This window comes from Prunus avium, chromosome 3, assembly GCF_965620075.1.
Source record: "Prunus avium chromosome 3, drPruAviu1.hap1.1, whole genome shotgun sequence".
NCBI lineage: Eukaryota > Viridiplantae > Streptophyta > Magnoliopsida > Rosales > Rosaceae > Prunus > Prunus avium.
The window spans coordinates 25,592,335-25,664,423 of NC_142286.1; the positions used below are offsets into that span (position 1 = coordinate 25,592,335).

Below are 72,089 nucleotides of genomic sequence, written 5' to 3' on the forward strand. Positions count from 1 at the left end.
TAATACTGACAAATGCTGATGAAGAAATTGAAGAAGCAGTACCAGGTGAAGGAGAGCTTTGCAAAGGATAGGATCCATCTCTAACTGGTCCCCGCAAAAGCATCTTCCCCGTAAAACGATCCTTGACAAGGGATCCATCAGAATCAAGTGTCAATGAACATGAATTGTCTTTGACAAATTGAAAAGCAGACAACAAGTTGTGCTTCATTTGAGGAACATGAAGTACATTTTTCAATTTAAAGGAAGTACTGGGAGTATGTAACAAAGAGGAACCAATATGGTTGATGGACAGACCTTTACCATCACCAATATAGACTTTGTCTTCACCGGTATAAGGAGATGGAGAAGAGATGTTGGAGATGTCATTGGTAATGTGAGAAGTTGCGCCAGAGTCAATGAGCCAGGAAGGAGAGGGCTTTGATGTTTAGTGCTCACACATTGCAGCAAGCTTGGTGGGAGGGATTTTACCATAAATTGCAGGATTCATGCGATCATAGCAGTCTATGGCCTCATGACTTGTATTTCCACAGATCTGGCTAGGAACACGAGCACCAGAGAAAAAGGAACCACGAGAGTTGGAATTATGACCACGATTGAAACCAGAAGGGAAGCCAGAGTTGTGGTTGCCCCGATGAGAGCCAAAATTGTAGTTGCCCCGATTATTGCCATAATTACCCCGATTGTTGGAAAATTGATTGTTCCTGCCACGATTGGAATTATATCGAAAAGAGTTTTGAAGTGGTGGATGTTGAGCAACAAATGCCTGAGGTGGTGTAGGAAGAAGAGGTGGTGAGACTTGGGCCGAGAGAGCATGAAACGGTTCAGTGGTTGCAGAGGAGGCAATTTTCTTCCTTCGAGTCATGGAAAGCTCCTTTGTGAGTAATAAACCATGTAATTCATCAAGAGATGTTGAAGAGAGACGAAGCATGATAGAATCAATGAATGATTCAAACTCATCAGGAAGCCCAGCCAGTGTAGCAGCAATAAGATCGCGATCCGAAACCGAAGCTCCGGCTGCAGTGAGGGAATCAGAAATTTCCTTGATCTGTTGCAGATAATCAGCCATGGATTGGGAGCCTTTCTGAATACTCTGAAGACGAGAACGAAGCTGATGAATATGAGCATCAGAAACACCACCAAAGCGCTGCTCAAGTTTGAGCCACAGATCTCTGGACGAAGAAACACCAACAGTAAACGGAATGACTTCCTCACAGAGTGTTGAATTGAACCAGATGAGAAGATTCTGATCCTTCTCATACCAACTCTCGTAAGCAGGATTGAGTGATCGATCTGGTAAAAATGGCACCGGACAAGGCTCAGTTCCATCAATAAGTCCAAGAAGCTTGTAGCGACGAAGAATTGGGGCAAACAGAGCACACCAAGGCAGATAATTCGAACGCTTGAGCTTGATCGGCACCATGCTACCGATGTTTTGAATCGTAAGAGAAGTGTAGGTTTGGGGCGAATTAGGGTTTGAAAAGGAAGAATGGGGATTCTGAGTGGGGATTGACGGAATCAGAGAAGAGGATTCAAGAGGTGACGCCATCAGAGATGAAGGAGACAAAGAACAAGATCGAAGAACAGCAACAAACAATTGCTTACAGATCAGAGATCAAACCAGAGATCGGAGCACAGAAGCGGAAGAGACTAGGATCGAAGAATGCCGTGAGGCAGTGGCGATTGATACCATAAAGAAACCAAAGAAACCAGAGAAACAAAGGAAAACAGAAGAATGATTTTACTGAATAATCCTCTTCTCATTTACTTACTTTTCTTGTTAATTACATTTACATTTGAGGTGTATATATATAACCAAGGCTATACAAAACTTTCCCTAACAACCTGCTGTAACAAACATAACAGCTTAATGTTGTGTAGATACAGCTGCACCAAAATGGATTCAGTTGCATCCTCAACTTGTGATACTCGCAAGTGCACGAGCCGTTCGGTAGTATAGCGTATGTAAGTGCGAGGTCGATCCCACGAGGATTGGTGATTGAATGATCCAATTCATTTCTCCTACACAAAACAGAAATGAAAAAGAAAGGAAATAAATAAAACAAGGAAGAAAGAAAATAACTAACTCAAGTAGATAAGTTCCCAAGTTCAATTAGATTAATGGATTGATTCTAGCTAAAGTATGATTAAGCCATGGTGTGTGGTCATAACCTTGTGTTCCTAATTCCCTAATTTGATCATTTGTTGTCTAACCTAAAATTAAGCATTAGGAACCCATTAAGCATAGAAGAACAATTTAAACAACCAAGCATGTATCTAATCCCTGTTGTCGAATGTCCATACATACTCTTCCTATTCATAGTTCAATTCGAATTAAAGCATGGTGTATACTCTTAATTCAAACCAAGATAGCTAACATGCAAGCCTAAATGGTGATCAATCATTCAAACTAGCATATTAACTTATAAGCATAATGAATAAGAACATGAACCATAATTGAAACTTGGAAACTAATCAAACTTGAAAAACTAAAGAAAAGAATTTACATAACAATGAAAATTAAAGTAGAACTTGGAAAGACTTAAAGGAAAATTTAGTAAAAGGATTTTTGTTACAATCAATTGAGAACTAGAAAGGAAAACTAAGAGAATTTGAGGGAGAGAAGGGAAGGGAGCTCTAGAGAAGTGTTTGAGAGCTCCCCCCCTTGGGGTGTGTTTACAAGCTTGGGAAACCTCAATATATATAGGCCTAAGGAAGCTGAAAATCTGAATTAAGTATGGCTAATGCATACAACACTTGTTTTATAAAATCTGAAATGGTTGATGCACTTCACTAATGCATACAACACTTCCATTATAAAATCTGAAATGGTTGATGCACTTCACTAATAAATCCCACCAGCAGCCCTAGCTCATCTTCATGTCACCATGACCAAGCTTCCAACCAGAAATAATAGCTCATCCTGAGGTCAGCATGACCAGCAACTTCAAGGGCTTACGAATTGGGCTTCCCTTAAGCAAATTAAGACTTTAAGCACTCGACCTTGAAGTTCAGAATGTCTTCTTTCCAGCCATATATCATTTGGGCCAATCCAAGGTCGGAGGAGGAAGTTAAGGCCAAAACAAATTGCTAACTCATTTTGCGCGCTGATAAAATCCATCCTGAGCATGGCTCTGTGTTTGCTAGGTAACAGACTCCACAATTATCCAATGGGGCTGAATTTCGGATATGTTATAGTATACACCCATTGGAACAACTTTCATGAATAATGTGGCCTCATCCGAGCTATGTAGGTTGCTGAAACAAAGCTTGCAATATGACCTACGAAACTGGGCTGGCAGGGGACTGTAGCCAAAATTGAGTTTGTCTTTAAGCTCTTCATCCATTCATCCAAATTAGGCCCTAACATGCATGGATTGCATCATTTACTATCCAAAGCCCTCATTATTACCTAAAGCTCAATGAACTGAAAGATAAACACAAAAAGGATTAAAAGCACAAGTTTAACTCAAAAACATAACCAAATCATAAGCTAGAAGGGTACAAAATGATATACAATTATGAACCGATCAAATACCCCCAAACCTAGATTTTGCTAGTCCTCGAGCAAAACAACACAAAACAAAGTTAAAAACAAAACAAGAAGTTAACTAGACCACTTTCGTAGGTAACTCGATTGCATTGAGCGAATGCAACAAGCCTTTAAACCTCTAGGCATCCCTAGTAGGAGGAGTTGTGTCTCCTGAGGGTTTAACAGTTACGATACCCACAAACGTTTTTTTAACTCTACAAAACAAAATGGTTAGAAAACTTATTAGATTTGTTAGTTCTTAAGCAAAACCAAAACCAAAAACAAACATAAAAATAAAAACAAAACACAAAACACAAAAAAAAACAAAATCAAAATAAATACTCAAAACAATCTTTCCGAACATTTTGTGAAGAGAAATGACTCATGCACATGACTTAAACGTTTTGACAATAAAAGCTCAATTTTAGACATTATTCACAAAGCGGCAAAGTTCAAAACATAATATGCTCAAAGTGTAGTAGTGTGATAGCCAAATGCAACAAATTCCCCAATCTTAGTTTCCACACAATTTCAAAAATCATACCAAGCACAAATGCAACTTCAAATCTCACCAAAGTTGTCCTCTCACAAATGAATCATTCAGAAGAGGGGTACAATGCAACACTCAGTTATAGACATGGGATTAGAGTTAAATCATAAGGTACTTAACTCAAAAATAGGAAGATGAAGAACTTGCATTAATATGATCTCAAGAAGGAGGACAAACACTTAAAAGTAGAAAAATGAATGCAATTCAACCACATGACATTTTAAGATCAATTTAGGTCTTTATTATAGGTTGTAATGGGGCCAAGGGTGTAAGGTGAGTGAGAAATGAAAGGTATGGATAATACAAAGTCCAAGGAACTCACAATGTAAGAGCAAAAAAAAAATTGTTTACAAGACTTCGAATCATCACGATTAGATTTTTTTTTCTTTTACATGATCAAAACTCCTTATACCTTCATTTACAATGATTTAAACTCCTTTCCAAACACCAATGAAACCCAAAAACAAAATTTCATTCAACTACCATTTAATCATAACTTTTTTCTTTTCTTTTCTTTCACCAATTGTGTGATTTTCTTTTTTTTTCTTTTTTTTTTCTTCTATGTAATATCCCTTCCCAAACTTAGCATGAAAAACACATCCGAATTAGAGCTCATGAGTTCCTTAGAAAGGTAAATATTTGTTTTTCAGGCTAAGGCGAGGAAATATAATTGGTAAATGAAAGAAAAGGTTTACATGTAGGCTCAAAATGGTTAACAATGGAAAATCATGCTTAAGCATGCATAAGGTTAGCTTGAAAGGTACAAACGATCCAAAGAGGGCCTAATATCATTTCTTAAATGTCATGAAATCGAATTGCAAAAGAATGAATGACTTTTAAGTATTCAACCAAATCAATGAATAATGAGATCAAACAACAACTTTGATGACAAGAAAATAAGAGTATGTGTATAACACTCATGAAATGAAGCACAAGGCTCAAAAGCTCACATTTATGGTTATATAAGTCTAATTTATGCTTGATACAATTCTTTGGGTCATGCAAATCCTTTAATTGGAGAATTATGAAACAAATGGCAAGTGCAAAGAAGGTTTCGAACATATCATGCTAGAACGATGCCAAATTAATCAATTAATTAATTTTTTTTTTTTACAATAAAAATTTACAAGGAAAAAAAATAAATAATAAATAAAATTCAATTTTCATTTAAGTCATGCAAACATTTATCACAATCTCATCAAATGTGTTCGGAAAGTGAATAAAATCAAAATCAAAATAAAAGCAAGACTTAACAAAATAAAATAAAAATAAAAACAAGCAAATAAAAAAAAAATTAAATAAAATTAAGGAAAAACCAATTTTACATGCTAAACTCCAATACCCCCAAACCTAGAAATGAACATTGTCCTCAATTTTTAAAAATTAGGAACAAGCAATGTCATAATAAGAAATGAAAGGTACTAAAGTAAATATAAACCACACAAAAAAAAAAAAAAAAAAAAAAACACAAATAAAATAATTACAAAAATAAAAATTACAAAACAAACAAACAAATAAACAAAAAAGAAAAAAAATGAAACAGTAAAACACTCGAAACAGAAAGCCCTAAACAGACCGTCTTACGCAAACCAAAACCCAAACAATTGAAAGCCCAACCCAAAAGAAAGTTAACCCACCTTGAAACCTAAACAACGGTGAAAACCCGACCCACAATGAAATCCGAAGCCCACACGTTTTTTTATTATTATTTTTTATTTTTAAGAGAACATGGGTCATGATGTCTCGGTTCAGTGTAAGGTACCAACTGACAGGGCGAGACACGTGTTGACGCGTAGAGGCGCCGCAGACTCCACAAGCAAAAATTACGGGCTCATGGAAAGGCGCGAAGACTTTACTGAACGCGTTCGTTCAGAAAAGACACGTCGTGATAAATGAGTTGGGTATGGTTGGAAGGCGAGAAGGTTGTGGGACTCAAGGAATGCTGGAGATTCAGAAAATGCTCAGATGCTGTAATGGCTAGGGTTTGTCAAAGACTAAGTCTATAAGAAAGGGTGAAAAAAAACGCAAACTCAGAAACACACAAAAGAGAAAAGAAAGAAAGAAGAAAAGAGAGTGAGAAATCAAATGGCCTCTAACTACCCATTTTCGTTGGATCTCAACCTAGCTCCACCGACTCAGACACGAGGCCAAGCAGCGGCACCAGTATGGATGCCCTACTTTGCTTCCGCACGGGGGCCTGTGACAGTAACTGACTCAATACTCCTGGACAACGATGTTGCCATTGGAGTGGCTAGAAATTTAGTGACTCCTAAAGATATACGTGTTCTGGGGACAAGGGATGACAACCGGGTCGTGAGCGATGCCCTGGCACTGAGCGTGCAGAGTACGGCAACAGTCGCAAGTTTGGGTCATCGCCTACTTGCGAAGTCCCATGAGGTAGAGGTGCTGAAAGGTCAGTTGGCGGCGGAGCGAAGTATGGTTGAGGAGTGTCAGACTGCTATAAAAAGCTTGAAAAGGGAGAGGTCAAGGATAGTGGAGGTGAATCGACACCAGCTAGAAGTATTGCGGGACGAGAATAAAAACCTATCCAAAATGGTAGAGTTGTACTCTCGCGACATGCGAAAACAGCTAGAGGACCTAGACCGACCGGGTAAACGCAAACAAGCAGATCGCGAGAGTAGTTACACTCAAGCTAAGATTGCGATCTTTGGGAGCTCAAGTGGTGAGCCCCAAGAGGCTGTGCATGAAGCCCAGGAAGAGGACAGCCAGAGGGCCAAACTCAAAGCTCCAATGGTCGAGACACCGAGCACTGTGAAGAAATGACTTCTACTGCATTATTGATGTTTTTATTTTAATTTATTTTATTTTTTTGGTTGTTTTTGTCTTTATTTTGTTTTGGAAATAAAAGAGTAAATTTGCAGAAGGAAAAAGAAAACGGAAAAGAAAGCACACTTTCCAAACTTAAATCAAACGAAGACGACAAACGGAAATGGAAGCACAGTTCCCTAACTAAAATAAAATAAAGATGATAGCCGAAAGGGAAAGGCAAAAACACAAAGCTCTAGAAAATGAAAGTAACGGGCAAAACAATAAAACACCAGAAAACACGGAAAAAAGAAAAGTAAAGTGAAAGTAAAGGTGCTCCCCCTTGAAGCGATTAGGTCGAGCATGCCCGGGAAATCCGAAATGGTGTTGGCACCTTCATCAGCATATGTCTATTTAAAGCACGCCTCTACAAGCGGATGATACCCAGCATTTCTTCCTGCAAACTCAAGGAAAAACATCAAAAAATCCAGAAACAAAAAAATGGCATCCTCATGCACTCACCTTGATGATCTCGACCTTGAGCTCTCACTTGCACCACCGAATGCCCAGACAAGGGCTCCTCCAAACACTGTCTTTCCAAACTCTTCATATCATCACGGCACGGCCTCAAACTTTGCTGAGATAATACCAAACTTTTCTGAGGCAATGCCGAACAGAGCAGCGCTGCTGGGAGGCATGATTGGCAGCAAGCTCACACCGACAGATCATCTGCATGTGGCACAGAGGTCTGACAAGGCAGCGGTGGAGGAGTCCCACAATTTAACTGTGCTCCACGCGGTCTCCGCTACCAATTTGGGCATGCGCCTACTAGCGAGGACAAGGGAGTGTGCCGCGATGAGCGAGGAAATAGCTTCCTTGAAGGCTATGGTGGCGGACTTGCAGAAGCGGCTCTACTGTGCCAATCAGCACGTGGAAGCACTGCAGAAGAAAAATGAGGACCATGTCGAGCTGCTGCAGATTCTGCAAGTAAGAGAAAATAGAGGCAAGCCATGATGATGATGAAGATGAAGAAGAAGAAGAAGTTTTTTTTTTGTTTTTTTTGTTTTTTTTTGTTTTTTGTTTTTAATGCAGCGTTTGAAATAAAAATGTGTTTTAACACTCAGAAATAAACTAACTAACCATACCACGTAAATAAATAAATAAACTAACTTAACAAAACAAAAACAAAGACTATACAGAAAAGAAAACAAAGAAAATAAATAAATAAATAAAACTTAATTTAAAAACACACGAATATACAAGCAACTCACGGATGACCAGTTAAGGGCCTCAGAAAACACAGCCAGGGGATCCGGGAAGGTTGGAGGGGTCACAATGGTCCCGCTTAAAACCCAAACTTCTTAGACACCGAAGGTGTCGCCTAAAGAACTCCTAGACACTGTATTGACGGAAGTGCTTACTGGAGTTACCAAAAGTTAGCTCATATGAAAAATAATTTTTTTTTTAAAATAAATTTTTTAAAGATATTCTCGTAAGAAAAAGAAACAAAAACAAATTAAGATAAATGAAACAACAAACCATAAACGAAAATGAACTAAGTACTCTAAACAAACTCAAACAAACGAAATAAATTGTTGTACTAAAAGAAACAAACCAAGAAACCAAAGAAAAAAAACAAACAGCACTTTCTATCACCTATTTATCACCATTTGGACAGATTCGTTTCTATGTTTTTCAGCTTCGACCTCTGTTCAGTTTTTAGGCTATAACTTTCCAACCGTAAGTCCAAATTTTACGTTCTTTATATGGTTGGATTCAGCATAGAAAAACAAAGAACTCAACGCGGACCAAAAGGTAAAAACAATGACGGAAATAAACATAATTCAAAGAAGAGAAAGGATTGAAATGCTCCCCCTTGAAGCGATTAGGTCGAATGTGATGCACTTGGAGGTCGCGACTTCTCCCACTACTCCACACTTCCCATCTTTGAAATTGCCTTCTTTCTCCCTCTTTATTAACCTGTCATAAATTTCTAAAACAAACACACAAACTTGAAATGGAATTAAAAGGATTAGGAAATAAAAACTAAATTGAAAAGGAATATCAACACACATCCAATTCCATGCTTCAAAGCAACAAGCATCAATGGGTTGTGTAAGCTGGGACTTAAACCCAGTTCTCTTGCTTGTTGGGCAATTGTCCTTTTCTGTTGGACTACAAACACAACTGGTCCATTAACATCATTAACTTTAAAACTTGAAATTGTTTAGAAGAACATGAAAATGAAAAATAAAAATAAAACAAGTAGGGAAAAGAAATAGAACCAAACTATGTTGCCAATCCCCGGCAACGGCGCCAAAAACTTGTTGTGTAGATACAGCTGCACCAAAATGGATTCAGTTGCATCCTCAACTTGTGATACTCGCAAGTGCACGAGCCGTTCGGTAGTATAGCGTATGTAAGTGCGAGGTCGATCCCACGAGGATTGGTGATTGAATGATCCAATTCATTTCTCCTACACAAAACAGAAATGAAAAAGAAAGGAAATAAATAAAACAAGGAAGAAAGAAAATAACTAACTCAAGTAGATAAGTTCCCAAGTTCAATTAGATTAATGGATTGATTCTAGCTAAAGTATGATTAAGCCATGGTGTGTGGTCATAACCTTGTGTTCCTAATTCCCTAATTTGATCATTTGTTGTCTAACCTAAAATTAAGCATTAGGAACCCATTAAGCATAGAAGAACAATTTAAACAACCAAGCATGTATCTAATCCCTGTTGTCGAATGTCCATACATACTCTTCCTATTCATAGTTCAATTCGAATTAAAGCATGGTGTATACTCTTAATTCAAACCAAGATAGCTAACATGCAAGCCTAAATGGTGATCAATCATTCAAACTAGCATATTAACTTATAAGCATAATGAATAAGAACATGAACCATAATTGAAACTTGGAAACTAATCAAACTTGAAAAACTAAAGAAAAGAATTTACATAACAATGAAAATTAAAGTAGAACTTGGAAAGACTTAAAGGAAAATTTAGTAAAAGGATTTTTGTTACAATCAATTGAGAACTAGAAAGGAAAACTAAGAGAATTTGAGGGAGAGAAGGGAAGGGAGCTCTAGAGAAGTGTTTGAGAGCTCCCCCCCTTGGGGTGTGTTTACAAGCTTGGGAAACCTCAATATATATAGGCCTAAGGAAGCTGAAAATCTGAATTAAGTATGGCTAATGCATACAACACTTGTTTTATAAAATCTGAAATGGTTGATGCACTTCACTAATGCATACAACACTTCCATTATAAAATCTGAAATGGTTGATGCACTTCACTAATAAATCCCACCAGCAGCCCTAGCTCATCTTCATGTCACCATGACCAAGCTTCCAACCAGAAATAATAGCTCATCCTGAGGTCAGCATGACCAGCAACTTCAAGGGCTTACGAATTGGGCTTCCCTTAAGCAAATTAAGACTTTAAGCACTCGAACTTGAAGTTCAGAATGTCTTCTTTCCAGCCATATATCATTTGGGCCAATCCAAGGTCGGAGGAGGAAGTTAAGGCCAAAACAAATTGCTAACTCATTTTGCGCGCTGATAAAATCCATCCTGAGCATGGCTCTGTGTTTGCTAGGTAACAGACTCCACAATTATCCAATGGGGCTGAATTTCGGATATGTTATAGTATACACCCATTGGAACAACTTTCATGAATAATGTGGCCTCATCCGAGCTATGTAGGTTGCTGAAACAAAGCTTGCAATATGACCTACGAAACTGGGCTGGCAGGGGACTGTAGCCAAAATTGAGTTTGTCTTTAAGCTCTTCATCCATTCATCCAAATTAGGCCCTAACATGCATGGATTGCATCATTTACTATCCAAAGCCCTCATTATTACCTAAAGCTCAATGAACTGAAAGATAAACACAAAAAGGATTAAAAGCACAAGTTTAACTCAAAAACATAACCAAATCATAAGCTAGAAGGGTACAAAATGATATACAATTATGAACCGATCACTTAACAAACTAAATGAGCTGTCATGAGTCATGACTTGGCATCTTTATCTTTAGCTAGGGAGGGGGAGAGGGGGCAGGAAAGTTTTGATAACTTTAATTACAATTTAACGTAGAATTTCAAAATTTAGTACAAACTTTTGGTAGTAAACATTTTAATATGACAAAAACAAAATCAATAGATAATAGTTTTTTAGAAGGAACATAATGGACATTACCCAATTTACAAGTAGTAAGAAATAAACAATAGGCTTATTTACTGTAGTGCCCCTGAAACTATGGTCAATTCTCACTTTACCCCTTGAAAGTTAAAATGACCCAGAGTACCCCCTTGACCAAGGTTTGGTGGTTCATTTTGCCCCCCACCGTTAACTCTGTTAAAAATTCTGTTAAAAATGATGACATGGCATAAATAGGACCCACCCTTTTGATGAAATGTATGACATGTAAGTGCCACATGTGAAAAACCAATAAAATATTTTTAAATAGGAAAAAATATTTAGAAAATTACTTCCCTCTTTCTCTCTCTGTACCAGACACCCTCCCCCACCAACCCACTTGGGGGCAGCCATCACAGCCCCACCCCTCCCCACCCAAATAGCCACCCACCCATGACACAGCCCAGCCCCCGCCCCTTTCTCTTTTCTTCTTCCACTGATTTCCAAATCCCTAAATCTAATATTTATATCCATGACAGATAGAGCACCCAAAATCCATGCCCCCCTGACTTGTCTTTCTCCCTCTCATGAATTCAATTCTTATTGCCAAATCCACTACCTTCCAGAATCAAACAAACCAAATCCAAAATCCCAAAACCCACTACCTTCAAAATCCCAAAATTGACCCATTAATTGTGCACCCAAATTCATAACTCACCCAATGATGCAATAACCACCCATCATCTTAGAAAACCCATAAAGCCACCATGTTGTCCTTCATCCCCAAACCCAAACTCCTCTTTCTCTTTATCTCTCTTATGTCTATCTGGGTCTGATGAGAGAAAAAAAAAAATTATATGGTGCAGGACATTATTTTGGTATTTGGAGACTTTTGATTCCCAAATCAAATAAAACACAACAATATGGTGTTTTGGTGGTGATAATTGAGAAATAAAAATAGTAGGGCTGAGAAGTTTTGGATATGGGAGGATATGGCAAAATTCTTTACAAGGATGTGGGAGGGGTGGTCTTAGGATGTGGGGTGGGTGCATAGAGAAGTTTCGGTAGGTAGGGAGCAGAGGGGAGGGGGTGGTCAGGGGAAGGGCGAGGGGCTGTAAAGGTCAATGGGTTGGGGGCTAGCGCTGGGGAATGTTGAATGATGGGTTGGGAAGAATGGAGAGAGAGAGATAGGGAGAGAGAGATGTTGAGAGAGAAAAACAATATTTTAAAAATATGTTTTTGAAAAGAAATATTAATAATTATTATTTTTCATATGTGACACATTTCAGCACAAAGGTGGGTCCCTTTCGTGCCATGTCATTATTTTTAACAGAATTTTTAACTGAGTTAACGGTGAGGGGTAAAGTGAACTACCAAACCTTGGTCAAGGGGGTATTCTGGGTCATTTTAACTTTGAGGGGGTAAAGTGAGAATTGACCATAGTTTTAGGGGGTGCTACAGTAAATAAGCCTAAACAATATGATAAAGCACAAATATTTGAAAATCATATTGGAGAAGCAATTGTAAATTTACTAATTATAAACAATTAAATGACCGATGTTCGAGCAAAATTCTCATGGGATAATATTCGCAAGAGATTCCTCACCCTTCGAGCTTCCTTCTCTCTCTTCTTTCTTGATTCCTGCAAAAAAGGTTGGAGTAAATAGACCACACCCGGGGAGTGTTGGCAAAGGCCCTCCGATGCCTAAGTCACTTAGACGATCTTTAGGAAGATACAAAAATAACAAAGAAGGTCGGATTTTTCTCTACGGTACGAGAGAATCCAATAGCCAGATCCGTGTGTGTGGCTAGAGCCGTGTGAGAGAGAGAGAGAGAGAAATTGCTAGGGGTTTTGGAATTACCCTATGTATTAGATGTAGCCATGTGTTTATAGTGCCCTTGCCTTCTAGGGTTTTTCAGAGAATAATTCCCATATGTAAGGGAATTATTCTCTCCCTTAAATGGAGAGATTGGATCAATTAGAGATTTAATGAAGATCAAATCCCTAATTTATGAAATTATCCATATTTTAAGTCTAAACAATTGACAGAGAAAAGCCCTAGCCGCACCCTGGTCCCCTTTCTCCTTGCTGACAACCAATCACAAGGAAGCTAAGGGGGTAGGTGGCCACTGCCCATCCTCCCATCAGCCCATCTTCCCCTTCCTATCCTCATCTCCCCTTCTTTTTCTTCCATCTTTTCCCTTCCTTTTATCCCCTCTTCTCCTCCCCATCCTCTTCCGAGATAGTCTAGATATGTTTGGATCTAGGTCTATTTGTCTGTTTGTTTTGTTTAGTTGTTTTTGCAGTGTTCTAGGTGGCTGGTATTGTCTTTGTCTCGGCAGTGGCTACAGTAGTGACGCTGAATTGTGTCTCTCCTCGAGATAGTTGTGATACTTGGTGGCTGATGTTTTGTCTCTATTTCAACGGAGACGGTAGCAGCGACGCTAGTGGTAGTTGTTGGGATATGGTGCCTTTCTCTACTCTGCACCGACCAAAGAACTATGCTTGGTCATAGGAGGTTTTCTTTGTCAGGTTCTGAGTTGAAGTAGAGTGCTTCTCAGGGGTCCTTTTGTAACAACCAATCCTTAATTAATATTTAACTAATATTTTAATAAGGAAAAAGACTAAACTACCCTTAGAATATTTTATTAGGTTTTAAGTTGACTTGTTTACCGGGGAAGAATTTGGGAAAACTACTTGTACCATTGCGTAGAGCACGACGAAACGAGTCTGTAGACACGTAGTGGGCTCGGATCGGAGGTATAACGAAGAACTTACGAGCAAATTACATTGAGGGGCAAATTGGTAATTTGACAAGTCAGATTTTTTTAAAAATCTGTTTCTTCTTCTCCATTCGACAGACCAGCCCCTCCTCTGTTTCTTTTTCTTCTTTCCAACCACCTTCCCACCTCCATAACCACCTAGCCATGCACCACCTCCGGCCAACCTGACCATCCAAGCCCTCGCCGCCACCCCAGCGACCCAACCCGACGCCAGCCGCTGCAGGAAGCGCCAAATTCCCGCCAGAAACAGCTGCAGAAAATTCTGTCGGGTTTGACAGAATTTCAAACCCTCGGTTCTTCCTCCTCCGGCCACCAAATCGAACGAATTAGGTATGCGTTTTCAACTGATTTTCACGTTCTAGCTGATGGCTGGGTAGGTTTTGAGAGATTTTGAGGTTTGAAGGGTTGATTTACGAGTTGAGTTTCTGCCGAGTTTAGGATGTCGTTATCAGCCACTTCCGGCCACTTTTTGGCCATAGTCCAAGAACAAAAGTAGTTCAAAATTAGGTGTTTTACCTGGACTAGGAGTTTGGGCCTGCGGTTTGGAGATTTTCCGGCCGCCGGAAATTGTTATGCACACCCACGCGCTGCCGGCGCATGGGCGGCGCGTGAGCCATGTGTCAAGGACCACTCTTAGTCCTAGAACGATCGTCATGTCTTCACGAGCGCGTAGGAATTCGTCGATCTCAATTCGGATAACGTTTGAACCCCGAACGGATCTCGCATAGTGTGCGATTTCCGGGTTCATTACGGTTGGACCGTTGGATCGTAGTCAAACTGGAATAGATCTAGGTAATTTCAGGATCGAGTAGGATTCGACGGATCGTCAATCGGAGTCCCGGTTACTCCAAAAAGGCCAACCCTAGGGTTAGGATTACGGAAAATCATTCGTTATCCGATCGTGTGATCGTGAGAAATCCGGCCGTCCGATTGAGACCAAACTCTCGGGACGTGTGTCCTAGGTATGTGGGAACCTCTAGGAACTTTCAGAGCGGGTTTTTGAGGCCGTGGACCCCAAGGGGTCCTGAGTTCACTTTTGGGGACTTTATCGTTTTAAGTCTCGAGTTACTTCTAAACCATGTCCACTGAGAGGAAAGTTAGTGTGGGCAAAGGAACAACCTCTATTAGGATGCACGCACCTTTAGGAGCCGGGGGTGAGGGTTTTTAGCTTATTATTATTTTATTGAGCAGATTTATTAATAAAGTATTATGATGATTATTCAGGCACCCGGGCACAGACTGACTCGCAGGAGGGACCTTCGAAAGGTCCAACTAGCTCAGATCACCAGTGAGTGGACCTTTTTGTTTTCATAAATGAATTTATGCAATTTAATCTTATTTCTTGATCTTGAATAAGTTATCCATTGCCCAGAGTTTTAATAACTTGATTTATTGTTGTTTTTATATGTTTATTTTATATGCTGCCGAGTTGAGAGTGCCTAGAGATTTTTGGCATAGCCGAATTGTTAGATAATTAACAGATAAATTGGCAGCAGAGTTCAAGGGCTGATAATAATTAAATTAAATTCTTATTTACTTTTCAGAACTTTATATTTTCTTAAAAGCCACCCTAGGTACCCAAGCATATTAAAGGTTGCCTTCAGTTATATGTTGCCTTCGGTATAAAATGGTTGCCTTCGGTTATATTGATGTCGACGGACATCCAGTTGCCTTCGAGTAGGTGTTGTGTAGATTTAGCTCCACCAAAATGGATTAAGCTGCATCCTCAACTTGTGATACTCGCAAGTGCACGAACCGTTGGTAGTTTAGCGTATGTAAGTGCGAGGTCGATTCCACAGGGATTGGTGATTGAATGATCCAATTTAGTTTCCCTACACAACATAGAAACAAAAACAAAGAACATAAAACAAGGAAGAAAGAAATAAGTAACTCAAGCAAATAAGTTCCCAAGTTCAATTAGATTAATGGATTGATTCTAGCTAAAGTATGATTAAGCCATGGTGTGTGGTCATAACCTTGTGTTCCTAATTCCCTAATTTGATCATTTGTTGTCTAACCTAAAATTAAGCATTAGGAACCCATTAAGCATAGAAGAACATTTTAAACAACCAAGCATGTATCTAATCCCTGTTGTCGAATGTCCATACATACTCTTCCTATTCATAGTTCAATTCGAATTAAAGCAGGGTGTATACTCTTAATTCAAACCAAGATAGCTAACATGCAAGCCTAAATGGTGATCAATCATTCAAACTAGCATATTAACTTATAAGCATAATGAATAAAAACAAAAACCATAATTGAAACTTGGAAACTAATTAAACTTGAATACTTAAGAAAGAATGTACATTACAAGAAAAATAAATTACAACTAAGAAAACATTAAAGAAAGCTAGAATTGAGAACTAGAAAGCAAAACTAAGAGAATTTGAGGGAGAGAAGGGAAGTGTTTGAGAACTTTGAGGAGGGAGAAGAAAGTGTTTGGGAACTTTAGAGAATTTTGGAAGAACATGTGTTTGAGAGCTTTGAGGATTTTGGAAGGGAATGTGTTTAAGACATGGGGAATTTGGAAGAGAGTGTTTGAGAACTTGGAGGATTTGGAGAAGAAAGTAGAGAGGTGTTTTGAGAGCTTTGTGGATTTTGGAAGAGAGTGTTTAGGAACTTTGAGAATTTGGAAGAGAGTGGTTGAGAACTTGGAGGATGTTTGTGAACTTGGAGAATTTGAGAACTTAGGGAAGGAAGAGAAATGTGTTTGTGAAGTGTTTGAGACATGAAGACTTTTGGAAGAGAAGGGAAGTAGAGAGATGTTTGAGAACTTTGAGGATTTTGGAAGAACATGTGTTTGAAAACTTTAGAGAATTTGATGAAGGAAATGGGAGAAGTGTTTGGAGAAGAGAGCATTTGAAGAATTTAGAAGAAGAGAAAGGAAAAGTGTTTGATATTTAGTACAAAGAAAATTTAATAGAATGATCTTATTACAACAATTGAGAACTACAAAGGGAAACTAAGAGAATTTGAGGGAGAGAAGGGAAGGGAGCTCTAGAGAAGTGCTTGAGAGCTCCCCCCCTTGGGGTGTGTTTACAAGCTTGGGAAACCTCACTATATATAGGCCTAAGGAAGCTGAAAATCTGAATTAAGTATGGCTAATGCATACAACACTTGTTTTATAAAATCTGAAATGGTTGATGCACTTCACTAATGCATACAACACTTCCATTATAAAATCTGAAATGGTTGATGCACTTGTATTAGAAAATCTTGAATTGGTTGATGCACCAATAGATCCCACCAGCAGCCCTAGCTCATCTTCATGTCACCATGACCAAGCTTCCAACCAGAAATGATAGCTCATACCTAGCTCACCATGACCAAGCATCCAACCAGCACATGCTGAGGTCAGCATGACCAGCAACTTCAAGGGCTTACGAATTGGGCTTCCCTTAAGCAAATTAAGACTTTAAGCACTCAAACTTGAAGTTCAGAATGTCTTCTTTCCAGCCATATATCATTTGGGCCAATCCAAGGTCGGAGGAGGAAGTTAAGGCCAAAACAAATTGCTAACCCATTTTGCGCGCTGATAAAATCCATCCTGAGCATGGCTCTGTGTTTGCTAGGTAACAGACTCCATATTTATCCAATGGGGCTGACTTTTGGATATGTTATAGTACACACCCATTGGAACAACTTTCATGAAGAATGCGGCCTCATCCGAGCTGTGTAGGTTGTTGAAACAAAGCTTGCAATATGACCTACGGAACTGGACTGGCAGGGGGCTGTAGCCAAAATGAGTTTGTCTTTAAGCTCTTCATCCATTCATCCAAATTAGGCCTTAACATGCTTGAATTGCATGAATTATGCTCTCTAAAGCCATCATTATTACCTAAAGCTCAATGAACTGAAAGATAAACACAAAAAGGATTAAAAGCACAAGTTTAACTCAAAAACATAACCAAATCATAAGCTAGAAGGGTACAAAATGATATACAATTATGAACCGATCAGTAGGTCAGCATGTTAGACACCGCCCCACGAGTTTCGGGGACGCTCAAACCGTGGGTGTGAGGAACGCGGGTCAGATGGACCAAGTGTCCCCTGAATTCCACGAGGATTGCGGCTCGGGTGACTTTGTGTTTCCTGAGGTCTGCTAGGACGTGTCACTCCGGTGGCACGAGGATGGAATTGATAGAAACTAAAGGAATTGACGGAATAATAAAGGGGTACACGTAGGTGGTAGATTAAAGTGATTTCAATGCTTTTAAGAATTTAATGTTTGATTAAGTGTGTGATTGAATCTATAGATAGAAATATGTATGCTTTGATTTCAGTACAAGTATGATAAGAAATGGTTTAGTTGTATAACTGATTTTACAGTGGGGGTTAGTATGTTTTTATACTATGTTTCTAAAGCTTTGTTTTTGGTCCACTCACCCTAATTGTGTTTTGCGCCACCAGGCAGTAAGCGTGCATAGTGAGCCACCACCGGGCCGAGTCCAGCTTCCGCCATACCCCTTGACGACGTAAAAGGTCAATTGTGTCTGGCACTTGCCAGGTGTCGGACACGCACAGGGTCTGGCTCGGATTCCAAAGTGGAATTTGGGTCGGGTCCTATCACCTTTTACTATTGTTGCTGTATTCCTCCTCTGTGTTTTCTCCTGATTTCTGCTATGGTATGCCTTGCAGTTTGTGTGGGTGCTAAAGGACTATGATTTTGTTCATAGAAGGCTTTTTTTGACAATTGGGATGTTCTACGGTCCTCTCATGTGGGTTTACTATTTGGGGTTTCTGCGGTCCACTCATGTGGATCTACTGTGTTGGTCTCTAGTTGCAGTTCTCGTTGGAGGTCTTTGTGTTAGTTTTCATTTTTGATTTGTTCTTTTATTGTAATTGTCCAAAGTGACCTGAATCAGACTCTCTTATTAGTTCCATGAGGTTGTCCTAGGAAGGTTTTAACAAGGCCACTGTATCATGTCGCTCTTTGTACGTCTTTGGTTCTATGAATCAATTCTCTTTCACACCAAAAAAAAAAAAAAAAGTCTAAACAATTGACCAATTAAATGGTGCACAATTGTTCACCTAAGGAATATCAATAACGAGTACCAACTTATTTGCTAACTTTTGGATACCAACACATGTGGCACATGACATGGCAACCCATGTCATCTGTTTTAATTACCACCGTGTCCGTGGAGCAAATCGCAAAGCCCCCAAATTTGTCCATGAATGGGTATGGGCTCGAGGTCAATGTGAAGATTAGGGCTTAATCTGAGGCATTGATTTTCAAGGACTTCAATTTGAAGGTGAGGTCAGGCGAGAGTGTGATATTAGTGGGGCAAAGTGGTTATGGTAAAAGCTGTGTGGTTTATCTGATACTTAGATTTTACGATCCAAAAATAAAAAACCAAGTTTTTGGCGGAATTGGCTCCAACAATAGTTGTTGGTTTTTGCAACGTATTACAAACATGTTTGAGTTGAAACTAGTCCCACATTGGAAAACTAGAGTTCCTTGAAGGTCTTTATAAGACTTACTCTTGGATATAGAATAGTTTGGATTGGGCTATGCAAGTGGCCCAATTGAATGGCATGTGGGTTTGACTTTTGAATCAATGCCTAATTAGTTGGGTCAATGGTTAATTAATATATATAAATAATATATATTTAATAAATCAAAAGATAGGCCTTGGGCTCTATAATTTAAATTAAACCCAATTAATTAATCAATTATTTATTTATTTGAATTATTTTTTAAAATTCAAAAGTTAGATAAGTTTTGTCTGATTGGGTTTGTCGTTATTTGATACATGTTCCAACAGGTATTAGCCACTCCATATAAACACGAGCCATGGTTCTGTTTTAACACATCAAATCACAAATAACATGCAAAGTCATCATTCTTGTATAGCCTGAGAGATAAACACACATATTTCGCTATAAATCAAAGCCCTAGTGCTAGGACTTTAATTTTAGATAGTTGTATCCTGGTGGAGCAGACACTTGCAGAACTACAAGCATTGAGTCGGGGCGAAATTCTGTTTCAAGGACATCGCAATTCTGCAAGCCTCCATTGAAAGAATAGTCAGTTTTTTTTTAAAATTTTACTGCCTTGTTTAATTTCGTTATTTTATTTATTGTTTAATTTACCTATTAAATTAAATTAGTGTAATACTGATTGTTGTTCTTCCAACAATAGCAACATAGGATCTATGATCATCACAGAAACAAAAAATGAACCAACAAAAAGCTACTGAAAGTCATGATTGATGGTTAGTCTATTTTTGGTCTTAATTGAGGATAGGTTCTCATATTTATGTAGGGGGCTTTGTTCATCACTTGTATCATTGAAATTCTTTTCATTTGAAAAAATAATAATTCACATATGATATATACATCAAACGGAGAGATTGCAATTGTTTAAGGATTTGTTGTATAAATATGAATCTATTTCTTATGGCATCTAGATGTGTCAATATGACCTCTCCTTTGTACATCTGAAAGTGGAGGAAAAGAAAAAGCACAATAAAAATTCATAAGAAAACTTAGAATACAATTCATATTAAATGGAAGGATTGCTGAATTCCTTCAATTCTTCAATGGAAGGACTGCTGAATTTCTAGGGTTATTCAGAGAGGAAGAAATCTCGTTGGGTTTCTTTTCTTAGTGTTTTTATTTTATCTATGTGAAGTTCTTTTATCTTTGTTAATAACAAATTATGTAATTAAAACATATGAGATGGCAGATGACATGGGTTGTCTGCCACATGTGTTAGTATCCAAAAGGTGATAAACAAGTTGGTGCATGTAGCATTATTGAAGGAATATTTCCATTATCCATGTAGCGCCTCATGATTGGTTGCCGAAATATTTACTCTCACAATTGAGTCATGACATAAGGCTAAAGCAAAAGTGACGAAAATGCACGGACTGAATACACTAAAAATTTGCATTTGAGCTATCGCAAGATTTGCAACATATCAGAACCTTCCTTCCCCTAACAAAAAATGTTTGAAGAATGAAATTGCATAAATTCTTTCTTATTAATTTCAGACTTTTATATTTAAAAAGATAAAATTGCAGTTTACAAAAATAATAATAATAATAATTCAACAAAATAAAGCTCTTTTTATTATTAATTTAAATAGTGGCGGAACTTCAACATCTTCTTTTTTTTTTTTTTTTTTTTGGATACAACGATACTACTCTAAAGGGTGGGGGCTCAAGTGCCAATGTGCACACATGAGATTTCGAACTGGGGTGCCATGGGGGAAAGGGGGAAGTCACCACCACTGTGGTAGAACCCATTGGCACTTCGACGTCTTCTTAATCGTTCAGCTTCGGATTTTTGTTGGAGTCTTTGACTATCATGTCCAAGGCATTTTCCATGCATGACTTTAACTTTTGTGGATCTATGACACCTTTTTCCATCTTGAAGGCTAGCCTCACCTTTCCCATATAACTTACAATGGTTATGTCAAAGCCCTGCAAATCCATGGTGGTCATGTTATACTAGTTGCTAAATGCCAGAATGGGAAAACTAATAATACAAATTGAACTTGAAAAATACAGAAGAAAGTTCATTGATATCAACATCTTTTTCTTTTCTGTTGAACCATGCATTTAGTACTTACTTGTTTAAGGAATGAGTGAAGCCAATATACTCTTATATCCCAGACAGAAATCCACTTACAATTAAACCTCTAACTAATAAATTACATGGGGGTATTTTGGTCATCTAAAATTATAATAAATCAGATCTTGAGCTTGATAAGCCAAATTTACTATTACGGAATATGTGGTGAAGATTCTTACCTGAGGTAAACCAGGAACCAAAAAGTAGAAACCTTTAATTGGATGATTAGCCAGAGACATCTTCTCCACGGGACCAATCATATTTGAGATTACCATGCTCGAGTTCTTCAATGTGCGATGAATGTATCTGCTGGCTGCCTGCAAAAAACTAACAATATGTTAACACTAAAAGAAACAAATCTGAATTTGAGCTCTGAAGGAGATTGAATTAGTTCAAATTAATTGGGGTCGTTAAGTGACGGCGTAACGTAAATCATATTGTAGTCTTCACTTTACTAACCTCATGGCTTCCAAATTTGTTCACAATCTCCAATAGCCTACTAGTGAAATAAGCAGCTAAAGAGTTTTTCTTCCTGTTTATCATTTTGTGTGTGTTCCTGATAAAGTCCTCCGCATTTGAGAGTTCAGTTAAATTGGGTATGGGTACATGCAAGAATGTAAAACGATTTCCCCATGGCATCTTGCTGTTGGGTTTGATCATCTCCTCAATTGGCATATAATCCCCCATGATCCTTGTGTTCAGCAACACCATTGCTGTACAATCTGCTGTGCTTGAACTTTGGTCAATCTCTTGCATGTACAGTCGAGTTCCGAAGAAGATCATCCCGGTGAGAACATCATTTAGAGTCTAATAAAGTCATTAAAAAAAGTTAATTACATTGTATAAATGTGGAAGAACCGCTTCCCTAAATTTTGTAATGTGACTTTTTTTTTTTTTTTTTTTTTTTTTGGTCTAAACCATGAGGTGGTTTTGGATGGGCCCCAACTATGGGTGGCACCTTTAAGCCTTAAAACAATTTTAACACTACGTACTATAAAGATTCAGGAAGCCAAGTATGAGAAAGAAAAGACATTACACATATAAGAGTCCTAGTAGTTGAGTCATCTTACCACTCCAAGCTTGTTCTTGATTGATTTGAGTTGATCAAGAGAGAAGGTCATAGTTGCTATAGTACTTGGCCGAAACTCAATTGCATCATTGCTCGACTTGATTGGTGTTGGATTATCTTCTTTCAAGGTCTTGGAAATGCCCCACCAAAAATCTGAAATTGTGTTACATGCAGATGAGAAAATCTTAGTCATAAAAAAATTATCCCTCTTCTTCGATTCTGACCGCTGTCGTGAAGGAAAAGTTAAGGGGAGAGAAGGGTTGTCAGCTCTTTGTAGAGTAGAAATGAGAGCACCCATGAGAGAGTAGCCATCTCCTAGAGCATGGTGAAACTTGAAGATTACATTACCAGCTGCATTGCTCGTTGGGTACTTGATAATATGAACTCCCCATAGTGGTTTGCCTTGTGGATATCTTTCTGTTGATAACTTTGACAAATATTCCTGAAGATACTCGTCATATGATTCAGGCGACAGGTTGGAAGGGAAAGTAGGGATGTTAACGTGGTCTTCAAGCTTCACTTCGACCCTTTTCCACTCTTTCTTTCCATCATTTTCAACCTGTTTCAAAATCAAATATCGCTCAAGTTTTCAACTTCCTCTATGATAAAACTTGGAAACAAAATTCACACTAGGTGATATATTATTATAAATTGATAGAGGAGAGAGAGAGAGAGAGAGAGATCACCATGATAGAGGAGAAACGGGGGCTGATGGGGAGGAAGACGTTCTTAAGCAATGACATTATTGTTTGAGACTCGGTATCAATTGGAATCTCAAATTCCAAAACAGCAAGAACCGAAAGAGTTATCACATCACTACTGAAGTACTGGCCATTTGGGCTCACTGGCTCTAGTCCTTCCAAGTTCTCGAACACCATTGTCTTTGCTTTTACTTGAAATTGTATTTACTTCATAACACATCGGTTGTGCATTTATAGACATTCCCCAATCCTATCTTCTTCCCAAAAAAACACAAAACATATTTAATATTTGGTAGCTGCTATGATTCGTGATCACTGTCCTTCCAATTGAGGTGGCCCAATATTAAATCGAGACACGTCCATTTAATTTTCACCTTTTTAAAAAAAATTAGCTGTATCTATATATGTAAAGCAAAAGGAAGAGAATGGTGAAACATTCAAAATACCATAAAATGTCATTAGTTAATGCAAACATTAAGAATTGAAATTATTAATTAAATGAGAATAATATGGTAAATTCACACTTTTCATATTAAAAAAATTAAAATTAAAAGAAAATTCAAATAATGGATCCTATTTTTATGGAACAGAACTACCCATTATCTTTTTTAATTCTAAAATAAATTTTTAAATTTTTAAAAAAAACCTTTCGCAGGCGCGGAAGCGCATGCGGAGAGGCTAGTCTTAGGCCCCGTTTGGGATTGCTTTTTTTGGCCAAAAACCTGCTTCACTTTAAAGTTAAGCAGTTTAAGATGTTTGGTAAAAAGAAAATATCCCGATTATTTTAAAAGCAATGGCCTTTTGACAGCAGCTTTTAAAAGCAGACTCTGGGTTGCTTTTCAAAGCTGCTTTCAAAAGAAGCATATATGAACATTTAATAAATTTTTTTAATTCCCAAAATACCATCATTCATTTTAAAAAATGACACCACCCCCACTTTCACATCCAACTCCACCACTTGCACCACCACATTCACTACCTCCACAACCACCACCACCACATCCTCTTCCTCCTCATCCTCCACCACCACCACCACAACCACCACCTCCACCACCACCTCCTCCTTCACCTCCACCTCCACCTCCACCTCCACAACCACCACCTCCTCCAAAACCTCCAAATCCACCACCACCTCCACAACCAACATCACCACCACCACCACATCCTCCGCCACCACCACCTCATCCATCACCTCCACCACCACCTCCTCCTCCTCCACAACCACCATCCCCTCCACCACCAACTCCACCTTCATTACCACCACCACCTCCACTCCATCACTACAACTACCACCATGCTGCCACTGCCACCACCACCACCACCACCACCACCACCACCACCACCACCACCACCACCACCTCCACAACCACCATCCCCACCACCACCAACTCCACCTTCATCACCACCACCACCTCCATTCCATCACTACAACTACCACCACATGATTAATACATAACACTTTTAACATCATGTCTATTTTAGTCATTATTCACAGTTACAACAATTTTATATTAAAATTTACCAAACGCTTTTACACTGCTTTTTGTACTAACAGCACTTTAAAAATATTGTTTACCAAACATGGAGCTGCTTTACTTTACAGCTAATTATTTTCAAAGCACAGCAGAAGCAACTTTTTTTAAAAGTGACAGCAATCCCAAACTAGGCCTTATAAGAATGGAAAAAGGGGAATGCTAGCAACCTTCTCTCTAGTCTTCTCCTTTGGATCCTCTCCATTTTCCTAATGACATGTGTCACTTCTCTCTCTCTCTCTCTCTCTCTCTCTCTCTCTCTCTCTCTCTCTCTCTCTCTCTCTCTCTCTCTCTCTCTCTCTCTCTCTCTCTCTCTCTCTCTCTCTCTCTCTCTCTCTCTCTCAGATTTGTGCGATGAGAAACAAAAAATCCAAGATTTTTTGTGTCTCTCAAACCTCTACAGACCCTTTGCTTCCCAAATCATGAAAGTTCAAACACTTTTTTTTTTTAATAAAAAAAATCAAATAAAAATAGAAAATAGTGCTTTGGTGGTGAGATTTGAGAAATAAAATAAAAAATTGTTCAATTACAAACAACAGAGAAAGTGAAGGAGTTGGGAAGATGGGGGGAATCTTTGGATGGCGAGGGGCTGTTGGGTAGGGATGAGGGAGATGTTGTTTGGTGGTAATGAGGGGGAAAGGAAGTGGGTTTCTTTCATGTGCTTGTTTGGGTACTGGTCATGGGTCATTGCTGGGTATTAGTGTTTGTTTTGGGGAGAAGTAGGGAGGTAGAAGAAGGGTTGTGGGCCGCTATAAAGGATAGAGAAAGGATTGAGAGTGAGATGGAGAGAGAAAATATTTTTTTAATTGAAGAACTTAGGGAAGTCAATATATTTAAATTAAATATTTTATTTAATAAGCTAAATTTGGAAAATAAAAACTAGCTTATTTGATTTAAGTGTAAATAAAGTGAAACATGTCATGACAAGAAGGGAGAAGATGAAAAAGAGAAGGTTAGAGATAAGGTTGCTAGCATTCCCCATGGAAAAATATTCTCTAGTGATATTCTTGGTACCTATGTGTTTATGCTGAAAATGTTGTCATCCAAGGGTTGAGGGTTAAGTTTTTTTTTTGGGTGTGTTTTTAACGACTTAGTTTTGTATATGTGTGTCAAATTGTGATTTACAGAAAGGAGATAAGTGTGTCCTTATAATTTATATTGAAAAGGAAATTATATAGAATTCTAAAAAGGCATATTTTAGACATAAGCACTAAATGAACATAAAAACTATTAGTAGTAAAATATCTAGTTTGGGGTGATTTTCAAGTTTTCAATAATATATATATATATATATATATATATATATATATATATATATATATATAATCACTTTTAGTGATTTTAAGTTTTTCTGGGGAGAAGCATCTCCAATGTGCTTCTTCATAAAATCACTTAAAGTAATTATTTGGATAAATGATTATCCATAAAAATGATTATTAGCATCTCCAAAATCACCCATATATATATATATATCAGATTATAATGTCTATGAAAAATGAATTTGGTTAAGTATTTGAACAACCAATATGCTCTTTTGTTGCATTGGTACAGAACAATCAATATACCTTTGGTTGAAATGGTACGGGCCAACCAATGTATTTCATGTTGCTAACGAAACTAATCTCTAAACAATTTCTTACGCTCTCTAATTTCTAAGGGAATTTTTTCGAATTTTGTTATTGACAATTTGCCAAGAATTTGTTAGCAAACTCAATTAATTGAATTATGTGGCTTTTTCCTGGAACGTAGGCTAACGTGGTGCCCAAGACACATGACGGAGATAGCTATAGATGGCTGCAAAGTGGCACAGAAAATTGTTGGTTCCAAGAAATACGTGAACTAATAGAGAGAGATAGACCAATCCATTATAATCTTTCTTGTAGAACCCAACATATATTGTATTTTATCAACCCAAACTGTCTATTTTGTAAATATTATTTCGAAGATCAGCTCTGCAAAAACTCACTTGAATCTGATATCATTTGACCACTCAAATAAATTATTGAAATTTTAGTACGTTCTTAAAGCATCGTGTTTATTGATTTATAGGACACAATTAGATATCTAAACGGTTTCCGATTTGTCTAATTTTTTTTTCCAAAGATGATCTATGAATGAAGACTTAAAAAATATATGTTTTGGATTGTTGGAAAAAAATTAGTTGAGGGATCAAGAGGACTGTATATATATATTAGTATTATTATTATAATGTCTACGAAAAATTAATTTGATTAAGTATTTGAACAGCCAATACGCTCTTTTGTTGCAATAGTACTGAACAATCAATATACCTTCATGTTGCTAACGAAACTAATTTCTAAACAGTGTCTTACTCTGATTTCTAAGGGAATTTTTTCGAATTTTGTTAATCGCAATTTGTCCAGAATTTGTTAGTAAACTCAATTAATGGAATGAGAGCAAACAACACTTTAAGAAAATGATTCAAACCGTACCTCGAAGTCTTCATCCATATTTCAATCTCAGGTCATGCTAGAGAGACCAACTCGGGATACCAACTTGTGTACCAACTCTCTAATAGAGATGGAGCCCACCAATACAATGGGTCCCACGCTCTATTAGAGAGTTGGTACACAAGTTGGTATCCCAAGTTGATCTCCCTAGCATTTTCCTTCAATCTCTACTCAACATTTATTAGCTGCCAACAAATTTTAAAGGCAAAAGGAGGTGTGAAGCAGCGTTTTGCAAAGCAAAGCTTATGTTGTAATTATTGGTTTCTTTTTTAGATAACTGGTCCCCGATTATAATTGAATGGTGACATAATAACCCCAACTAACTTATCTGAATGGATCCAATCTCTACCATTGGAAAAAAAACAAAAACAAAAACCAATTATTTTGCAGAGAGTATGGGTTGGACCATTCAAATTAGTTGGTTGGGGTTATCATGTCAGCATTCAGGGGTTCGGCTTGCCATTAATGAGAAAGTGCTTTCAACGGGTTTCGAACCCCTACCATTAAGGCACCAAGTAGCTCGCCAACTAGAGATGACAGTTTAACAACCACACCACACCTTGTGGTTGAAAAAAAAAAACTTTTTAGATAAGATGAAATAATATGATAACAAAGGAAAATATCAACATTCAGCATGGGCAGAATATCGCCATGAAAATCATAAGCTGGATCTGGCCTAGATCCATTAGCTTCTGCCAGTGGAATTAATTGGTCAGAACCTGATGATATGGTCTGCATGCATGATCCATGCATTTACAGTTATAGCGTCTCTAACCAAGCTAATATAAGTAAAGAGTTTGAATGGATCCAATCTCTACCATTGGAAAAATAAAAAAAAACCAATTATTTTACAGAGAAGGGATTGGATTAACTAAAATATGCATGATATTATACATAGCCCTTGCAGATTAGACATAATCTAATCGAATTTAATTCCAACTTATTGGTAGGATTCATAATCCATAATCTAATCTAGGTTATTTTTAGGTCACCAAACATTTGACTCTTTAAATTCTATTTAGCAATATAATTTATCTCACCAAATACATCAATATATCCAATTCTACATCATAATTCAATCCAATCAAAATCACCAAATATAGCCGAAAAGTTTGGAATGCATCACCACTCACGTCTATAGAGACACTGGCGGACCCAATCAAAGACAACTATGGGCAGCTGCCCACACCTACAAAAAAACTTCAGCCATATAATCCCACATAAATTCACAATTTTTAATTATTTTTAGGTCCTTTTCTAGTGAAGCCCCCCCCATATGGCCCATTTATTACATATACTTTAAGTCCAAATCTTATATTAAAAAAGAAAAACCTTAAATCCTCTATTAAAAAAGAAGAATAGGGATCCCACCAAGTTCACTTATTATGTAATTTTGTGGAGAACTCAGCCGCCAAACTCGTTATTTGACAAAATTCTGCTGCCCAACAAATCAAACTCGCTACTTCAATTGATTTTACAGGTTAGTACTAAGTAGTTTTTTTATAAACTAATTTCATCATATTCTTATTTATATGCAACGTTTTTAGAATATGAAAAGTCGTTGAGGACAATTGTAAATTTACTTATTAGACAATGCTATTAATATTCAAAGTTTGAAATATTTTTTATTTGATTATGTATTGGTTGAATTTTTTTAAGCCCCAGATGAATGAAAGTCTGGGTATGGAGATAAGAATTATGAAGGCTAAAACTTAGAACCAATTGGCTAACCTTCGTTAATTTGTCTCTTGATTTGGATGTTAAAGAATATAAAGAACAACATCAAAAATTTGACAAAATCAAATACACCATACAATGAATGGACTTTTGTTTTCCTTTTTGTTTAAAGAAGCTATTTGGGTTGTTTGATAACCATTTCATTTTTCACATGTTTGGTAACAAATTTTATTTTTAGTTTAATAAATAAATAAAATCTAGTTTTCAAAATCACCCTTATTTTTTATAGTAAATTTAGCTTAACCCCTTCAAAATCAAAGTCATTTTTCCTCAACTACAACCCATCTCTTTATTCTTGTTTGAATAAAATCTTGTTATTTCTAAATAAAACCCGACGACTAAGATCCAACTCGGCAAGTTACGTAATCAAGCACATAATCGAAATTATTGTACTTTTTCGATTCCTAAAATACCCCTAACTAAGCCATTATTGCATTTTCTATATAAATGTATAGGGGAGCATTTTTGCTCACCACTTTAACCAAATGTGTTTCCTCACCACCCTTCTTATAACTTGACACATGTCCATACTTATAACCATAGTTAACTCTTTGATTTTAAATCTTTTAAGTATTTAAAATTAAAAAATAAAGTAAAATAATAATTAAATTACCACAAGCTCGCATATATCAGCGGTGACACCAAAATCATTGTTGTAGATCACAACATCAAGCTCTTTGCTTTCCCTCCTTCTCCAACACCCTGAATGACATCGTCTGCTTCAAGTACCAGGTCCAAAGTGAAGATCTCGACGCCCTCATTTTCGTCACCAACGACAAGGACCTCGACCACATGATCATCCAGTACGACCGGCTCTACCGCTCCTTCACTAAGCCTGCAAAGCTTAGGCTTTTCCTCTCCCCTCTTAGCAAAAAAACCACACGGGGGTAGCTTCAACGAGACCAAGTCCAAGCGCCAGTGGTTTATCGACGTTTTGAATTCGATCAAATCAAGTCGCTCGATGGTTCTTCTATGACAGATCTAGTCATGGCGTCGCCAACGAACCCCGATCAGGTATTGTCAATGTGGGTGGCTGTTATGGTGGGGTGCGTAGTTGAGGGTGAACGAGGCAATAAACACGGAGCGAAATCAGGGAGGCGGAAAGCCAGAAATTACAGATGCGGAGCTCGAGGAATGGGGGAAAAATCAGAAACGGGTGTCATAATGGACGTCTAAAAGGAAACAAGGAGAGAAAAAAATTACTACTCAAAAAACAAAAAACCTAGCTCCGCCAATTTTTCTTCCTTCCCATTTCTCTTGATCTAAACCTATCTCCTCAAACTCAAAAATAAAATGGCCTCTTCATTCCCATTTTCTCTCGATCTAAAGCTAGCTCCGCCAACACAAACATGGGGGCAAGGGGCTGCAGCAGTGTGGACGGCTTTGCTTCTTCATGAGGACCAGTTACCGTAAACGACTCTTTACTCCTCGACAACGATGTTGTTGTTGGAGTTGCAAGGAGTTTGGTAACTCCCAGGGATGTGCGTGTGTTGGGAACAAGGGATGATAACCAGGTGGTGAGTGATGCCATGGCACTGAGGGTGCAAAGTGCGGCATCTGTCGCAAGTGTGGGAATCGCCTCATTGTGAAATCCCATGAGGTACAGGTGCTAAGAGCTCAGTTGGTTGCAAAGCGGAATTTGGTTGAAGATTGTCAACCTGTTATAAGGAGTTTGAAGAGGGAGAGGGCAAAGACGGTGGAGGCAAATTGACATCAGCTTGAAATATTGCAGAAAGAAAATCAAAAACTATCAAAGACGGTAGATTTTTACTCTCAAGACATGCAAAAGCAGCTGGAGGCCCTGTATCAACCGGGCAACGAGATCACGACACAGGTTTTGGTCAAGCTAAATGTGTGATCTTTGGGAGCTCAAGTGATGAGCCCCAAGAAGCGATGCGTGAAAACCCAAGAGAGAAGGTCCAAAGGGCCAAACTAAAGGCTCCTATTGTGGAAACAGGAAGCGCTCCATGATTTTGTTGTTGTTTTTGTTTTAATTTTTTTTAAATTAATGTAGTCCCATGTTCTCCCCTCCCCCTCCCCCCCCCCCCCCCCCCCCACAAATTTTTTTTTTTTTAATGCGAAATAATATATTTTTTATTTTTATTTTAATGACACAAATTAATGTGCTAATCATCCAATTATAAATACCTTTTTTTTTAGAATGAGAATGAGAATTCATTCATAAAACCACAGACGTACAAAGAGCAACATGGTACAGTGGCCTTGTTAAAACCTTCCTAAGACAACCTCATGGGACAAACCTCAGGGGAGGAAAGAGTACTACACATGTCATGGACTAACAAGAGAGTCCAATTCAGGTCACTTTGGACCATTACAATAAAAGAACAAGTCAAAAATGAAAACTAACACAAAGACCTCCGATGAGAACCGCAACTAGAGACTAGCACAGTAGACCCACATGAGAGGATCGCAGAAACCCCAAATAGTAAACCCACATGAGAGGACCGCAAATCATCCTAATTGTCAAAAGAAGCCTTCCATGAGCAAAATCATAGTCCTTTGACACCCACACAAACTGTAAGGCATACCATAGCAGAAACCAGGAGAGAACATGGAGGAGGAACATAGAAACAACAGTAAAAAGACCCATGAGAAGCACTCCATTTCAACTCAGAACCTGACAAAGAAAACCTCCTATGATCAAGCATAGTTCTTCGGTCGGCGCAAAGTAGAGAAGAGCACCACATCCCAACAGCTACCACTAGCGTCGCTGCTGTCGCCTACTTTGTTTCTCTAAATATTGTACCTACATTTTTTTCTCTAAATAATGTACCTACCTTTTTTCTCAAAATAATGTACATATATTTTCTATAAAGAAAATACCAATGTTTATATTAATTTTATAGGTACATTATTTATCGGATATGTAATTTAGGGTTTTTTTTTTGCACAAATTTTTTAGAAATTGCGGATAGTCTGTACCAACCAAAAGAAATGAGGTGTTTAATATGCTATTAATAGGGAAAATTAATTATAATTAAGGCAGTTAATGACATGATTGAAAATAAATATGATGATAAACAGCATGTATTGTAATTTAGTTAATAATATTAGGACAAATCTATCTCATATGGAATTCTATTTTAAATTTGAGTTTTAAGTAAAGATTTAACAATAGTTGGGCATGTGTCTACGATATTGTAGTTGTAAGGGCCTATATTGGAACAACCATATTTTTTAAAGGCTTATTTACTGTAGTACCCCCTGAAATTATGGCAAAATCTCACTTTGCACCCTGTACGCATCTCCACCCGATGTATCAAAAGTGTCACATAGACATTTAATGGCGAAAAATAACATCTCACATCACTCCAACCGATGTGTCAAAAGTGTCACATAGACATTTAATGGCGAAAAATAACATTTCACATCACTCCAACCAATGTGTCAAAGCTGATGTGGAATGAAGGATGGAGGTTGATATGTTATTTTTGACATCCCAAAAGCGAGATGTCAAATGAATATTTTATTTTATTTTTCTTTTCTTTTTAATTAAAAATAAATCAACACTAAAATGTAATAAAATAATAATTTAATTTGACATATCGGGTGGAGTGTAAAGCTGTGTAAAATGTCAAATTGTCACATCAGCCATCAAATTTAAATTTGATTATTGGTATTACCTTTGCCCCTTTGACCAAGGTTGGTGTTCCAAGGTGACCCCTACCATTAAATCCATCCAAAAGGCCATCAAAATTGATGATGTGGCAGGGGCTTTTTGGTAATTTTGTTATACATGTGTTTGAATTTTGAATTTTTTTTAAATGTTAAAGGAGGAGGAGGCTGGGGAGTAGTTTGAATTTTTGGTAACTCCGTCCAGAAGCCATTATTGATGGAAGGAGGAGGCTGGGGAGTAGTTTGAATTTTTTTTAAATGTTATATTAATTTATTTTTTTCATATTATATTATATCTTTAATTTTTATTTTATGAGTTTTTATTATTTTAAATTACTAGGTCTGGATTTTTTTTACACATATACGGAATTACTAAAAAGCCCCTGCCACATCATCAATTTTGATGGTATTTTGGATGGAGTTAACAATATGGGCAACTTGGAACACCAAACTTTGGTCAAAAGGGCAAAGTGGGTCACTTTGACTTTCAGGGGAAAACTGAGATTTGACCATAGTTTCAAGGGGTATTACAGTAAATATGCCTTTTTAAAAACAACTTGAAAGTGTTTTTCTGTTTTCATTTTCAAAATTAGTTTTTTTTCTTCTTCTTTTTCATTCATTAATTTTACATCACCACACATGAATACACTCCAGTTCCAAAAAATAATCCTAATTACAAAAATCAAAACTTGGTATTTGGGACCCTTGACTTGGACTCGATTGCTCGATTCTTGCTGGCCATAGACCCAATCCAAACCTCGAGACATCCAGATCCAAAATTCACCAAAAAAAGATCATCTTGATTCCAAAAAATACTACGAACTCTTTGTAACATGCACTTTCGTTCTATGATCTCAAATTCGTAATTTAACTGGAAAAAAAAAAAAAAAACATTTCCAAGTTCCACATAAAACTGAAATTAGTTGCCAAACAACTTTTGTTCGTTTTTTTAATTTTCACTTTTTTTGAAAACTGAAATTAGTTACAAACAAGTTTTCAGTTTTTAGTTTTGAAAATGAAAACTAAAAAATAAAAACTGAAAACTGAAAACTAAAATGGTTATCAAATGGGCTCAACTTTTCAAAACTCATGTTCTCTCGGTGCAACTCGATCATGTACCCTTTCCCCCTAAATCAAAGCTCTCTCCCTCATCTAATGGACTTCTGAACTCTTTTCTTTTCTTTTCTTTGGTTGTGTAAAGGTTGAATTTTGGGATGTGTTTCATTTTTTCGTTAATTGAACTAAATGTTGATAACTTTCTTCTTTGCATTAGTTTATTTTGGTGTAGTTATAATATTAAATGAACACTCTATGATATAAACATGTTTATGCTTGCAATATTTACTAAAAAAAATAAACTTATTTCTTTATGATCAACTTGTAATGCCACTTCACTTTCCTTTTTCTCATTGCATAGTACTTTTTCTTTTTTTCAAACAAAGGATCAATACACCTACAACAAAGTTACACCATCATAATAGTGTTATCCACAACTAAATATCGAAGATGGGACTTGCTCAACCAAGTTAAAACGAATATGACTAAATCAAATACTAGTTAGTTATGTGAAGTACTTATTCAAACTATTGAAAATCATTTATGAAACTATTTAAAAGGAAAAAAAAGAAGATAAACACAACTCATAAAATGTATCTAATTTTTCTTGTGTCTTATCAGAAAAGTTATCATATGTGATGATAGTAAAACAGTGTTAATTTCTGTTGCAGACAAATACTTCCTCTAGTGAATTCCATCATGCTTCGTAATCTACCAAACTTCAAGCGTGTGTGAGCTTATACTTTAAAGTGCCCATCCCCAGGGACGGTCCCATGAACATGTTAACCTGGGCTATAGCCCAGGGAACTTCTCTTTTTTGGGACTAAATTAGTTCTCTAGCCTAGGCAATCAGCCGGCTGACAAGAAGAAAGAATAGAGGAAGAAGAAAGAACAGAGAGGAAGAAGAAAGAAAGAAAAAGGAAGAGAGGAAGAAGAAGCAAAAAGAATAAAAAAACAGAGGGGGAGATGATAAACAATCGGAAAGAGAGAGAGAGAGAGAGAAGAAATAGAATAAAAAAGGGGAAAGGAGGAAATAGAATAAAAAAAGAAAAAGGGGAAAGGAGGAAATAGAATAAAAAAAGGGATGTGTGTTGGGATGAGATATGTGTTTTTATTTTATTTTTACTTCAATTCCTTCTAAATATTTCCCAGTACATGTGTAGTTTTCCTTTTTTTTTTTTTCTTTCTTTGTTTCCCTTCAATCCCTTCCAAATATTTCAACAATATTATCAATAATTCCAAGATTTTTGTCTGTTTTAAATGTCAGTAGAATAGAAAAAAAAAAGCTCTAAATATGATCAAGAATATATATATATATATATATATATATATTGGAAAAAAAGGGCTTATAATTTTTTTTGGTAACAAACAAGAGCTTATAATTTACCCCAAAAAAAAAAGGTATCCATTAAACACAATCTAAAAATATATATCAATCATTGGATTCGTTTCAACATTTAGCCTACTCTTACAAATATTCCTAACTTCGCCCTTAAATTTAGCCCATGTCATTTTCAAATCCTGGGTCCGTCCCTGCCCATCCCTGGTGGAATTGGTTTACATTGAATGCAATCCAAAACTGAAAATAAAATTTGATCTCGGGGTTCTACGCACAGTTCCTGCAGAGAATGCATCTGTCTTGAACCAAAGGTATGTTGTACTGTCAACACCAACTCTCACTAAAAATATTTTGGAGTCTATATAGAAATGAGCCATGCTAAAAATGCTGCGAAAAACCCTTGTATGACACTTACTGAAACGAGGCCCAAATTGCATTTAATACTTATTTTCTATGGCTATTTTCTCCTTGAGTTTTAACCAGAGAGGAGATTAAGATACCAGTGAGAGAGAATGAGAGTGGTGGTTACCAACAAAGAGAACAGGTACCGTGTAGGGAAGATTTCTTCCTCTCTAAAAAGTCGTGACTATTTTTTATTTTAAATATTCTATGTAATGAAAAATTTTCTTGTTTTTCACCAAGTTGGGAAGGTGGATGGTGGTTTTCTCACACACACTGTCAAGATGTCATGTAAGTTCGAACTTTAGACCACTGGTTTGCAAATCAATGCCCTTTTCCGCCGGACTTGACCCCCGTTGGATAATGACAATTAATGTTTATGTTGTTGCTATCTCTACCCCACATTAGGTTGCTGATTTAGTTAACACCTCAGTCCTTCAACAAGATGGTTAATGCAGACAGAGGGAGGAACAACTTTTCTCACCTGGCAACAAATCACTTTCTAAGTATTGTTTTTCTTCTGTAGATAATTTTTCCATGTAATGCTCTCCGTGTAAATTTGTAGTGCTTTGGTTGTTGAAGCTTTTGGATGAATGCAAAGCTGCAAAAACCCCTGCGCAGGTATGAGAGGCAATACTGACGAACAAAATGATTTTAAATCAACTGAATTTGTTCAGCGCAAGAATATGCTTTGCTGATGTTAAATAAGAAAGTAGGATGCTTATGGGGTTCAGTTCAAGTCTATTAACAAGTCTATCAACCTAGGTTGCTAAAACTTGTGTTTTCGACACAAATCTTGTGTGGGTAGCAAGAATGCAACAGAAATGTGATCTTAATGGAAACACAGAAATGGAGGTTGCTTATTTTAGCTTGCAAAACCTGCGTCCTTGTTACATTTCCTTTGAACAGCTTCTAATTTGAGGTTGAAATGCACTTGGGACATCAGTGCATGAAAAGGAATCTGAACCGGAAGTGGTCTCCTCGTAATTAATGGCTTCTATTGGAAGTTCTGTAAGGTGCTGGAGGAACCACGGCATTGGGGATATACCAACATCTGAAACTCCCTCGAGAACTTGAACAACCTGCCTCATGGTTGGCCAATCCTTCTCATCATCTTGAATGCTCCAACAAGCGACTTTGCATGCACTACCAAGTTCATCCTTGTCGGCTTGGCCTTCTAACCTATAACAAGCTAATAGCATCTTTTCCTTCATTTATTACATTTGCAACCCGGATAGGACGGTAGTTTTCTAACCCGTCATCGAACCCGTCTCTGTTTCTCCTTCCTGATATAACCTCAATCAGCAACATTCCAAGCTAAACACGCAAGCTTTTGGAGTGATGGCTTCGCCTGAAAACCATTCTGGTGCAAGATAGCCTAGCGTTCCTGGCATGGTTGTCAAAACTCAGCTGCAGTTTCCGTCTATCAGCTTTGCAAGACCAAAATCTCCAAGTTTCGGGTTGTATTCTGCATCCAACAAAATGTTATCAAGCTTGATGTCACAGTTTATGATGCAGTCTCTGCACTCCTCATGGATGTAAGCCAATCCTTTCGCAGTCCCTTTTGCAATATGATATCTAGCTTTCCAATCTAAGATTAGTGGGTTCTTCTGAAGCAAGAGGGAGTGTAAAGAACCATTTGGCATGTACTCATAAACAAAAAGTCTTTTTGAAGCTTCTGCACAAAATCCCCGGAGGCGAACAAGATTGATGTGTTGGATTGCACCAAGTTCTCACTTCAGTGCGAAATTGTTTCTCTACCTGCTGCAGACATTTAAGTTCTTTCACTGCTATGGCAGTTGAATCAGCCAATATACCCTTGAAAACGGAACCAAAACCTCCTTCTCCAAGTTTTTCAGAGAAATTCTTTGTTGCTGTTTTTAAATCTCTATACTTGAACAGCACGAGAGAATCCTCAACTGTGTCCAATGCTCCTACTGACTATTTCCTTCTGAAAATTACCAATGCTCCTACTATACTTACAGAATAAATTATTTGATCCTTCTCAGATCCTGCAACTCGGACATGCCAATCCTGGCCTCTCTTTCCTGCAGATGCTAGTTGCTTTAGATTGAATAGGTCTCCTTTCCAAATCAGACATTGATAATCATAAGCAAAAGCAGTGCATGAGCAATTTCTTAAGCATGCTAATTTACATTCGTCAACATTCTCAACTGTCGAAGACTCGGAAAGCATAGGATTGAGAACATCATGCATTACAGGAAATGAGGAATTTCTCACATCATTGCATTGTAAAGGAGTTTTCCTCAAACAGCCATTTGAGTGATCTTGTAATTTCCAATCTTTTGGGACTTGGGGTTCAAATCCTTGCAGGCAGCCACAAAGAGACACAATCTTCTGGTTGCAGATGCTAAAAGCACCACATGAACCATAAATGTCACATTGTTCGAGCAGTAACATCCAGGTCAAAGTCCATTGTGTGAACTCCTTCCCCCTGATAAATAACTTGAGCTGACCAGTGATTTCTAGCATAATCCTGATAAAGTTATTTGAAGAGGCATCAGCATAAGTAAAATAGCATCCATTCTCATTTGAAGCAAAAGTAAAATTTGAAATATAATCATTCTCCGCCATTTCTGGAACAAGGCTGAAGAGTTTCCCTGTCCAGTATCCACTGGTCCAATAAGTTTCAGAACCATTCCAGAGTAACCAAAAACTTGTTCCATTTTGTTGTAGCTCTAAATAGAAGAGGCCAGGTGCTAGATCACTTGAAGTTCTCCATGGTGTAAGAATTAGTTTTTCCTTGGTAAGCTTATTATATCCAAGCCTTGCACCCGGCAGCCAAGTATCTGTTGGGAAATCAAAACTCTGCCATATTACAGCAGATGGATCAGATGCATCTCTTAGAACAAAGTTCCCACTATCAAGAAGCATTCTGTTAATGTATGCATTTTGAGTATTTCTTTTGGCTTCCCTTGACAATTTTGTAATAGGACAATCATTGTATTTTCTCAAGCTCTAGTCTAGATTAAGAATTACATCTCTAGGTATGCTTAATTGGCTACATTATGATGGACAACAATGGGTTTGACAAAAGGTAAATTTTGCATTGCATTACATTGCATTTTCTAACTTCTGAAGATTATGACTAGTCATCCTTTTAGTAGGAATTCCAGCTCACTGTTCCAGCTGGATCCTACCCATATGTTTTTGTCCTATTCTATCTTCTCTCTCTGTTGCCATGTGTCGATTCTGACCTAGGGAATTTTTGTGTGTAAAAGCCAAACAATTCTTCATTTGGTGGCCGTCACTTTTGTAGGCAATTTTTTTGGAAAGTTTCCTTGGAAACTATCTCTTCTTCCTCAAGAGCAAACCTTCATATTTTTCATCTTTGAGTTTTCCAAATTGATTTTTCGAAAACTGCATTTGAAATATGAAAACCTCATCTTGCTAGATCAAACACTCTCTCATATATATATATCTTCAAGACTATGGTTTCTTGAAGAAATTGGTCATTCTCCTTTGAATCCAAATTTGGTTTTTAAGTTGGAGAAGAAGATTGCACAAAGGAGGTATAGCTCATCTTCCTAAATAGATCTAGGTTTTGCTTGAGCTTGCTTGTATTCCTTTGTAAGAATCTTTTTCTACTTAGTGGATTGCCTGGTCGGTTGATGACCTCCAGTTTTTCCCAATGGTGGGTTTCTGGGTGAACAAAAACTGGTTTGCATATCTGTAGTTTTTCTAGGTTTGTGTTCTTGGTGGTTGACTAGTCATCATTATCTGCTGTTTGGTATTTACTTGATTATAATGTTTTCACACACTTCCACCATAGTTGTTGCTAGCACAGGGGATGCCTAGATTGACGGGTCCTTCTGAGTGCCTAGGTTGTCACTAGTATTTTTCTAGGGTTGCAGGTACAATGTGGCATGCTCTATGTGTATTCTTGATTGTGGTTGTTCATGACTAGCAGTTGACTAGTCATAAGTGTTTTGCTCAAGGTCTAAAGTGTGTGAAGTTTGTTGTGGTTGTGTTTGTGTCATTTAATTTACCCCTCGTTACCTAAGTGCCAATTTCACATTCCTATAGTGGAATTAGCAATCTCTGATTTTGAATTAGTGGACCATATTGGAAGTTTGGACAATCCATTCCATTAGCATGGAGTTCCAATGTTGAAGAAATTGGATCAGAAACAGGCTGATTTCTGTTTGCCACCCAAACTACTGTTTGATGTGGTAGATTTTTGTACCATATGCCTATGTAATAGTTTCGAGAGTTACCTGGTGTGAAGAAACCCAGCTCAAATATGCCCCACCTGTAGAGGTGATTGTCTGGTTTCCTGAAACAGATTGGCCTGGGGAGAAGATGCTAGATGCCATAGAGATATACTCGCCGAAGGTACAGCATGGTAGAAGCGTAATAGACTGAGAAATAAAGTGGTTCTTACTGGTGATATCCATCTTTTCATGGACTTGCAAACAAAGATTTGCTCTAATTAAGCTTGGTGATATCAAATCACTGGACTTATTATGTTTTTTGATCCTTTCACAATTGCCAGCAAAGCTAGATATTACTCTATTGCAAAGAATTAGTGTTAAACTTTGAAAGTGAACCAATTTCCTCAATAATGGAGAAAGGATCCACAAAGTCTGCAAATCAGAAAATGATCACTGGCACTTCACAAGCATTGAAGCATGCATAAAATACTCTGTCTAATGCAGTGTTTCAAAGATTCAACCACCGACTTTTCAATTGACTTAAATTATTTATCAAAAAAGCTAGAATAAAGTAAACTAACATGAAGTCAATAACCTGAAACTTGAGCTTACAAGTGGTGTATGAATCAGCATAGAATTTTTTTTACCTGAATAGCAGAGCTTCATTACCATAAGCCTCTGTAGAATTTCAATATAATTCAATTTATAATGACATAGATTGTTGAACCATGTATGGGGAAGTTGCAACTGAGCTCTCTGTCTTCTAAACATGAACTATTATTATTGAGAGCTGGATCTAACTCAAGCATTACTCACTTCACATGGCAGAACGGGGATGCATATATATATAACTTAAGCATCAATCTGTGATCCTATGAAGGTGGTTGCATTGAATTATCTCTAAGCAAAGAATTTCAACAAGGAATCTTTAACAGAAGTTGAGTTGAGTTGGAATTCAGATTAATAACAAGTGTGAAGATTAAAAACTGAGGAAGACAGAGCAAAAACGGATGATTTTCCCTTTTGTATGGCCATGTTTGCTAAACCAATCACACCAAGAAACTTTGCAAGAATTATCTTTCATCCATGACCTATTTCTTGTTTCTTTTTTATCTTTTTCAATCAATACACAAAAGAGAGCATATGACTTCGGAAGACTCATAATCTGGTTACAGGCTACAGTGAAAAATTGCATCCTCCTCTGTCCTTTTTAATATAGTTTCAATGAAGTTTTCAATTTCAAGGTGTAATCAGTGAATCCGTGCAGCATTTGACTTGATAGTCATGCATACCGCCATCCAATATGCCATAGAGTTTATGAAACGAAGAATTAAAAGATACAAAAAAACAAAAAGAAGCTAGCTACTGATCCAGTCTAGTACTGAATAATAAACGTACTCTAAATCAAGTGAACCTAATCAGAGAAAGAGGATTCTCCAGATGTTTAATACAAAAGCTCTCAGTGCCAGTGTTCCTCATTATAATTTATTTACCGGCAATAGAGATTAGAGGTTGAGAAAATTTATGTTATGATACACATCTTCTGCAGCTGGTGTGAATAAAAACGTGAGGAGGTACGGAGGTTACTGGTTTGAACTTTCCCAAAGGGCCAAAGGGGCATTCTTATTAATTTTCCACATAACAGTTGCTGATTTTAGATTGAATGCAGAAAAGACATCAGATCATGCCGATGAATCCGAAGTGCAAATTGTCTCCTGGCTACTGGTGGCTTCTATTGAATTCTCATTAAGGCGCTGGATTTGAACAACCTCTGAAACTGTGGGATTGGAGGAATACCAACATCTGAAACTCCCTGAAGAATTTGAACAACCTCCCTCATTTTTGGCTTATCCTTCTCATCATCTTGAATGCACCAACAAGCGACTTTGCATGCCCGGGTGAGTTCATCCTTGTCTGCTTGCCCTTCCAATCTGTAATCTAACAAGGTAACAACATCTTCTCCCTTGGTTACTATATTTGCAACCTGGATTGGAAAGAAACTCTCTAATCCCTCATCTAACCCTTGTCTATTTCTTCTTCCTGATATAATCTCAATCAGCAACATGCCATAGCTAAAGACATCAGCTTTGGGTGTGATGGCTTCACCTGAAAACCATTCTGGTGCTAGATAGCCTACAGTTCCTCTCATGGTTGTTAGAACCCGGTTATTTTGTCTGCATATTGTTGACGTGAGTCTCCTAATTAATACAGGAGATTTATTTCCTTGATTAATTAAGGGATTTACTTTCCTATTCTATTTAGTTGACGAATCTTTGTATAATTAGGAGATACTTTCCTAATTCTTTACTGTATCTCATTCCTTGTAAAGCACTCTATAAACTCATATATATACCTCCTTATGGAGAAAAATAAAGTTAACCTAATACATTCAAACCCATATTCATATTTTAGCATGGTATCAGAGCAATCGATCCTCAGTTATCTCTAAATCTTCATATCAAAGTTCTTCGAACACAAACCCTAAATCCTCTTATCAAATTTCTTCAAACACAAAACCCTAAATCAAATTCCTCATATTTACAGATTCAGATTCAGATCTTCATACCCAAATCCTCATATCCTCTTATCACAAAACCCTAAACACATCAGTTTTCTCTTATTCTTAAATCCTTCCGCTGCCATGGATATCGTTTCCGCAACCACTGACTCCACTTCCTCAACCTCCCAAGTTGTTACTATTCAGGGTGACAACGCTCCGTTTCCTACCAGCATCATCTTGACCGAGACCAATTATGCCTTATGGTCTCAGGTCATGGAGTTGCGTATTGCTGGCCGCGAAAAATTGGGGTACCTCACCGGCGACACTCTGCAACCCTCTAAGCTCTCCTCCAGTTACAGCAAATGGTGTACGGAGAACTTTCGGGTCGAGGGGTGGCTCATCGACTCCATGTCTCCAGACTTGATGGGTCGGTTCATCCGTCTCAGTACCGCCAAAGAAATCTGGGATGCCGTGAAGAAAACCTACTTTGATGGTGGGGATGAAACTTTCTTTTTTGATCTCAACAAACGGGCGTTCACCATTAAACAGAATGGTGCTCCTGTCCACAAATATAACAGCTAGCTGCAGACCATCTTTCAGGAGATTGATCATCGCACTTTGAATCGCATGCACTGCGACGCCGACGTGACTGCGCGCCAGACTAAACTGGATCGTCTTCGTGTTCACCTTTTTCTTGCCGGGCTCGATCCTCAGTTTGATCAAGTCCGGGGGGAAATCCTACGCAAAGTTCCCAAATTAGACCTTGACCAAACCTTTGCATATCTACGTCGCGAAGCTCAACAACGACTGACCATGGCCAGTACTCCAGACATTGCAGTCCTGGCCAACCAACGTCTGCAGGGCCCTCCGCTCTCTATCGGTGGCGCTTCGTAGACTCAGGGCACAAGCTCTCGTCCGGAGCAGAAATGCACTCATTGTGGTGGACGCAAACATACCCGTGCTAGCCGTTACAAACTGATTAGGTACCCGGATTGGTGGGACCACTCCAAAGCTCCTCGCAAGAATAGGAGCAAATCATTCCGCACATCGTCCGTCGCGGATCCTATAAGTCATGCTGCTCCAACTGCACCGGCTCCTGCCTCTGCCTCTGTAGCCACAACAGGTACCCAAGGTTATGTTTTGCATAGTTCCTCAAAGAAACACTCATGGGTCATTGACTCCGAAGCCACTGATCACATGACCTTTGATCCGGGATAAATTACCTCTCATACACCGCCTTCTCAATCAGTGGTGTCTAATGTCAATGGTACCCCCTCTCCAGTAATTGGGGAGGGTTCCCTCTCTCTCTCTGACTCCCTCACTTTGGATTCTGTGTTGATTGTTCCTTCCTTACATCATAATCTCTTGTCTATTGCCCAAATTACTACGGCTTTGAATTGCACTGTAACCTTTTGGCCTACTCATTGTGTTTTTCAGGACATTCTCAGCAGCAAGACGATTGGTTGTGGTACTAAGAGGGGCAAACTCTATTATTTGGACCTGGCACCTAATAGTGAAGCCCGTCTCAGTCAAGCTTACAAAATTGGGGGTACGAGTGTTGAGAAGCAAACTTCCGAAGTATGGTTATGGCATCGCCGTCTTGGACATGCTTCATTTGGATATTTACAGAAGCTATTTCTTTCCTTATTTTCCAATTTAGATAATTCTGGTTTTAAGTGTGACATTTATGAACTGGCCAAGAGCTATCGTGTTCCTTTTCCCTTAAGTTCAAATAAAAGTTTGATTCCTTTTTCCCTTGTTCATTCTGATGTTTGGGCCCCTGCTAAAATTACCACTCCCGGGGGAGCTAGATGGTTTGTCACGTTTATTGATAATTCCACACGCATGACCTGGGTTTCCCTTCTCAAAACAAAAGGGGAAGTCAGTTCCAAATTTCAACAGTTCTATCACATGGTGGAGACACAATTTCATACCCAAATTCAGGTTCTTCGGTTTGACAATGGCGGAGAATTTCTCAACCACGATCTTAATGAGTTCTTCCAGGATCACGGCATCATACATCAACACTCATGCCCTTACACTCCTCAACAGAATGGTGTGTCAGAATGAAAGAATAGACACTTATTGGAAGTAGTTTGTGCCTCACTCTTTGGTGCAAATATGCCTCGGTCCTTTTGGGGAGAGGCCGTCCTCTCTGCAGCATATCTTATCAATCGGATTCCCTCTAGTATCCTCCAGTTCAAAACCCCACTTCAAACACTACACCACCATATCCAAATAACTCCAACCCAAAACCTGGAACCCCGCATTTTTGGTTCTGTGGTCTTTGTCTACTTACATGATTACCAACGCAGCAAATTGGATCCCCGAGCCGACAAGTGTGTCTTCATTGGTTATGCACCTCATCAGAAAGGTTACCGATGTTATCCATTGAAAGATATAAAGCTAGATTGGTGGCGAAGGGATACACACAGAGATATGGGATAGACTACCAAGAGACCTTGCCCTAATAGCCAAGATCAAAATTATCAGAGTCCTTATGTCTCTAGCAGCAAATCTCGATTGGCCATTACATTAGTTTGTTGTAAAGAATGCATTCTTACATGGAGACCTGGAAGAAGAAGTATTTATGGACTTGCCACCAGGATGTAACTTCGCTCGTGACAAGGAGAATCAAGTTTGCAAGCTCAAAAAATCATTATATGGGTTAAAGTAGTCTCCCAGGGCATGGTTTGGTAGATTCACTAAATCCATGAAGAATTTTGGATATACACAGAGTAATTTGGATCACACTTTGTTCTTGAAGTGTGATGGAAAGAAGCTTACTGCACTGATCGTTTATGTGGATGACATAGTTGTGAAACGACACAGGAGAACAACTGAAACTGCAGAAGTATTTGTCTCAGGAATTTGAGATGAAGGATTTAGGTGATCTGAAGTACTTTCTCGGAATTGAAGTAGCAAGGTCCGCAAATGGTATATTTCTATCACAAAGGAAGTATGTATTGGATCTGCTCGCTGAAACAGGATTGCTTGGATGTAAGCCTGTTGACACACCTATCAAGATGAATCACAAGTTGTGTGAAGACATGGATCAAGAACCAACCAATAAGGAACAGTACCAACGCCTTGTTGGAAGGTTAATATATTTATCCCACACAAGACCGGATATTGCATATGCTGTGAGTGTGGTTAGTCAGTTTATGCATTCACCCAATGTGTCTCATAGGAATGCAGTTAATCGAATCTTAAGGTACTTAAAATTAGCCTCTGGAAAAGGATTAATGTTCTAAAAAAATAGAGATCTTGAAGTTGTGGGATATACAGATGCTGATTGGGCTGACTCCATTACTGATAGATGCTCTACTTCAGGTTACTTTACCTTCGTGGGAGGTAATCTAGTCACTTGGCGGAGTAAAAAACAAAATGTGGTTTCTCGATCTAGTGCAGAAGCAGAGTATCAAGGAATGGCCCATGGAGTTTGTGAATTGCTATGGATTAGAAAACTATTGACAGAATTGGGTTTCAAGCCAAGAAAGCCAATGGAGTTACATTGTGATAACAAGTTAGCCATTGACATTGCACATAATCCAGTCCAGCATGATCGCACCAAACATGTTGAAGTGGACAGACATTTTATCAAAGAGGAAATTGAGAAGAAGATCATCCGCCTACCATTCATAAAATCAGAAGATCAACTTGCCGATATGTTAACAAAAGCTGTTTGTAGCAGAGTGTTTCATAACTCACTTACCAAGTTGGGTATTGGTGACGTATATGCACCAACTTGAGGAGGAGTGTTGACATGAGTCTCCTAATTAATTAAGGAGATTTATTTATTTGATTAATTAAGGGATTTACTTTCCCATTCTATTTAGTTGACGAATCTTTGTATAATTAGGAGATACTTTCCTAATTCTTGACTGTATCTCATTCCTTGTAAAGCACTCTGTAAACTCATATATATACCTCCTTATGGAGAAGAATAAAGTTAACCTAATATATTCAAACCCATATTCATATTTTAGCACCTATGAGTTTTGCAAGACCAAAATCTCCCAGTTTGGGCTGTATTCTGCATCCAACAAAATGTTCTCAGGCTTAATGTCACAGTGTATGATACGCTCTCTACAATCCTCATGGAGATAAGCCAATCCTCTGGAAATGCCGATTGCAATATGATATCTGGCCTTCCAATCTAGGATTATCGGATTCTTTTGAAACAGGAGAGATTGAAGAGAACCATTCGGCAAGTAATCATAGACTAAAATTCTTTTCGAAGCTTCTGCACAAAATCCCCAGAGACGAACAAGGTTAATGTGTTGGATTGAACCAATAGTTCTCACTTCATTGCGGAATTGCTTCTCTCCCTGGTTCAGACTTTTAAGTTCCTTCACTGCTATGGCAATTGAATCAGGCAATACCCCCTTGAAGACAGAACCAAAAGCTCCTTCCCCAAGATTTTCTGAGAAGTTCTTTGTTGCTCTTCTTAAATCTCTATACTTGAACAACACTAAAGAATCATCAACTGTCTCCAATGCTCCTGCTGACTGTCTCCTTCTGACTAATATCATGACAATTGTCAAGATAAAGGTGAAACCTAAAAGTACTCCAATTACCATCAAAGTAGTCTTCCTATTTATCTTAATGGTAGACCCTATCTTTTGATACTCATTGTCAGATGCTGCAATTCAGAGATGCCAATCTTTTCCTACTGTACCTTCAGAAGGTAGTAGCTTTACATTGAGCATATCTCCTTTCCAAATCAGGCACTGATTATCATAAGCAAAAGCAGTGCACGAACAATTTCTTAAACACACTAATCTACATTTTTCAATGTTCTCAACTGTCAAAGACTCAGAATTCACAGGATGGAGAACATCATGCATCACCAGAAATGTGGAATTTCGGACATCATTGCACTGTAAAGGAGTTTTCCTCAGACAGCCATTTGAGTGATCTTTTAATTTCCAAACTTTTGGGACTTTGGGTTCAAATCCAGGCAAGCAACGACAAAGAGAAGCATTCTGCTGGCTGCTGATACTAAAAGCATCACAGGTAGCATAAGCATCGCATTGCTCAATTGGTCGCATCCAGATTAGAGTCCATTCTGTGAAGCCCTTCCCCCAGACATAAAACTTGATTTGACCAGTAATTTCTAGCATGAATCTAATAAAGGTATCGTTATATGCTGAAGCATAAGTGAAATAACTTCCTTTTTCATTTGAAGAAAAAGTGAAACTTGCAATATAATCATTTGCTGCTGTTTCCGGAACAAGGCTAAAGATTTTCCCTGTCCAATATCCACTGGTCCAATAAGTTTTAGAACCGTTCCAAAATAACCAAAAACTTGTTCCATTTTGTTCTAGCTCAAAAGAAAAGAGGCCAGGTGCTGGATTTTGTGGGTTTCTCCATGGAGTAAGACTCAGTTTTTCTTTCGTAAGCTTATTATGTCCAAGCTTCCCTCCTGGAAGCCAGGTATCAGTTGGGTGATCAAAACTCTGCCATATAACAACAGATGAATTAAATGCATCTGTTATGACAAAGTTCCCATTGTCCAGTAGCATTGCTACGGTGGAATGAGAAATCGTTGACATAGAATGAGTTGACCAAATTGCAGTTTTGGATTGGACCAGTAGGGTTAAGTTTCCATTTTGGAAGAGTTGCAATGTTGAAGACGATGTATCAGAAACAGGTTGGTTTCTGTTTGCCACCCAAACTACTGTTTGAGGGGGTAGTTTTTTTGTACCATATCCCAACATAATAGTTTTGAGAGTTACCTGGTGTGAAGAAACCCAGCTCAAAAATGCCACTTGGAGAGGTAATTGTCTGGTTCCCAGAAAGAGATTGGCCTTGGGAGATAACATGAGACGCCATGGAGATACAAGCATCGAAGGTTAAACATAACAGAAGCAGAACAGGCTTATAAATAAAGTTGTTCCTGCAAGTGAATTTCATCTCCTTACAAACTTGCAAAAAAGAGCTGTTTTGCTATAAGCACAGGCCAAGCTTGGCCTTCCTTGTTCTACTTTTGTTAGTTTCACTTGACAGCTTAGCTAGACATGCTGTATCAGGATATCGTATGTTTGACCTTGGAAGTCAACCGATCACCAGATCCTCAAAAGCACCAATGTGTTTGTCAAGTTGGCTGGTGAAACAAAAAAGCCATTGACTTTTATCAATAATTCATTCTATTAGCGTTGGACTAAATTATCAAACAACCAAAACCTTAAAAGAAAAGTAATCTCAGAAAGCTAAAAGTCAATAAACTGAAAATTCTACACTTCAGTACCATTTCTAACGAAATAGACAGTTGAATTGAAATTTCAAGACTTCATATTTCAGAGGAAGAATGGGGATGTATTTAACTTTAAGCATCACTTTTGAGTATCTTCCCCTTGACCCCAACCATCTGTTTAAAAGAGTCCTAAGAGCTAATTGGGGTAGGCTCCCACAAATCAAAACAAATTAGTTCAAGCAATTCATCAGACTTAAACAAAGAGTTAAGTTGTTGCTTCCTCTGTTTTTAACTCTTATTAGCATTAACAGTCTCTGGTTTTCCAGGTTACAAAGTCGTTGAAAAATCTTATGCTCTTAAGACCCTTAAGATAAAATTATAGGCCCATCATCCCTTGGTAAATCAGGGCTTCATTAGCTTAATACATCTCTCAATCAGAACCCAATAACTTGTAAAATTGATTCATAAAGGGTAAAGATTCAGGCAATTTGGGGTCCATAATGGTGATTTTCCAGCCCAATGATAATTACTTGATTAGCTTCAAATTCATTAACTAGGTTTAGAGTACTTCTGTTTATTTGTGGTTGCTTAAAAATAAATGTAATTATCAGAGCATTGTGTTTATTTGTATTTAACCAATTTCTGCAAAAACCAGTTTGAAAATTCAACATTAAACAAAAAGGAGAAATAATAGAAACTGGAAAAATAAATTTAAATTTCTAAATAAATGGGGGGCCGAGTGGCAGTGGGAGTTGAAGAATCAGAAAGAACGTAGCGAAGAGAATTTGTTTGATCACGTGAAATCAAATGATCATCACCCTTACACATCTCTTTCATCATTTTCATCAATCAAAATTCAGAGAGAAGAATAATAGAAAGCCATCAGGGAAAATTAAAAGCAAAGAAGACGAAAGAGAGAAATCTCTGAAATTTCAAGAGTTGGAGACCGGGGGCTGAGAAGAAGCAGAGTATCAAGCTTTTATTTTATAGCAAAATGTTGAAACCCTAGAAATTACACTGTGGTCGCAAGGTTATTGTCATTGAGAAGATTTATGCGCTGGTTGAACTTACTTTTGTACCAGTTTAGGCTGAGTTTGAGTTTTTTTTTTTTTTTTTTTTTTTTTGGGTCTAAATGCTAGAAGATATTATTTTTTGGTCAGGAAACGCAGGAAGATTTTATCAAGGGAAAATGATCAAAAAGTCCCTAAAATATAAAATAAAAAAATTACATGTCACGGGAATAGCGTTGTTCTTTTATCTCCAATCAATCACGTTCCGTCATGCGAGTTAAGGATTCCGCATGGCAAAACGTCATTGGATTGAGATAGCAAAACATCGTTATCCCATGATATGCAAGTTCTTCTCATAAAATACAAACTACTTAAATATGTCCCGCATACTTTCGGAAAGACTAAAATGGGCACACATACCAAATGAAAAGACTTGTAGGTCTTGTTTGTTAGTGGGCTATTTCATTCCACCGATGACGAGGCAATTTTGGAACAATTTTTTGTATTTCCTTGTTTTTTAATGTGTGTGTGAAATATTGTTGTTTGTAATTTCTTATTCATTTGTGCACATGTGCTGTGTAAGTTGTGGGAAACAAATATTTCGGCAACCATTCGTGAGGCCCGACGTGGATAAAGAGAATATCTTTTAGATCAATAATTATCTCCATTTAATTGGATAATTATTTAGATCAAAAATAGAGATATCATCCTCAATTAGGGATTTGATTCTCAAAAAAATCCCTAATTAACCCAATCTCTCCATTTGAGGGAAAGAATTATTTTTTGAAAAACCCTAGAAAGCAAGAGCACCTATGTTGCATGGACATGGACACGGACACAGGAACACGAAAACCTCAAAAAACTAGGACATGGACACGGTTAGGACACGAGAATTAAAATAGTAATAAATCCTAATAAAATTATAATATACTTATATTAAAAAAAAAAATTTATGCTCGATACTTCAATGTCATAATACAATAAACAAAACAAAGTACTAGTTTAGGCTGCGTTTGAGTTTTTTTTTTTTTTTTTTTTTTTTTTTCTTTTTGGGTCTAAACGCTAGAAGATATTATTTTTTTGGAAAAACTACATAAAACCTCCCAAAGTATATGGTCATTTTCAAGTTCATACTCACCTTTATAGACATTTACAAATACATACTCAAACTTTCGGGAAACTTATAAATTGCCCCCATCGTCAGTCAAATCGTTAGTAAGACTGTTAAATGCTGATGTGGCAAATGTAGGTTCCATTTTTTAATGAAGTGGACTTACAGGTGGGCAAATAAATAATAAAAAATTATTATCATAACTAATTTAAGAAGTATAGAAAGAAGCGGGGAGTCTTCTGTAGATGTTTTATTGAATTTGTAGTTCTCTCTGTGTATCGGATTAATTAACAAGGCAAGAATGGGAGCATTTGTGTGCGTTGTTGATCTTTCATTCTTTTTTACTTCTCTCTCTCTCTCTCTCTCTCTCTCTCTCTCTCTCTCTGTTTTTCAAATTTGGGTTCATATTATTTATTACTACTACTGGTAAATAATCAATCTGTAATTACTATTATTTATCAATCTTGGGGAGAGACAATGAGTTCTTGGGAAATCGATATTCATGTTTAAACCACAAGCACCTTTAAACATGCCTAACTCAAATCGATTGATGGCACATCTAAGATCATTTTTACTGAACATATGAACCTACACAAGCATTTCTTTTATTACTTTTTTTAATAATGGCATTATACATGTTGCTTGTAACTCCTCGTGAATATGGGCCAGATATCTTACATATTTTTAGAATTTTTAGCATTGTGATCCAATCTTCAGTAGGTAGTTTTTACTAGCTATTTTGGTTTGAGTTTTATGATTATCTTTTGAGTTTTAGGTTTCAGTCTTGGTCTTATTTGTGCAGGTTTTCACTTTATAATTTCTGTTTAGATGCATTTGCAGACAAGGTGAGGATTCTATACATTAGTTTTATACTTAGTTGCTGATGTGGTTTAAATTTTTGAGAGCTGCATTGTACTCTGCAGTCAAACACTCAAAAGCATTTCTTTTGTTTCCTTCTTCTATGAGTTGCGAATGTCTGGCATCAGCTCTGTATTACTGGTATCTTTCCCCTTAAACTTAATGAAGCCAGTGTAAGATGGTAACACATCTTTGACTCATTAAAGTGATCTTCTAATCACTGAGGGATTGCTAGGACTCCAAGTTAATTAAGAACTCAAAGACTTACTCGACCAGCAGTGTTAAACAGAAATCTAAAGCTTTTGGGATTCCTAACTCTATTAGGATTGAGACTCCAACATCTACTGCATGAAGGACATCTCCTAGAGTTCCTTGATGGGCAAAACTCTAAGAGATATATGCATATAAATAGAGAGCTCCCTCCAGAACCAACAACACACGCTTTAGCTATCAGATATTCACCCCATCAGAATAAGCATATAGTGTTGGTTTCTTGGAGAAGATCTTTCTAGTTCTTACGACTTTTCTGGACAATGGCAGCTGAGAATCAAGGTTAGTATATTTGATTTTATAGCTTATCAAGAACTTACAGCCAGCACTTATAATCCTTGTTACTACACACTACAAGAAAAAAATGATTTCTTGACACTGCCTTTGTATTTCTTAGTCAAAGAACCTCGAATCGCTTCGTTGACAGTTGCTGCCCCAATCTTTTATTTCATCTCATCTTGTCTCACTACTAGATTTTTGTATTTGCGCGACGAAGGGGTTTTGGTCGCGCAAAGTACATTTGTGTCGCACAAATAGTAATGCGACAGAATATTCGTCGCGCAAAATATGTCGCGCAAAGATCGTAAAGATACACTTTGCGCGACGAAAATATTAAATGTGCCGCGCAAAATGAGCGACGGTAAACCTTCGTTGCACAATATTTCGCGGGACGATGAGGTTTTTCGTCGGTCAAAGTTTTGCGCGACGAATATACATTCGTTGCATTAACATAGCGCGAGGAATCGTAATCGTCGCGCTAAAGTAGAGGGACAAGAGAATGTTCGTGTCTAAAATATTTGCGCGATGAAACATAGTCGTTGTAAGGACACTGCGCGACGACTAGCATTCGTGGCACAGGTATTGTGCGACGAGTGTATTCGTGATTAAAATATTTGCGCGATGATATATTTTTGTCGCATTTACTTAGAGAGACAAATTCTTTCGTCGCGCAAAATAAAATAAATTCTTTAAAATTTATTTTTACGATTGTGTATTTTTCAAAAAAAAATTGCGCGACGGAAACTGTCGTCGCGCTAAAGTAGAGGGACGAGAGTATATTCGTGTCTAAACTATTTGCGCGACGAAACATAGTCGTTGTAAAGACACTGCGCGACGACTAACATTCGTGGCGCAAGTATTGTGCGACGAGTGTATTCGTGATTAAAATATTTGCGTGACGAAATATTTTTGTCGCATTTACTTAGAGAGACAAATTCTTTCGTCACGCAAAATAAAATACATTCTTTAAAATTTATTTTTACGGTTGTGTATTTTCAAAAAAAATTTGCGCGACGGAAACTATCGTCGCGTAAAAAAATAAATATATTATTTTTAATTTTAAATTAAATTGAATTATTTTGGTAAAATAAAATAAATTTGGTTTTTTTTTTATAAAATAATGAAATGAAATTGCAATTAGAAAAAGGTAATAAAGAGAAATATGTAAAATGTTATAACATAATGTATTTAGTACAATAGAAATATTTAAAATGTAATTAAGAATGTTAAAATCTAATCAAACAACCCTCCAAGATCTACATTGTCGTCTGGCAAATGCAGCTCGGAGGTCTGGACATTGTTGACAGGGGGAGAGGTGTGGTTGCCATGCTCGGAGGTCGACGGGGGAGTAAAAGGCGGGATTGAAATGCCGGAGTGAGCGAGGGACTGTAGAATATGAGACAAATGACTCTTGAGGTCCGCCACCTCTGTCTTCAAAGCAGTCACCTCTTCATTTGACTCTGATGATTCACGGGGTCTAGGTGGCCGCTGCCTGGCATTCTCCATCCCTCGACAATATGTCCCTGGGCGCCTCCCGAGACTCTGATCCAAGGTTTTAGTCAAGATTTGAAACCCTGCATCCGGTGGAGGAACCACGGACTCGAGCGGCGTATCGGGAGGAAGCTGGGAGGCGGACTCCTGAAGAACCAACTGGCTCCTCTCAATCATAGTCGTCTGTTGAACATAACATAAAATATGAATTAAAACATTCATATAATAACTATAAAAACTTGAACGCTTACATAATAATTTAAATTAAAGGCTACTTACATGAAGGGACTCCGCCAACTCATTCCCAGGTCGAACATAAACGTCGCCAAATACGTCAATCTCTGGGAATTTGGACCCCCCCTTAAATTGAGCAGAAAAAAAAATGTTATTACGAGAAAAACAAATTAATATTAATGACACATTAAAAAATAAATAAAAACGACTTTATTATTACCTGGCGCCGCGCCTCCATCCTATAAGAGAAGGGCCTGGAACATGAATGGTGGAGAAGAGTCTTCCTTTGCCTATTGCCCTTATTTGCTTTGGCCTTCTTCTGTTATACAAAAAATAAAAAGTATTAGTTGAAAGTGAAATGAAATATAAAAAATTAAATACACATTAGTAAGAAACATGTAATAAGTTTAATTTAATATATAAAAATACCACATAATCGGCCTCTTGAAAATGACAGCAGAGCCACTGCCAACTATCCTCCCGGCCCTCAAGCTCCTTCGGGCAACCCTCTTGAAGAGCAACCTGCGTATCATCATATGCCTGAAAATGGTGATGCAGGTCGCTCTTCCACTGCTTGTACCTGTCAGCAAAGAGTTTGTTGATGTAGGCTAACAACTCTTCGCCGACGTTCTCCAAATTGTAGTTTGTCTAAAATAAATTCATTACATACATTAAATATTAGAAATAAAATTTGAAGGGAAAAACAATTAAAAGGTGTTTGTGCCTGATAAATCTCGGCCACGAGCTGGCCGAAGGAGCCCTTTCTCTCGGCCCTGGCACTTGTTTGCAGAGGCTGAAACGCAGTGTTTCGCCAGGGCATATTCGCCTTCCTTAAAGAATAAAAGAAGAAATGCTAAGGCATGATCATCTCGGCCTCAAACGTAGGCCGAGGCCGAGGCAGAACAAATTTGCGGCCAAGGCATTAAAGGCAAATCATCACGTGACGGCAGGGTCCCAGGCTTCATTTAATGAAGTAGTGCCTGTTTAATGCAGCAAAACCCATTGGCCACAAAGTAGCATTTAATGCATGAGGGAAGGTGGGAAGTGACTTAAGTCAGGATTTGGTGATGAAGTTAAGATTGATTAGACGTGGACATTCTCACAAGAATTCTGACAGCTTGAGATGTTGGTTCACCAGCTATCCAGGCCATAAATGCGTCTCCACGGCCAGAGGTTCAGAACCCACGATCAAGAGCGGCGGCCGAGATTCACCGGGATTTCTGGGGTCTCATCACCATACTTCACGATCCCAAATGTCGATTGGACTACCCACTTGCGCTAATCAGACTCCACTATGCGCAAATTCAGCCTCAATTACTCATCCAGGGACTCTTCCTATAAATACAAGGCTCGAGCTACATTCAAAGGGTTCAAACACCAAAACAAGCCTCCCACGGAGCAACTTATTTTCTTATGTAATGCACTTTCAATATCTTTACTTGCTTTCCTAGGAGTAGTGTTAGGTTGTAAGCAGAATCCATTCATCAATATATCATACGACCCTTGATTTTCAAGGCGCCGGAGCACCATCCTTGTTTGTTCGTTCATTCACCCCATATATCATACGACCGTTGCTCCCTGAGCAGCGCGCCGGAGCACCGCCCAAAACCCACCACCAACACCATCACTCGACGGCCTTGTAGTTCAGGCCGTGAACCTAACAGCCGGGACCAGTTCCTCTCTCGGCTACAATCGTTTGACCAGGAAGACAGATCAAACAGGCGCACCATTCACCCATCCAACACTCACCAAAACATCAACGCACAGTAAACCGTGCTGGCACGCCCGTGCACAACCGCACCGCACCCAAAAGCAGGAAACCCCGTGTTAACGCACATCCCCTCGGCCCGGAACTCCAGGCCGTGAGATTTGCGCGGCAGACACTTTTGGCACGCCCAGTGGGACCCTTGTCAAAAACTTATGATGGAAACCAGCATTCCAATCACGACGGACCGCATGGCCAGGTCCATACAGAGACCAGCAGTGATGGAAGAATTGATGTCCAAGCAGGCCTACAGGATAGAAACATCCTTCACGGCCGCAATGGACAGATTCTCCTCCGAGTTGCGGACACTTTTCCAAGAGGAGATGCCGACGGCCTCGCCCGCGTTGTCTCCTGGAGCTGGACAAAGAGGCCGAGAGCACGAAAGGGCCGAACCTTGCGACGAAAACAGCAGTCTCGGCGTCTCTGACCATGCCGAGGCATTAGGTTACGGCCAGCACTCTCTACGACCGGCCAACAGCTGGGGGCAGGCCCAGCCTACAAGGGCGAACCCCGGGCCAAACCAACCGGCAAAGAAAGCATGTAGCCCACTCCACGCTCTAGCCAAGGCTTTGAGGGGGAGTCCTACGATGTCTACGGCCGAGCAGTTCGGCCCAGCCCATATTCTGGCCGATCAAGAACGGTCCGGCCAAAGCAGTATGACCGAAGCGTTACCACAACAATGCGAGCAAAAAGGCATGACTGTTGCACTGTCATTGCAAATACACGATTCGGCCAGTCAGACGACAATACAAACGCGCCCAGGTTCCCTCCATGGTATAGATCAGCAGAACCAGGTGACCATACCTCGATGGCCAGCCGACCGAGATTATCTCGGCCAAAACTACGGCGTTCCACTGAAACTACCCGGCTCGGTCATAACGGCCGAGCCCGTTGCTCAAACGACCCGACAGGATTGGCCGCGAAGTAAGGCACAGCAAGGCAGGCCGTGTCAAGGGTTTCAGTTTGAAGACACCCGGCCTATCATGAAGGACGGTTTAATGAAGGGGGAACTGGGGACACCAGATTACCCAAGGCCGCGCCTGTCAAAGGAACTCAGCAATACGCGTGATTTATTTCCTGAAGTTTTTTGGGCACACCGCGTTTCGAAAAACTCGGCCGTAGGCACATCTACTTACGTCTCGACCAGGAGCCAAAACACTAGTAAGATACTAAGGCTGACGGTTCGGTTTCCTCGAGATATCAGACAACACCGCAAAAGGAAAGAGGACTGCTCACGAATGATGGTCAAGAGTTCAGGGAATTCAAAACAGTTGGAATTCGACGCCTACGACTCGGCGCAAGTTCAAAGGAAAATGGCGCCGAGAACCTACGACAAAAAAGTCAAGAAAAAGAAAAAAAAGGGGAAGTAGGCAGACGGGCCGAACAAAGGGCGCGGCCGTCATATAGAAAAGGAAAGTATGCGTTTCGTTTTTTAGAAAAGGGGCCCTTGCCTTACATTTAGTTAGAAAGGGCATTACTTACAAAAGAGAACGGCCAGTCAGGGTCGAAATTGTTATACATATTTATCTGTGTGAAGTCATAAAACAAAAGATAAAACTATGTGTAAATAATTTAAAAATTGTATGTAGTTATTTATTTACATCCCAGAAAAGAGAAAAGGAAAATAGTTGGAATGGCCACTCTTCACCCGCATAGACCCCTTCGCTGAACATCCCTCAGATCAGGCAGGTGATCCTTCTCCAAGCGATGTCCCCACCGTTGATGTCCGCTTGCCATCTCGCCCGAATCAGCTTCCGCTCGGCCAGGGCCTTCTTCGTCTCAGTCGCTGCTTTGAGGATTTGCTTGGCCGAGGATTTCAACTCACCCCCGGCTGCGACTGCGCCATCTCGGCGTCGGAGAATGAGATCTCGACGAGCCTGGAGCTCGGTAATCTGGGCCTCAATCTGCGCAAGCGCTTCGTTCTCTCGTTGGATAACGAGGTCATTTTCTTTCAGCCAGGCCATTGCAGGGTGAACTTTTTCTTTTATCACCTCCAGATCCTGTTCGAGCGAGCTCCCCTCGGCCATCCGCATGACAGCTTCGGTATACCGGCCGAGCATCTCTTCGCCTTCGGTCAGACGAGCTTGCAGTTCGTCCAGTTGTGCCGAGTCAAGCAGACCGAGCGCCATGGCCGTATCCAGGCAGGACCTAAACTCCGTGATCGCCCCGGTGTTGGTCATCTTCCGGACATCAAGGAAAAGAAACTCCCAGAGCCGTTCAATAACGGTATTGGAATCCTCGTCCAACGGAGCCGAGGCCGAGCTTCCCCCTTCCTCATGGAGGCTGGCGTATAGCTCCTCAAGATCATCAGAGGAGGTGGCTTCCTGAACATAGGAGGGAGCAAGGGTAAGATATGGTTAACTAAGAAGTAAAAGAATAAACGAAAAGGAGGTCGGGTACTCACGGGGAGCGAAAGGTCGGTCATCACCGCCGAGGTAGTCCGCACGAGACTCGGCACACTCACGACCGCGGCTTCAGTCACCACCGGCTCGGCCACGACCGTCGAGTCCTGGAACGACGGCACAGGCGGCATGGTAGCGGCAACCATTGCCAGCGGCGGCGACGATTGGGGAGGCTAAAGACAAACGGTTCGGTCAGAAGTATGGAACAGATCAAAAGAAGACAATAAAGCCAAGTATGTTGAAAGTGGATTCTTACCGAGCGAAAGGAGATGTCGCTTGGACGACGAGGGGTGGGCGTCAATGACCCACTTGGCACGTCCACAGCATGGTCTTCGGCGGCCTCGCCGGTTACTTCCTCAGCGGCCTATTCATTGGCCTCCTCGCCGCCCTCGTCGGCAGCCTCTTCGGCAGCTTCCTCAGCGGCCTCGTCGGCGACTTCCTCGGCGATCTCTTCGGTCGCCCCCTCTGCAGCCTCCTCGGCGGGCGGCACCTCTGCGGGCGCCATCTCAGCATCTTGCGCCTCGGCCCCTTCGTCGGCAGCGGCCGCCTCCTCAACCGTTGCCCCTCCCACTTCTTCGGCCACCATGTGGGCAACAGCTGTTTCCGTCATGGATGGTACCTCGACCGTGGCCTCCTCCTCGACTATTACCACGTCCTGAGGAAGGAACCAGATTACCAGAGTGCATAAAAATAAGAAAAATAATGAAAAAGGGGGTGCCAGGGAGTAGTACTTACGATCGCAGGGGGGGCCTCACTCACGGTCGCAGAGGGAGCCTCCTCTTCACTTCTGCCCTCCGAGGCGGTAAAGAGGGTCCTCTTCCTCGGCCGATGCACGGCCGCCATCTCGGCCGCGGCACTCTGGGCCGGTGCGACCTCAGCACCCGACGCCTCTCGGCTCCTTTTGCGACCCGAGGCTGCGTATACAAAGGAAAGGGACAAGAATGAGGTGACCAGAGACAGAAGTGGTTTAGAGAGGCCAATGAAAAATAAATAATAAAAAGGAAAAGAAGCAAGGCCTACCAGCAGCAATGGATGGTAGAGATGTTGGGGAGGCCGGCACGGTCCTATGCGCCAGCGTCTTGCGACCCCCCACCACAGGCGTCGCCCTGGGAGCTGGGGCCACGGTCAATGATGGGGCCGCGGTAGAGGCCACGGCCGCTGATCTGGCCAAGGGAGGGGCCGGTACCCTGGGGGCGACCACGGCCGGGGCACTCGGCCGAGGCGGCCCAGCTGATACCTTCTTCATTTTGCTGCCTTTGGGGGTGAGAGGGTCCCAATCTGCATTCGTCAAGGCCGCCCTCACGGCTTCTTCAACAGGCCGAAGAAATCTGGCCGAGATGCACTCTTCATACCAGACCCTTCCATCCTCGTCATACGCATTACGGCGTGACCAAGGTGTCAGAGTCAGGAAGGTCATTCCCTTTTGAAGCTGGAAGGTGATCGCAGCCACGCCGTGCTGCTGGGAGACGTCGGCCCTCCAGGACGATAGCCGGTTCGTTGACAGAGGAAGGAGTGGGGCCGTCTGGATTAGGCCAAACTGCCGAGCCACCAGGTTCGGCAGATACACCTCGGCCTCGACTTTGGACAAGCCGCAGTGGAGGTCGCGTGTGACCAAGAAGGAGCCCCAGATCTCCTACAGATCGTTCTCCGTCTCAACATCAGGAACGACGGAGAGGTCGTGGGTCAGGAACAGAGGGAACGGCCGAGCAAGGCAGACTCGGAACTGCGTACCAGTTCTCTCGGCCAAGCTGTAGAAGAATTTGTAGCAGAAGGTCATGGCGTTATGCTTCTTGGAGGCGCGAGCGAATGCGTTGGCCAGCGGCTCATTGTCTTGAGGGGTGGCCACCTCCCTCAGCTCTGGGAAGTAGGCCTGCAACCAGAACTGGAAGGCCCACAGCGGACCACCGTGCTTCGGCTTCTTCCCATCGGTGACGATGTCATGAAGCGTGCGGTATATGTGGCCGAGTAGGAACGGGCCGAGCGCTAGCCTACCGCCCTGCGCTAGGTAATCGGCCAGGTGGGCGAACTCCAGGGTGACCTTGTTCGCCTGGGTGCAAAACACGAACTTGCACAACCAGTATAGCAAGAACGCGGCGTGTTCAACCTCGCCGAGAGGGGCAACAGCGTCGTCTCCATCACTATCTTTCACGCCGAAATTGCTATAGAAGCTGGAGTAGTTGAGCATGTTCTTCGCCTTGCTCCCAGCGACTCTCGCAAGAGTAGGCCACGTGGCCTTGAAACTCCCTTCCGCCTCGAGAGCAACGAGGGCGGCGTTCACTTCCACGCCGAGGGGGGACAGGCCGAATAGGGCGGCCATGTCTAGAACGGTCGGCGTCATCATGCCGAACCGAAAGTTCATGGTGTTGGTGGCCGACGACCAGAAGCACAGGGCCGCGGCCAAGAGTGACCGATCCATGACGAGCGGCCGATCAAATAGCTTGATCAGGTGGTAGATGCCTTGATCCTTCCATTGTTGACCGAAGAAATGCTCCATCCTCGGCAGCCATTTCTCCCAGTCTGGGGTTGTTAGAAATGTGCCCTAAGAGCCAATACATTTGATGTAATCTCCTTAGAATACATTTCGTATATGATAAATAAAGGGCAATATTATTTTGTTATCTTTTATGTCGTGTAAAGAAACAAAAGTCCAGGGTGTACTAAATAAGAGATAAAGTAATCTAAAGAAGTTTAGATTCGGGAGACCTTTAATCTCTAATTGTAGTATCCCAAAATGTTCCTAATCATAAGGTTATCAAATGGGCATTGATAAACCGTCAAGATTGGCACATACTATGTATGCTCAATGATGAGGATGGTTGGTCTCAAACCATTTGTGTAGTTGACACTAATACAAGTATGTGGGTGCTCATTAGTGAATGAGTACACTGAACGCGATCAACCAGAGTTCTCGTATGGAGTATTTATCTATATGTCAAACGAGAACTCATAGTTGCAATAATGCAAATTAGTCCTTAGACCTGAGGCATCATGGTTGTCTTGTGATGCGTTATTGATCTTTGATAGCTCACAAAGGCAAGTCGTAAAAGATTTTCCTTATGTGTTATTGGGATCTCTTAATTCATCATAGAGGCATGTGAATGTACAATAAGGAATCTCTACCTTGATAAAGAAAGGAGAATGTTTCAAGATATGATTCAGTGAATCTTCGGCCGAAGTACTTGAACATGATTTAGAAAGTGGTTTTTAATTGTGTTCTATTGAATCATATGAGTTTAATCATATTAGGGGTTTGACATTATCAATCCGTACCCTAACAATATGATTGGAAACATTGTATAAGAGAAGGACCGTATTGCATTGCAATTCCAACTGAATAGGTTCTTCATCTATTCTAATTAGCTTGGGTAGCCATGATATATTGCTAGATGTCACTCTTGGCTTGTGGAAGTCCTAGGACTGATTGTGATCAATCCAAAATAAAGGAAGAATTAAAAAGGGGTTTTAATTCCAGTTGGTTAGAAAGAGTTCTAATGTTTTCCCACTGCCTTGCTAAATTAGAACCTAATGGATCGCACACCTTAAATGGTTAACTTTGAGTAATACAAATGAGAATGAGGAAATCAATTTGATTGATTTGATGTGGATGATTTACTACGTGTAAAAATATATTTGGGCCTCGATAATAGTTAGAGGGAAGCCCAAATGGTTGGGTATCAAGCCCAAGGGCTTAAGACACCTAAATATTATGGTTTAAGTGTCATAAGGCCCAATTTTGGAAGCCCAATGGGGTTTGGCCGAAAATGGTTAAGTGCATGTGTATGGGAATTGTTTCCATAAGCTCAATTTACACACAAACACAATCCAACATCAACCAAATAGGTTTGGGAGATCAAAGAGAGATAGTTGTGAGTTTTCAAGAGTGAAACACAATCATCTTTCAAAGGGGTTTAGATTGAAACCAATCTTGAGGATCTTGCACTAGCATCCTTGTATTCTCAAGATACTTCTTCTCATTTCAAGGTTCCATTGGTGTGGAGACTTAGAGGCCATATACTTTTGTGGCTCACAAGGAGGAGAAAGATCAAAGAGGAGATCAACAAAGGGAAATCATCAAGAGAAGACCAAACACAAATTGGTTCATATAATTGCTTCAAGGGTAATTATATCTTGTCCTTTCTCTTGAATTTTCATTTATGAAAAACATATCAATGTTCATGGCTTAAGATACTTGGAAGAAGTTTTGTTTTTGAATTTAAACAACCACCATATTCTTCCGCTGCGATTAATTTGATTAAATGCATGTTTAATATTCAAATGAACTTCTTAAAAATGTTTTAAAACCAACAATTGGTATCAGAGCCATAGGTCATGAACTTGATATGTTTCTTGGGTTTAGAGATGCATATGTGGGTTATAAATTCATTTAAAAGTATAATGGTTATACTTGATTTATTTTGATATGATTGAATGTAAATCAAATGGAGTGAAAGGGGTTGTTTGGGATTTTGAATTTCCGGATTTATGTTTTGATGATTGATGCTCTCTTTGTATGCATATATGTATGTATGAACATTTGAGCATAGTTGCATTAAAACCCCATGTTTTTAACTTCATGAAATATATGATATTAAGAGCATGAGATGGTTAAAATGGAATATGGATTTTTCCGGAAATAGCATGAACATTCATATAAGTTCATATGCATGTTCTTGGTGTTCTTGATGTTCTTGTTATGGGATCTTTTTGATCCATAAGTTAGGTGACTAATTTTGATGATTGTGTTTAGTGGAATTTTCCACCAAAATAGGTCAAAAGATGATGATGGTGTTTTATTATAAAATTAAAAGTTTTTCAAAATGTTTCCACTCAATAAACATTTACCCACCACACTAAAATTAATAAGATTACTTTGGTGAGTGTGTGGGGCTATCTAGATTTAAATTATGATGATTTGATATAAAATGCAAAAGTTGTTCAAATTATTCCCATCACTAATTTTTTACCCACCACACTAAAATTAATTTTGATTACTTTGGTGAGTGTGGTTGGCCTACCTAGTCACATTCATGATTATTCACCTTGTTGGAATAATCATGATCACCACTTTGTATTATACAAATGCATGTTTTAACCCCACACCCTAGTGGATCAACTTTGGATCCATTATTAATTGTTGAATAGTTTTGGACCTAATTACTATATATGATAAGTGTAACTATGTCCAATAGATTTCCACAATTACTTTTGCTATTGTAGTAAAACGTTTTCACTCCATGGTAAATTTATTTTGAATATGGTTACCACTTGAATTAAACCCACATATGTATGCAACCCAAGAGCATGTATTTATATTGCTAGTTTAATTGTTTAAAGCGTTTAAATAATTAAAGGATGGTTATGGACTTAGACCAAACAATTGAGCTATGTGATTGGCCGCTTATTGGATATGTATTCGTTTTTGATTGGCTATGTAATAATGAAATGGCTTTCATGCCTAATTTATTTGGCTATGTAATAATGAAATGGCTTTCATGCCTAATTTATTTTTTATGCGCGCGTAATTAAAATGAATCACCTTCCAAGACCATGATCCAACATGGTGGCTCGTGTTGGATCAACAAGAAAGTCCATAATCATCCTATAAGCCCAATGCAATTTGAATGTTCGGTAATGACAATAATTAACCAATTAGTAGCACCATGTATTCTCGCTATCTTAAGCAAATGGTTTCTAAAATATTTAGTGGGAGTATTATGTGCTACTAATATGTTGCATTGGGAACCATTTAATGAGATTAGATAGGTAATTTTAACAGGATTAAAATTGGATTAAAATGAGACCAAATTAACTACCCTCAAAGCAATATTAAGTTGATAAGCGAAATGGCATTTTGAATGCTATTTTGTGGCCTTCCACCATGGTAGTCTCTTATTGGGTGGCACATTTACACTTTGTTGTACCTCAGTGAGGCAACATCCAGTACTTGTAACCATCCAAGGGAAGCCTATTAAACATACTTGATGTAGTGCGGATAGATAACGAGTGTGGCCAACAAATCGTTAGGTTGAGGTCATGCTTGAAACCCTATACCCACAAGCATGGTGGGAATAACTTAACTAAGACGAACGAAACCAACAAACTGTTAGGTTGAGGTCTAGTTCTCTAGAGGCCATAGTGATGGGTATTCACATGAATGATGTGATTGGATAAGAGTATCCTCTCATTAGTAAGATAGCAATCCAACAAACTGTTAGGTTGAGGAAAACTATATGAAAATGAGACTCCCATCCCCACTAAGAGTTTCAACGGAAACTCTCGGATTTCAAGAGGGATATGAAATTTGCCAAAAATAGTGGGAGCTACCATCATGACTTAAAGACCCTAAGTTTTTGGTAGAAGATTAATCTAAACTAAAATTTGTTTACGTTGTTGCAGAATTTTCAAATGGCCGTTAAAAACCCAATCTCATCGATACTTAACAATTACATCCTTGATGGCACGAACTATCCGGGTTGGCTTCGCAAAATGAAACTTGTCCTTAAAATGGATGAGATTGATTATGTGTTGACACAAGCCCCACCACATATTGCTCCTGACGAAGAAGCTACTCAGGAAGAGATAACTGCTTATGAGAAGCATGTTAAGGATGATAGTAGAGGTAAATGTTACTTACTAGCATCCATGAATGATGAGCTACTTAAACAACATGAAGATATGGATGATTGTGCTTCCATATTGCTTCACCTTAAAGAGCTTTATGGTGAAGCTACTCGTAGCTTGCGATTCAATACAATATGTGAACTTGTCAACACAAAGATGACAAGAGGGACTCCGGTTAATCAGCATGGTCTCAAGATAATATCATTGCTTGAGAAATTGGAAAAATTGGATTGTCCATTTAATGCTGAAGTTCAACAAGATTTTTTTCTTTCGTCCCTCTCATCAGATTTTTCCCAATTTGTTATGAACTATAATATGGGAAAAATGGAAAGTTCCTTAACTGAGCTACTCAATATGGCTATAGTAGCTGAAAAGAATATCTCAAAGGATAAAGGTTTGAAAGGGACAGTTGCGGTGTTTGAAAAGAGTTCTTCCTCCTCTTCCAAATCCAAACCGAAAGGTAAGGATAAGGGAAAGAAGAAGAAAGGTTTTCTAAAACCCAAGGAAAGAAAAATAACAAAGAAAGGCAAGGAACCGAAAGGAACTTGCTTTCACTGTGGAAAGGATGGACATTGGAAGAGAAATTGCAAGGATTACCTCGCAAGCTTAAAGAACAAGCCTTCGGAAGGTAACACTCTTGTTCTTGAATCAGTTTTTACAGTTAATACTTCTACCTGGATAGTTGATTCAGGAGCTAGTCAACATATTTGCAATTGTGTGCAGGGACTAGTAGGAAGTAGAAGACTCGGAAAAGGAGAAATGGTGCTAACTGTGGGTAATGGCACTAAGGTAGCTGCCAAAGCTGTAGGCACCTATCGTCTCAATCTACCTTCCGGGGAGACCCTGAATTTGAATAATTGTTATTTCATTTCTGGTTGTGTAAAGAACTTAATATCTGTCTCTATGCTTTTAAGAGACGGATTTGTTGTTTTGTTTGACAAACTACTTTGTTCTATTTCACATAATAATCGAATTATTGCTTATGCAAATTTGATTGATGGTCTTTTTCATTTAGAAATGAATGGTAGTATTAACTGTATAGATAAAGATGCACCTAGACCGAAAAGGCCTAGAGAAGTGGATAACTCAACTAAATTGTGGCACCTCAAACTTGGACACATTGGCCAAGATAGGATTCACCGGATGGCAAAAGATGGATGCCTTGGATCTTTAGACCCTGCTCCTATGCCTACTTGTGAATCTTGTCTACAAGGTAAAATGACCAAGTCTCCTTTTACAGGAAAAGGAGAAAGAGTTACAGAGTTGTTGGGGTTAATCCACACAGATGTTTGTGGACCTTTGTCTACAAACGCAAGGGGAAGTTATTCATACTTCATTACCTTTACTGATGATCATTCACGGTTCGGGTACTTATACTTAATAAAGCATAAGTCTGAATCTTTTGAAAAGTTTCAGGAATTCAGAAATGAAGTTGAAAACCAAACAGGCAAGAGTATTAAAATCCTTAGATCTGATCGAGGAGGTGAATACTTAAGCACAGAGTTTCTTGATTACCTCAAGGAACATGGCATCTTATCACAATGGACTCCACCAGGGACTCCACAACATAATGGGGTTTCTGAAAGGAGAAATCGAACCTTAATGGATATGGTTCGTTCCATGATGAGCTATACTGATTTACCTATATCCTTTTGGGGATATGCACTTGAAACAGCAATTCATTTGTTAAATAGAGTGCCTTCCAAATCTGTTCCACAAACTCCATACGAAATGTGGTTTGGGAAGAAACCAAGTCTTGGTTATATCAAGATTTGGGGTTGTCCAGCATATGTCAAAAGACAAGATGTGGATAAACTAGATGCAAGGTCAGTGAAGTGTAGATTTATCGGGTATCCCAAGGAAACTATGGGATATTACTTCTATCACATCGACGAGCAAAAGGTGTTCGTCGCAAGGTCAGCTACCTTCCTGGAAAGAGAATACGCTCTTGATGGGAAAGGGGGACATGAGATAGAACTCAAGGAATTGTCCAAAGAGCTAGAATTCAACACTGAACTGAATGCAATCCCAGATCCACAAACTGATATGACACAAACTCCGCGTAGTTCAAGTAGGGTTAGAAGAATGCCTGAGATTACGGTTTCCTTCATGAAAACGAAGGAGAGTTAAATCTCCTAAGTGATTGTAAGGATATTGAAGACCCTTCGAACTACAATGAGGCAATGTCAGACATTGACTCACAAAAATGGCTTGGAGCCATGAAATCCGAAATGGATTCTATGTATACCAACCAAGTCTGGACTCTAGTTGATCCGCCTCCTGGTATTGTACCAATAGGAAATAAATGGATCTTTAAGAGGAAGATAGGCTCAGATGGGAAAATAGAAACCTACAAGGCAAGGCTAGTAGCAAAGGGCTACAAGCAGAGAGAAGGGATTGACTATGAAGAAACCTTCTCTCCTGTCGCTATGACAAAGTCTATTCGGATTTTGCTTGCAATAGCCGCATATCATGATTATGAGATTTGGCAAATGGACGTGAAGACGGCTTTTCTTAATGGCCACCTTCAGGAAGAACTATACATGGATCAACCTGAAGGCTTCATTTCTACAGCTGATAAGCATAAGGTATGCAAGCTACATAAATCCATTTATGGGTTGAAGCAAGCTTCTAGGAGTTGGAACATCCGCTTTGATGAAGTTGTCAAATCGTTTGACTTCATGCAAAACATGGATGACCAATGTGTGTACAAAAAGGTCATTGGGAGTTCGGTAGTATTCCTAGTGTTGTATGTAGATGACATACTAATTATTGGAAACGATATAGGAATGCTATCTTCAGTGAAGCTGTGGCTCACTAAATCATTCGCAATGAAAGATTTAGGAGAGGCATCTTATATACTTGGTATAAAGATTTATCGTGATAGATCTCAGAGAATAATTGGATTATCTCAATCCTTGTATATAGATAAGGTGCTAAAGAGATTTCATATGGAACAATCTAAGAAAGGGTTACTTCCAGTTAGACATGGACTTCACCTTTCCAAGAACATGTGTCCGAAAACTCTTGAAGAGATACAGCAGATGAGTAAAATCCCTTATGCATCAGCAATAGGGAGTCTTATGTATGCCATGGTTTGTACAAGACCGGATATCAGTTATGCTGTTAGTATAACAAGTAGATATCAGTCAAACCCAGGATTAGATCATTGGGGAGCCGTTAAGTGTATCCTTAAATACTTACGAAGAACTAAGGATATGTTCCTTATTTATGGAGGAACATCAGAGTTACAAGTGGAAGCGTTTACCGATTCTGATTTCGCATCTGATGTTGATGATCGTAAATCCACATCCGGGTATATCTTCATTCTGAATGGAGGCGCTGTTAGTTGGAGAAGCTGTAAACAAAGTGTTACGGCTGACTCCACCACTGAAGCTGAGTACATTGCTGCCTCAGAAGCGGCAAAGGAAGCTGTTTGGATGAAAAAGTTCATTACCGAACTAAATGTGGTTCCAACCATAATGTCACCGGTGCCTTTGTACTGTGACAATAATTGGGCGATAGCTCAAGCCAAGGAACCAAGGTCTCATCAGAGATCCAAACACATTGAAAGAAAATTCCACAAGATTCGAGAACTCATTTCGAATGGTGATGTGTGCATCCTAAAGGTTGCATCAGCAGACAACGTAGCAGATCCACTCACTAAGCCTATGTCACAGTCACAACTGGATAGACATACAGAGAAAATCGGTATTAGATACATGGCTAAATGGCTCTAGTGCAAGTGGGAGATTGTTAGAAATGTGCCCTAAGAGCCAATACATTTGATGTAATCTCCTTAGAATACATTTCGTATATGATAAATAAAGGGCAATATTATTTTGTTATCTTTTATGTCGTGTAAAGAAACAAAAGTCCAGGGTGTACTAAATAAGAGATAAAGTAATCTAAAGAAGTTTAGATTCGGGAGACCTTTAATCTCTAATTGTAGTATCCCAAAATGTTCCTAATCATAAGGTTATCAAATGGGCATTGATAAACCGTCAAGATTGGCACATACTATGTATGCTCAATGATGAGGATGGTTGGTCTCAAACCATTTGTGTAGTTGACACTAATACAAGTATGTGGGTGCTCATTAGTGAATGAGTACACTGAACGCGATCAACCGGAGTTCTCGTATGGAGTATTTATCTATATGTCAAACGAGAACTCATAGTTGCAATAATGCAAATTAGTCCTTAGACCTGAGGCATCATGGTTGTCTTGTGATGCGTTATTGATCTTTGATAGCTCACAAAGGCAAGTCGTAAAAGATTTTCCTTATGTGTTATTGGGATCTCTTAATTCATCATAGAGGCATGTGAATGTACAATAAGGAATCTCTACCTTGATAAAGAAAGGAGAATGTTTCAAGATATGATTCAGTGAATCTTCGGCCGAAGTACTTGAACATGATTTAGAAAGTGGTTTTTAATTGTGTTCTATTGAATCATATGAGTTTAATCATATTAGGGGTTTGACATTATCAATCCGTACCCTAACAATATGATTGGAAACATTGTATAAGAGAAGGACCGTATTGCATTGCAATTCCAACTGAATAGGTTCTTCATCTATTCTAATTAGCTTGGGTAGCCATGATATATTGCTAGATGTCACTCTTGGCTTGTGGAAGTCCTAGGACTGATTGTGATCAATCCAAAATAAAGGAAGAATTAAAAAGGGGTTTTAATTCCAGTTGGTTAGAAAGAGTTCTAATGTTTTCCCACTACCTTGCTAAATTAGAACCTAATGGATCGCACACCTTAAATGGTTAACTTTGAGTAATACAAATGAGAATGAGGAAATCAATTTGATTGATTTGATGTGGATGATTTACTACGTGTAAAAATATATTTGGGCCTCGATAATAGTTAGAGGGAAGCCCAAATGGTTGGGTATCAAGCCCAAGGGCTTAAGACACCTAAATATTATGGTTTAAGTGTCATAAGGCCCAATTTTGGAAGCCCAATGGGGTTTGGCCGAAAATGGTTAAGTGCATGTGTATGGGAATTGTTTCCATAAGCTCAATTTACACACAAACACAATCCAACATCAACCAAATAGGTTTGGGAGATCAAAGAGAGATAGTTGTGAGTTTTCAAGAGTGAAACACAATCATCTTTCAAAGGGGTTTAGATTGAAACCAATCTTGAGGATCTTGCACTAGCATCCTTGTATTCTCAAGATACTTCTTCTCATTTCAAGGTTCCATTGGTGTGGAGACTTAGAGGCCATATACTTTTGTGGCTCACAAGGAGGAGAAAGATCAAAGAGGAGATCAACAAAGGGAAATCATCAAGAGAAGACCAAACACAAATTGGTTCATATAATTGCTTCAAGGGTAATTATATCTTGTCCTTTCTCTTGAATTTTCATTTATGAAAAACATATCAATGTTCATGGCTTAAGATACTTGGAAGAAGTTTTGTTTTTGAATTTAAACAACCACCATATTCTTCCGCTGCGATTAATTTGATTAAATGCATGTTTAATATTCAAATGAACTTCTTAAAAATGTTTTAAAACCAACAGGGGTCGCAGTTGGCCACTGTTGCTGCGGCCTGAGGACGTTCCAGTCCTGGAAATCTCCCCCGTCGAAGGCCGAGTGATCCACCAGGTTGTTCCTCAGATGGGCCACAAGCCTTTCTGGCATTCCGCCATTAATGGAGGGGCCGAGAACGCAGGAATCAGTGGGGACGCCATCATCATCGGTCCAGGGCGCGATGATGTCAGGAAGGATCGAACCCTGAATATCTCGGCAAATAGCCTCGAATTCAGTCTGAAAGGTTTGGGACCTAACTTCAGCAGAGGTGGGGGTATTGGAGGCCATTGGAGAAGTTTTTAAGTGAGTGTTTTGGAAGGGGGAATAAGGTCTGAAGTTTCTGGGAAAATCGCGAGCTCACAAGAGGTTCTCTGGCAAACTTGAAGGCGCGAGGTTTTGATGGGTTTTTGACAAAGCTTGGGCGACTGAAGATTTTGAAAGCGTAAAGAGAACGCAAGGAAGTCTGGGTTTTTATATTGGCGCTAGATTTCGAAACGAAAGGGCGTGTCTCTCTCGAGAGACGTAACGTTCTGTCAGCACGCTCAATAGGCGCAACGACGTGTCAAAAGCTCAGAGGCCGTCGCTTCCTCTGACAAAGCGAAGCGACGCCCTGGGCAATGATGGCCTGCGCGACGTGCTTGAGGCATTAAATGCGCGGAATGCGCCGTCTGGCCTGCGCATTTAATGCCTCAGTTGTCAGTCACTTCAGAAAGGAATGCAAAGGGTCCATCCCTTGAAATCCATTCGGCCCCTACCCATGCCGAGGCCGAAGAATCCAGGGATGTGGGGGCAATGTTTGTGCCTGATAAATCTCGGCCACGAGCTGGCCGAAGGAGCCCTTTCTCTCGGCCTTGGCACTTGTTTGCAGAGGCTGAAACGCAGCGTTTCGCCAGGGCATATTCGCCTTCCTTAAAGAATAAAAGAAGAAATGCTAAGGCATGATCATCTCGGCCTCAAACGTAAGCCGAGGCCGAGGCCGAACAAATTTGCGGCCAAGGCATTAAAGGCAAATCATCACGTGACGGCAGGGTCCCAGGCTTCATTTAATGAAGTAGTGCCTGTTTAATGCAGCAAAACCCATTGGCCACAAAGTAGCATTTAATGCATGAGGGAAGGTGGGAAGTGACTGAAGTCAGGATTTGGTGATGAAGATCAGATTGATTAGACGTGGACATTCTCACAAGAATTCTGACAGCTTGAGATGTTGGTTCACCAGCTATCCAGGCCATAAATGCGTCTCCACGGCCAGAGGTTCAGAACCCACGATCAAGAGCGGCGGCCGAGATTCACCGGGATTTCTATACTTCACGACAGGGTCCTCGGGTGACTTTGGCCGTCATCAACTGGCGACAGGGTCCTCGGGTGTTCTTCTTGGCTACAAAGAAATATAAAATTAACATTAAATAACAAATCCTACTAACATTCATGGTCTGAAACAACTAGAGTTGAAGGAAAATCTTTACCTGGTTGTGACCCCGACGCACTAGCAGCAGATGGCGACGTGGTCGTGCTGGGAGGGCGGTGACGCTGCCTGGCACTAACTGGTTGCGCCATTGATGACTCTGATGACACCGGCGCCCGGGAGACGTGGGGAGAAACTGGCATGTCCTACGACTGTGCTACACCAGTGGGAGCTGACATCGCAGTCGGGGGAGCTGAACTAGGTGAAGTCATCACCGTCTTACGACGTCTGATAAGTTGTGACATCTGATAAGGTCTTATAATTAAAAAAACATCCTTGGCTAAAATTATTATTTTGTAAAAAAAAAAACCTCAAAGCCTAATGAACAACAAATTCAATATTTAAAAAACAAACAGAAACATGTATTCTTTATATGGCAAAAAACAGAAGCACATTTTTTAAAGCAAACAAAATAGAAACATGTATGATATTACAAAAATCAGAAGCACATAATAAAGAAAAATCAAATTGCTGCCCAATTTTGAAATAGTTTGGTTAGTAGCACATAGTTTAAAGCCCCCGAAAATTAATCAAAATACAAAAAACAGCATCAAATGCTCCAATCAAATCTGAAATCTAACAGCAATACACCTAAAAATTCACAAATCGTACACCACAATGCAATTTCAATACAAAAAAAAATCTGAAATAAAAAATACAAATCCAATAAAAAAAAAATTGAAACAGCAATTTAAACACTTAGGATGCTGCAATACAAATCCAATACAAATCCTAACCAACCATCAGACTAAGCAGCAATTTAAACAATTACAAAATAAATATACAAATTGAAACAGCAAAACAATTCCAAACTTAATCCGAAAATTTCTGAAATAAAACTTAAAAATTGAAAAAATATATATCGGGGA

General features: G+C 39.2%; 1 protein-coding gene, 1 non-coding gene and 4 pseudogenes across 2 annotated transcripts; 2 read left to right on the forward strand and 4 right to left on the reverse strand.

Annotated features, from left to right (window-relative positions):
• Nucleotides 1-20,874: 20,874 nt before the first annotated feature.
• On the reverse strand, nt 20,875-23,311 carry LOC110754615 (wax ester synthase/diacylglycerol acyltransferase 11-like). The gene is made up of 5 exons (XM_088251037.1): nt 23,111-23,311; nt 22,426-22,983; nt 21,815-22,162; nt 21,535-21,672; nt 20,875-21,204 (listed from the first exon to the last, which is right to left on the reverse strand). The coding sequence occupies exons 1-5, from the start codon at nt 23,300-23,302 to the stop codon at nt 21,046-21,048; spliced, it is 1,395 nt and encodes a 464-aa protein (XP_088107163.1). The 5' UTR covers nt 23,303-23,311; the 3' UTR covers nt 20,875-21,045.
• Nucleotides 23,312-29,852: 6,541 nt separating this feature from the next.
• Nucleotides 29,853-30,880, forward strand: LOC148295801 (uncharacterized; annotated as a pseudogene).
• A 5,305-nt stretch (nt 30,881-36,185) lies between these two features.
• LOC110754623 (G-type lectin S-receptor-like serine/threonine-protein kinase At2g19130 pseudogene) lies at nt 36,186-39,713 on the reverse strand (annotated as a pseudogene).
• A 1,489-nt stretch (nt 39,714-41,202) lies between these two features.
• LOC110754631 (G-type lectin S-receptor-like serine/threonine-protein kinase At2g19130) lies at nt 41,203-47,889 on the reverse strand (annotated as a pseudogene).
• A 1,033-nt stretch (nt 47,890-48,922) lies between these two features.
• LOC148295802 (small nucleolar RNA R32/R81/Z41) lies at nt 48,923-49,017 on the reverse strand. The gene has a single exon (XR_015834940.1). It is a non-coding gene; the product is annotated as a small nucleolar RNA R32/R81/Z41 (small nucleolar RNA).
• Nucleotides 49,018-67,206: 18,189 nt separating this feature from the next.
• On the forward strand, nt 67,207-68,093 carry LOC148295803 (secreted RxLR effector protein 161 pseudogene; annotated as a pseudogene).
• Nucleotides 68,094-72,089: the final 3,996 nt, after the last annotated feature.

Excerpts from the sequence above, each read along its gene's own strand:
- LOC110754615 (XM_088251037.1), bottom strand. The coding sequence starts at position 23,302 with ATGGTGTTCGAGAACTTGGAAGGACTAGAGCCAGTGAGCCCAAATGGC. Across the intron at positions 22,984-23,110 it reads CCCGTTTCTCCTCTATCATG|GTTGAAAATGATGGAAAGAA; the intron begins GTGATCTCTCTC and ends ATTTTGAAACAG. Across the intron at positions 21,673-21,814 it reads ACAAATTTGGAAGCCATGAG|GCAGCCAGCAGATACATTCA; the intron begins GTTAGTAAAGTG and ends AGTTTTTTGCAG.